Source organism: Chamaea fasciata, unplaced genomic scaffold (assembly GCF_029207755.1).
Source record: "Chamaea fasciata isolate MVZ Bird 193981 ecotype frontalis unplaced genomic scaffold, bChaFas1.0.hap1 SCAF_25, whole genome shotgun sequence".
Lineage (NCBI taxonomy): Eukaryota > Metazoa > Chordata > Aves > Passeriformes > Sylviidae > Chamaea > Chamaea fasciata.
In genome coordinates, this window is record NW_027094110.1 from 3264783 (window position 1) to 3324565 (window position 59783).

A 59783-nucleotide genomic window follows, 5' to 3' on the forward strand; every position below is an offset into this window, starting at 1 on the left:
CTCCCTCCTGCTCACGCTGTGCCTCTGACCATCTCCCGGGTCTGGGACCTTCCCTGGGGTTCATGGGGAGATTAAAATCCTTCCATCATTTCTCCTGTCCTCTCCTGTCCCTCTTATCCCATCAGACACAGAGGCTGGCACGCCTGGTGCTCCAGGGATGTCACGGGGCTCCTTCCCTGAGCTGATGTGCCAGCACAGGCCTCTGGCCCTTCCCTCTCTGCCTCTGCCTGCAGGAGCAGCAACTGGTTAAACTGGGAGCTGGACTCCTCTCCTGCTGCATCCCCCGGGAAGGATCTGCATTCCCAGAGGCAGAGATGCCATCAGCACCAGGGGCACCCGCAGCCAGGCTGGGACCTCGACTCCAACCCTCCTCCCCAGCCCTGTCTGGAGCTGCTGGTGCCCCCTGCTCTCCCCCCGAGTGTTTCTGACTCCCAGCCCTGGTCTGGGTCCAGCTGGCTCCTCCAGCTGAGCCTGGAGCCGGCCCTGGGCTGGCAGGCGTGTGCCAGGAGCAGCCTCTGGTGCATTGGGCACAGCAGCTGCTGGTGCTGATTAAAAACGGAGAAACCCAGCAATTATCAGGCTGTGACAGCCCCTGCTGCTGCTGCTGGGGACAGGGCAGGGGAGGGGCTGGCCAGCCCAGGGGGAGGCTGGATCCCCAATTCCTCCCTGGATCCCACAGGGATGCAGCAGAAAACGCACGTGTTCCAAAGGGAGCGGGCTCCATGACAGGATGTCCAAATCCACGGGGATCCAGCACCACGGGGGCTGTGCCTGAGGATCTGGATGTGCCACAGGGCGGGAGCAGGGACACGCTGAGGACACGAGGGTCACCCTGTGTGTGCCTGGCTGTCAGCTCCTCCACCCCTGCACTCGTGTCTCTGTCAGCTGGGACACACCTGGACACGTGTGTCACTTCCAACAGATCCCAGGGAATCACATGGACACAGCTGAAGTCCCCAGAAGTCCTGAGAGAAGCACAAGGACACACCTGAAGTCCCCAGGGATGCACACGGACACCTCATGTTCCCACAGAGCTCCGAGCATCCTCCCCACCCAGCTCAGCCTCCCCTCATTAATATCCACAGCTGAATTATTTATTACAAGCAGATGCTGGAGTTTAAAGAGTGCTAAGAGGATATCCTTGGCTAATCAATTTGGTTCTAACTAGTTTCTGTGTTTATTACCGCCAGAATTTGGACTTCAGCTGCCGTTTGGAATTATCCCTCGTTCATCACCGTGTGCTACTTGGATACCTGTGCTGGGTCCTTGGGGGCCACAAGAGAGCCACAAATCTGCTGTGTCCTGGCCAGGGACTGGGCTTGGTTATTCCCTCGTTTCCATACACTGCATAAAATCCAGGCACTTGGCTGGAACGCGCTGTGAACTCCCAAAAAATGAGCTTTGCCTCTATGGGCAGCAGCCAGGCTGGGCTGGGAGGGTGGGGAATCTCCTGGGAAAGGTGGGGAGGGAGGAGGGGGGTGGTGAGGACAGGTAGAAGGACTCCAGGCCTCTTGGGAAGGAGTGGAGATGGGCTCTGATTGTCTTTCTCCATCTCCGCGATCCCCTTGGCCCTCCAGGCAAGTCCGTTGCTCCTCTGGGAGCACCCTGGACGCTCCCAATGCTCCCAGATTCAGGGAAATGTGGGCCCATGAAATGCCCTGAAGGCAACTCTGGGATGAGACCAAAAGCCAGGACACATTAAGAGGGTGCAATTTGTGTCCCATCGGTGCCCAGTGCCAACAAACCTCAGGTGTTCTCCAACCCCTATGAAATGGATGAGCAGTTTGGGAAGCAGGAGCAGGGAAAAGGAGCATCCTGCAGGCTCCAGCCATGACCAGGAGCTCCCAGTGCCACCCTGGGCTGTCCCAGCTGTCCCCCTCAGCCTGCCCTGGGACACGTTTGGGAGGTGCTGGGCACAAAGCACGAGGGCGGGGAGGTGAACACAGAGCCCTCGTCCCATGGGATATCCCTCTGGAATGCAGCCAGCTCTGTGCTCCCTGCCACAGCCATCCCAAATCCCCGGGGAACCCAAGTGATCCCCCAGCCCGTTCACCACCCTCTGAGAAGTACCAAAGTCTTAAAGAACCTGTCAGCCTTGAGGGACTCGAGCATTTCAGCTTGTCACCATTTCCAGGAGATATTGGGGGGGAAAAAAAAAAAAAAAAACCAAGGAGGAGGAGGAGGAGGAGGAGGAAGATAAATGGTCCCAGGAAGGAGGGAGATGAGAGACACAAAAACGAGGAGAGGGTGAGGCTGTGGCGGTAGCACAGCAATTAAAGCCACCCTGGGCTCACCCAATTAAACCGACCAGAGAGAGGAGGAATCCCAGAGGATAATTTCCTGGCAAATTGCTCGTTTGTCTCTCTCAGTGTGTGATGCTGCAATGCTTTCGTGTCAGTCAAGCCACGGAGCTGAGCCCTGGGGAGAGCAGAGAGATGTTGGGAGTTTAGCAGGCAAAAGGCAGCGCTTCCTGCGAGAGAAGTGCCATAAATCTGAGTGAACGGGATCCAGAGCTCCTGCAGAGCGGGGAGAAGGGACAGGAGCAGGAAGGATGGGGATGGATGGAGCACCCTGAGCCTTCCCGGTGTCTGGATGGAATTCCTGCCTCTGGATAGAATTCCTGCCTCGTCACTGCGGTGTCTGCAGCTCTGCCAGAGCCACCCCCTTCCAGGGAGCAGCAGGACAGTATCCCTGGAGTGTCACACACGGCTGGTGCTGCTCCTGTCCCTCTGCACGAGCTCCTCAGACATTCCCAGCTCTGGCTGCTCCTCCGGGCTGTCCATAAAGCCGGGGGCAAATACGGACCAGGAGATTTTCCCTGCTCAATGCCAGTGTTTAAACCTGGAGCTGTGGGGATCAGGGAATGCAGGAACACCGAGCTGGACACGGCTGAGCAGAGTTCTGGCTGAGGAGATCCAGAACCCCGGAGTGCCAGAGCCAAGCCCAAAGCACAGAGCAAAGGGAGCAGACAGAGCTCGGAGAAGCAGCCCAAGAAAAACAAGCCCACCCCTGAAACAGCCTTCCCCTGTCTCCAGAAGCTCCTTCCCCATCCCTAATCCTTCTTCCCCTTCCCCAGGCCTCATTCCCCACTCCCTAGACCTTCTTCCTATTTCCCAGCCCTTGTTCCTTGCTCCCCAGCATCTCCTTCTTCCTCTCCACCTCTCTTTCCCCTCTCCCCTCATCCAGAACTGTCGCCCCGCAGGCTGCAGTCCCGGGCAGTCAGACCCTGGCAGTGTTAAAGGGCCGTGTGTGCACTCCTGCCACCGCTGCACTGTCCCTTGTCACCGTCCCAGCGCTGCCCCTTGTCACCACCCCCCAGCGCTGGCCCTTGTCACCACATTTCACACATGATTTCCCCAGCCGCAGCCGGAGGCGTCGGGAGCCACTGCTCCCACGCTGCTCCGGGGGTTTTGCTCTCTTGTTTGCGGTAAAGTCTCTTTTTTACGCTGATTTTTTCTTTATTTATTCTCCTTCTGCTTCTCCAAGTGGCTCCTCTGGTGCCCTCGTGGACCCTCTGCCAAAAAGCATCAATGAGGCAGGTGTGGAACGAGGGCAGGGAGGTGTTCGTCACTTCTGGGATGATCCAGCCTTCTGGCATTCCTTGTAACCCTGGCTCAGCCTGGGATTCATCCTCCCGCCTCCTCTGCTCTCCCTCTGACCCCACAAAATGCCCAGGGGTAAACCCCAGAGCTGCTTCTGTCCTGCTCACTGGTCGGAGGGGAGGAAAATGCCCTTTTCAATCTGCACAGAGCTCAGGAGATAATCATAAATGTGGGGACGATTCACGGAAGCTTGATTAAGGTAGGAAAACCTCCCCACGAGCTCCACAGACCCCGGATTGCTGTGCCTGACCCTAATGCAGGCACCCAGGGGTGCAGCACGGTGAGCTTGGCACTCCTGGGGCACCCACCGACCCAGGGATGCCCATCCAGGGATGTGCTCCCACAGCCCGAGGGAACAGCAAAAAAACCCCACGCCTTTATTCACCTGTCCCTCCAAAGTGCCCGCACTCCGGCCCTGGGGGGCACACCCAGGTGGCTGCAGGAGATTAATGACCTTGGCAAAACGTAATTACACCCCAGGCCTGGGCCGTTAATGGCTGCGTATTCTCCCTGTCAATGCGCCTTAATTGAAAATGAGTAGGCGACTCCTTGGCAGTGGAGTTGGCTGCAAAGCCTCGGTGCTGTATTAATTGTAGTAATTAGCACTCACTTTAGGCTGGAGTCAGCTATAAATAGGGGGTCCGTTAGTTTAGCGGTGAGCAGTGATTTAAAATGCAAATAAAATCGGTGTAAATCACTTCTCTCCCCCAGCCCCCCAAATTTGCAGGGCTGTGATGCTGCTCGGGTGAGTTTGTCTTCCAAAGGGAAGCGATCCCGTTGTTTGCCAGCTCAGGATGGTCTCAGCAGCCCGAGGATACCCTGACACGGGGGTTTGTCCCCAGCAGTGACTTTGCTGGTGCCCCCAAACCAGCCCCCCACACTCCCCATCCCACAATCAGGGGTTGGAATGTGCTGGATAAACCCCCAAATTCACACGGTGCAGAGCAGACCACAAAGCCAAGTGCTCCGTCTCTGTCCTGGAGCAGTGGGAATGCTGTTGGGACATTTTTAGGGGGAAAAACCCCACCCTAGGACTGTGAAGATACAGGAAAAGAGAATGAAGGTCTGGCCAGAGCAGCCATCATGCCAGGGTGGGGTCCCATGGCCCCAGGCACACTCTGGAGCTCTCAGCCCCTTCCTGACACGCTCCATTTCTTTGATTATTACCAAAGGAAGGACAAGTGAGAGAGGAAGGAGGAATGATCTCTTATTAATGCAGAATCACTAAATTACAGCCTGTACAAGCAGGGACAAAGTAATGCACTAAAATAAAATCCTGGCTCCGAAAGATCCCCAAAGCAGAGCCATTAAAAATTAAAACACAAACACAAGGAATGCCTTTTAACTGCTTGGGCAGCCCTTAATTTAACAGGGACCATCCAACCCCCTGCCTGCTGCTGGGTCGTGGAGTTGTGGGGAACTCCTGCGCGAGAAACAATGATTTTAGGCAATTAAAAAATTAATAAAAAAGAGTGGGGGAGGAATGAACAGGTCCTTAATCCCAGAGTTTGTGAGGAGTTCCTGCTAATTATAGCTGCAGCTTGGAGCACATTCCCCCTGCAGCACGGGGGACACGCCGGGCTCTGTGCCGTGACTCACCAGCGAGGCCAGACCAGGACACGTCCCCTGCCCACAGGATGTCACAGCAGCCCATTGTTAGAGGGTAGAAATGAGCCGAGACACAGACTTCTTGTTTATCACGGCATGAAAAGGGTCCTGGTTTATTCCTCTTTACGGCTCAGCCATCCTGACTCCAACCATTCACTGACTCTGGCTGCAGCGAGTTCCTGCTGTAGGTTTCCCTTGCAGCCTCTGACTGCTGGTTATTTCCTGCCAAACTCTGGCTGCAGGGATTTGTTTGCAGACTCTGACTGCAGGCTTTTCCCTGGCTAGACTGTGTCTGCAGGTTCCAACAACAGGCTCTAACTGCAGACCCAGACTGAGCTTACAGCAGTGATTCTCTCTCCCCAGGAGCCTTCTTCATGATCCTCCCTCACTGTCAGGATATAAAAGAGATGGGACCACTGGGAGACGTCCTAAAGCATGATTTATTGCTCTTCTAGAGTCTCATGAAGGAGTGAGAACGTTTTCACCACATACACCAGAAGTTTGTGGTCAGTGGTCACAAGACCACAGGTTACAAGGTCTCTTAAAGATTAACTGTCCAATAAACTGCAACACCAAATGTTTCTACTTTCACACCAATCCCTAATTAATGTGTCTTATATGTCTTGCCGCAACACGGACTTTCTTAACCAATCTTACTTGCTGCACCTTAACCTTTTTACTATTTCTGCAACTACTTCTATATCTATATAGAAGTAGTATATATCTATATGTACTTCTATATCTGTATTCTATCTTCTATATACACTCTAAAGCCTTAAAACTTTCTACTACCTAGCTTAATATGTTTCTATCTAAACTACAAACCCACGTTCTTACTTATGGTCTCTAGATCTGGAAGCCTTTTCCAAGGTCTCAGGTGGAACCCTGTATTCATTTCTGTGTTTGGGCCTGCGTGCACAGGATTTTGAGAACTTCCTGTGCCTGGAATTCCCACACCTCACCAGCTAACCCACTCCCTTTTATCACACGTATCTGTATTGGATATAGCTGTGACCCATCAGCGGCGAGGCTGTATTGGGTGACTAACACGGGACAAGGTCACCTGTATTCCCTTCTCCTACACTCAGGAGATGCCACCATGTCACGTTGTCACAGGGAGCAGTAGGAGAGGGGGGCTGAGGCCAGCAGGAGGCTGCTCAGGGAGGGGACAGTGTCCTTCTCCATGTGCCCAAACCCTGCAGACCCCATGGGCAAAGGGAGGAGCACCTTCACCTCACCCCAGGGTTCCAGGCTCTCCTTGCACCACTTCAAACCACAGGTGACCCCTGTGGTGCCACCCACCTCTGGATTCAAGGAGCCAAGCCCTGGAGCTACCAGAGCTGATGGCCTTGGGGGCCAGAGTTTATCAGGATTCTCGCTAAGTCCGGAGAAAAAAGCCAGCCCTGGAATTTCCTGTGCTTTGCCCACAGACCCAGAGCAGGGATTTGCCTCCCAGTGCTTCCCTCTACTTCCAGGAGCATCCACAGGCAAGGCCAGACCAAAGCTGCATATTTATATATCCATCCCAGCTGGAATTACCCTGTGGCGAAGAGGTGGGAGGATCCCAAATCAATGAGGGTTTTCTGCACAAAACTCCTCCCCGGACTCAGAAGAGGAACTTCAAGGCCCATCAGAGACAGGAATGTTCAAAGCAGACGATGGCTCTGCTGCTGCACGGGGCCTTCTCTGCAGGAATTAAAGGACAACCTGGGATCCACACGACTCAAAAGCCCCTCAGGTGCAAGATCTTCAAGGGACGTGGCTTCCCCCAGGCCTCCCGGAGTTGTTCCCTCTCCGAGGGAGCTGTGGCTCCGTGAGCTTCACGAGCTGTGCTTTGAGAGCTGCCTCTCAACACCTTGCTTATCATGAGAGGGACAGGGGAATTAAAAAAAAAAAAAATTAAAAAATGAAATAACATGAAAATAAATACAGAAGCAACTTTGGCATGGAAGGCAGAGCAGGCCTGATCTTTTGCTTGACTTGCTCTGGAAATTGCTTCTCCACTGCCCGTTTATGCACATTAATTGAACGTCTGGCCCGGCTGCGCGTCTGTTTAAGCCCTCAATCAATCCCCTCCCGGACGACTGTGAGATCAATAGGGTGGTAATTTAATAAAGGACATTTTCAGTTGGCTTCTGAAAGCCACGGATGGGATTCAGTTCTTTCCTAATTTTTAAGAAGGGGCGGTGGGAGAAGGGAACAGTGGGAGAAGGGACCCAGGCTCTCCCCTCCAGCAGCAGAATTCCAGATGTGGCTGTGCTGAACTCCTCAGCTCTCCTGGCTGTTCCTCATCCTTCCTGGGACGTGGCACGTCAGACAAACACAATAGCCCTGCTGTGACCCTGCCACTGCCAGAGCTCCCACAGTCTGGCAGCAATTTCCAGGGAGGAAGTTTTAGGATCAGCAACTTCCCAGGAGCGGCTGCAGAGCTCCCAGGAGCCCGGCTGCTCTCCCTCACCAAACCAGCAGGACTGCTCTCACCAGCACTGCTGGGATTTGGGGGAGAACCTCCATCCGTCCTCAAATTCCAACCCTGCCCTGTGTTGGCAGTGCAAGGATCCAGCATCTCCAGAGATCCCAGGGCAAGGTGAGTGCTCCCAAGTGCTGGGAATGACACATCCATCTCCCGTGGCTTTTTCCTGCTGCAGGAGCTGCCCAGTTCATGGTTGATGCCTCAGGTGCTCTGTTCCTTGCAGAGGTTTGTCCAGCAGGTCCACGCTGGATGTTTCATCACTGCCTGGAAAACCAACGGCAGAAAAGCTCCTTTGGACTCCTGGAGTGTGTGCAGCGGTGCTTTGCCAGGCAGGAATTAGCATCCTCCTCCAGCTCCTCGCACTTGTGCTGCTGTTCCAGCCCAGAGCCCGTCCCTGCTGCCCTCGGACGCGTGTCACCTCCTGCTCCAGAGCCGCTGTCCCTCCCAGCCCTGCACGGCTCAGCGGTGACAGCGCTGGCACGGCCACACTCCCCTCCCCAGCCTCCACCTCCAGCCTGGCCGTGTTTAATTTGCTGTAATCGCTCTCTTCACAGCCATGCTCTCTAAAGCCTTTATCTTCCCGCAGGCTGCAGCTCCCTCCCTTTGCTGCCTCTCCATTTCCTCCCTGTGATGCTTTGCCCAGAGCCCTCTGAATTCCAGAGGTTTTAGCAGGGAGGGGATCGTGTCCCCATGCTGTGCTCGGGACTCAGGATTAGGGTTTTGTCCCAGGGCTGCCTCTCCCTTCTAATTCACCCCACTCTGCCCACGCTGGTTCTGCCCAGCACCACCCAATCGTCTTCTCACGAACTTTTAAATCGCGTCCTCATTAATCTGATTAACGTTCTCCCAACTTCACATACCTCATGCTCCTGCCAGAGCCAGGCCTGTGCGCAGGGCAGAGAATTCCTGCCACCACAGTGTCCCCAGAGCTGTCCCTGAAGAGAGGCCCTGGCTGGACCCTTTCCCTGAGCAGCAACCACACGGGAGAGAAACTGGAGGAGCCCAAACCTATAAATAAGTCCATGAATTAAACAAGATTCCTGCTGTTTAAAAGGGTCACACCAATCCTCGGTCACTTAGAAATACCAGCTACTCCCACAGACACAACGGGGGAATAACAATAAGTGTTTGTCATCACTTCTTGTTTATTGAGTGGCATTTTGAAGGCCCAAACCTCACCCAGTGCTGTGAGTGTGGAATCTCCAACCCACGCTGAAAAACACCATCCTCCCCTGAAAAAAAAAAAAAAATAAGGCAGGTGACAACTGTCCCAGTTTTAAAGCTGGGCAGGAATTTTCCCGGAGGGAGGGTAATTTGGCATCCTTTGGCAGAGGCAGGATCCCAGCCCGGCCTCCTGCCTTCCCAGCCAGGCTGGGATAAGGAGCCCCACTCAGCCCCAAGGACAACAGCGACCCTCCTTCATTTGGTACCTAACGAACCTGGCCGTGGTGCCCAGATTCCAGGCACTGCTCTGAAACATTCTCAACTCCCTCATTTTCCTTCAGCTGCTCACCCCGACCTCAGGGCTCAATGTAATGCAGGTGGATCTGGGAAGGCCACAGCCACCCCCTCTCAGCTCCCCAAAATCCAGTGGTTTATTCCCGTCAGGAGTGTGGCACAAACACAGAGAGGGACTGGAGATGCTTTCCTGCCCCACTGCGACTGCTGCCAATCACGGGCAGATTTTTCATTTCCAGGCTGGTAATAAATAGGTGGGAAAGGACCCAAGTAAAACTCCTGACACCCAAGACTCTCCCCCATCCTGGTGGGACAAAAATACTTCACAGAACCCCACAAGCACAGAATGGTTTGGGTTGGAAGGGACCCTAAAGATCAACTCATTCCAATGCCCTGCTGTGGGCACGGAAAATTCCACCGCTCCAGGGGACCTCCCACACCTCCATCCGAGTTCCTCGGTGGAGAATGAAGCCGTCAGAGCTGGAGCTGCACTCCCAGCCTGGCATTCCTGGCACAAGAAACTCCTGCAGGTGATGCTGAGACTTCCAGGATGGAGCTCGCCCGGAGCTGGGGACTCCTGGCAGTGCCTCCCGCCGGGCACCATCGCCACTTCATTGTTTTATCACAGCAGGTCTGCATAACAAAGGGAAGCACCTGATTATCTCCTCACGGGGCTGTTCTGTCCCTGCCACTCTCTGAGTGGCACAAATTTCCTTACAGGTGTCAGGTTTTCTTAATTCCTGCTCTCCTTAATTGGCCCCACTGTTAATACCAGCTCGAAGCCTCTGCTTCTCTGAAGCTCCTGTTCTCCTCCTGCAGCAGCCACCGCCTCCTTCCCCTTCTCCTCCTCCTCCCTCCTGTCCCAAACATCCCAGAGCTGAAGATCTGTGGAAGTTGAGACCCTCAGGATTGAAGCTGCCATTAAGAACAGCAGAGGCACCACAGGATGTTCACCCCAAATCATCCTGGAGCCCTGGGATGCACAGAGGGATGTGCTTTTCTGGAGCTTTTCCGTAATTTTTAAAAGGATAAATACCCTGGACAAGTGGGTGTTCTCAAAAGCAAGAGGCACATCAGGATAAATCAGGAATTAAGCCTGGAAAATCCTTGCCTGGGCTTTGTAAATGCCCCCCAACCCCTGAGCTTGCCCAGATGAGAGCCCCCAGGATGTTGTGGCTCCAGAGGCTCCCAGGATCCAGCACTGGGATCCAGCACCTCCTCCCCTGCCAGGACACCAGCCCGGCCTGGCAGATGTCTGAGCACAAACCCGCAGGCACATGGAGCCTCTCCAGTCCCAGCCTCCCAACAAGACCTTCAGAGTCAGCAGCACTGTCAACAAATGTATTTAAATTATATATGGAAAAAAAAAAAAGCTCCAACCCAAACCCAAACCTGATGTGCTCTCAAATTGGAAAATAAACTAGTCACACAGGAGACAGAGGTGAGAATTATTAAAACCTACGTAGCCTTCCACGTTTTTGTCCCAAAATGAGGAGGTTGGATGCTCAGCTGGGGTAAATCTCCTCGAAGTGACACCTGTGGTAATGATCCTGCCCTGATTTACACCACAGGAGGAATTGGCCCCTTCTCTGCCCAGGCCTCTCTGCACATCCATCCGGCAAGAACCAATAAATCAAAATATTCATCCACCATTTATTCTGCTTAATTATTTAAACTTCAGATTCTAGAAATAATAAAGGAGTAATAAAGAAGAGATTTACCATCCAGCACAATTGCTGGGAGCACTCCGGGTAATTTCCTCCTTCACGTTTTAATCTCTCGCTTCTCTTTCGTTTCCTTTTTTGCCTCGCCAGATTGAATCGATTCATTGCAGTTGTTGCCAAACTGCTTTGCTCTGGTGTGCTGGTGGTCCTGAAGAGGAATGGGCTGCTCTGTCCCCCTCAGGTGTCCCCCCTGAAGGAGGGGACACGTCACCACCTTGGGAGCACTTGGCCATGCATTGGTGCAGTAACGAGTGATTAGAGACAGACGTGGCCTTGGAGGGTGATGGATTGGGAGGAGGATCCAGCCAGGAGGTCCCAGCTCCCAAAGATGGGCTGCAGAATTAACAAATTCCTGCAGAAATTCCTGTCTGAGCTTCCACAGCCTCCAAAAGTTGGGATGGGCAAAGCCAACCTCCTTTAAAAGAGATTTTGCTCGATCTCTGCTGGAGCAGTCGCAGGAGAAGAATCACCTTCCCCACTGCCCAAAAACCAGCTGGGGATGGTTTCTGGATTTTTGGAGCTCTGAGTCCTGGTGGTCTTGGACAACTCCATCTCTCCAGGCTCCCTCAGGACCTCACCATCCAGACCAAAATCCACTGGGAAAAACCACACCGAGGATCAACGGATCCACTGGCAGTGCAGGAAAGGAAAATATTACCCAGCAGCTGATGAAGGTGTGTCCTGAAGACACAGGGGCCTGGATCAGGAAGGGCCCTGCTCTCCCACAGGCAGTGGGGCTGTGGGACCACGAGCAGGGACAAGAACCGGAGCAGGAGCAGCTCATAGAGCCCAGCTGCCATCACCTGGGTGGGTTCCAACCCCAGGAAGGTGGCAGAACTCCCCCAGCCCCACAGCAAAGCCATGCAGGGCCCTGCGCAGGCAGACCCCTGACAATCTCCCTCGCTCTCCCCTGGCTCCGTTCCCGCATCCTTCCAGCAGGATGCTCCTGCAGCTCCTCCCTCCGCCCTCGCTCCCCGACCCATTTCCCGAGCCCCGTGTGCCGCTGCCCCGGCAGTGACTCGCTCCATCTGCCGCCGATCCCGGCGCCCACCGGCTCCCCCCGGCCCCCGGGAGCAGGCAGGGAAGTGTCACCATTCACATGTCACAGCGGGCCCAGCCGGGGCAGAGCTGCCACCACCCCCCTGCAGCCCCCGGGGTGCTCCAGCCCAGGGGATGCCAGCACAGACAGCAGCTCTCTCTGCCGGCATTCCCTGCCTTTGAAAGGGAAAAGGAGCCCAGGAATTCCTGCTCGGCCCCTTCCAGCTGCTCTGGCTCCGGGGCTGCATGTCCTGGGCCAGGTTGGAGCCCTGCTCTCTGTGCTTGGAGGCGTCAGCTGGAGGAAGAAGGAGAAACAGAGGCAAAGAGCTCCTTGCGAGGCGTAAATCCCACCCAAAGGCAATAAACCCCACCCAGGATCTCTTTTTGCAGTGCTGAAGGAATCAGCACAAGCTCCACATCCCGATTTCGGAACCAGTTCCAAGGAACACAGAACAAACACACGGCTCAAAAGAGCAGCAAGGCAGTCGCTGGGGACAGGCACCAGCTGTAAAAGTGAGCAAAAACTGTTTGAGGAGATTAGGAACTACAGATAAGAGCACAGACCCCAGCTCCCACAGAGCTGTAAAAGTGAACCAGCTGTAAAAGTGAACAAAAACTGTTTGAGAAGATTAGGAACTAGAGATAAGAGCACAGAGCCCAGCTCCCACAGAGCTCCATCCCTAAATCTCCAGCACTGAAGGCTGAACAAACAAAGCCACAGCCCGGCCAAGGGGCCAGGGACCCCCATTCCCACCCCTTCCCCCCAGGCTCCCTGCAAAGTGGCCTCTCCTCTTCCCAGAGTCACAGAAATAAATTAAAATTTAAAAATATGGGGGAAATTATTCACCATGGAGATTCGGAGAGACAGCAATTAATTAATAAAAATAAGTATCGCTAATACTGGGCTTTCATACAGCCCTTTAAATTGCAAATTCCTCTCGAAGCCTGCACTATTAATTGAATCATTTGCATCCACTGTGACCCTCAGATACAATTATTTATCCTGATAACTAATTTTTTATTTATCCTGACAAACTCTTTTTTTTTTTTTTAATGCTGATAAATAATTGGTGGGGAAATGTAGGGCTGGCAACAAGGCCTGGCCTGAGCCTGCCTCCTGCACAGCCCTGTCCGCCTCAATCAGCCTCAGCCCCTGGGCCCCCCCAGCTGATTTCCAGCCTCTCTGAACACAAAAGAACAATTCTCCATCCCACATCCTTGCAGGAAAACGCCGTGTTTTTGGAGGAGCCAAGGCCCGGGGCGGTTTGAGGGCTGCGTGGCAGTGTCAGACTCACGGACAGATGGATGTTTGGGCTCTGTCCTTCCCCATGCCACCAGAGACCCCAGATCTGCAGCTGTCATCCCCAGATCCTGCAGGAATTTCAGGGGATAGAGGAAAGCTCTGTCCTGGCTCGCTGCTGGACAGGACAGGGTGGGGACAGGGGAGCTCTGACACCCCTGGGACTCCAGACACACCCAGGGCAAAGACGAGGCTCTGAACTGCCTGAAAAACCCAGGGCAGAGCCTGGGCTGGAGGAAAAGGAAGCGGGAATTCCCTACAGAAACCGGTGCCAGCATCCCAGGAAAATTAATCCATAAACAGCAGAGGTTTATGTCCCAAAAGGAGACAGAGGAGTTCTGTAACTTTATTCTGATAAAGGGAGAGGCCGTGGGGCATTTCCCCTGGGGTCTCTCCAATTTTTAGGGGACACACTCTCCTTTTTATCCCGATTTCCCGGTTGCATTTCCCTCTCTCTTCCCCCACGGGCTGAGGTACTTGAGAGGCACAGACTTCCCAAAACCCTAAGATCTAAGACCCCCTTCTAATGTGTACCCTCCCTGTTTCTTTTTTTCCTTTCTCCTTTTGTCAACCAGTGGAATTCCAATGGAATTCACGGTTCTTCCCATTGTTTCTTTCATCTCTCCGTACCCAGTTTTATTTATCAGCAGACCCACAGTTTGTAAAGACAAATCCCTCATTCCTTTCACCTGGGGGGGCTCCAGCCGGGCCCTGTGACCCCCCCCCCCCCAACGGATGCCTCCTCACCTTTCCCAATGGAAATCCGACCCTTCCTGCAGCCCATCCCTGCACAGAGGGGAATTCATCCCCTCGGAGGGAGCAGCCCCACTGTCGTGATCAACTTTTCCCTCTGGGAGCAGAGGAACTGCATAAAGAATTTGCATATTGCACATGCAATAATTGCATAGATAATAAAGCAGCCGTTCCTTCTCCTGGCCCGGCTGCCCCGTTGTGGTTTTTTAGCTTTTCCTCTGTTAGAATTTTGTCTTTGCCGCTGCCGGGCAGGTTTTAAAAGGATTTAAAGCGTGAGGCATCCCCCGGTGCCAGCCCAGTGAGGCACAAGAGATGCGTTGAACCTGTGCTCGTTTTCCCTGCGTTTTTCCCCAAAAAATCCGCCTCCCCAAACCCATCCCTGGGTGGCCGCAGTGAAAGCGTCGCTGCCAGAGCTGCTGCAGCTCTCCCGGCTCTTTGGTGTGTAAATTAGAATTATTTCCCTGCGCAGGGAAGGGAGGGGGAGGCAGCGCTGGATCCCAGCCTGGCTGAAAAAATGACACCGGAGCTGCTCCAGCTGTTCCTCTGGCATTCTACTTGTCTGCTGTAAAGTGGTCCTTTAAACCGGGCAGCGACGGCTCCCGGCGGGATTCCCGCACCTCCAGCCCCAGCCTGAGGCCGGGAGCCGCGGTTCCTGTCCGGGAGGGGATGCGGAGCAGGGCTGGGAGGAAGGATCCGCTTCTCCAAGGCTTGGGAAAGGTGCAGGAAACAGGCAGAAGGACAGAGGGGACAGAGGGGACAGCGCTCAGCACCTGCTCTCGCTCCCGTGACGCTGCTGCAGCCACCTGGAAGCAGCGACCGCGGGTTTGGAGACGACGTGGGTTCGCAAAAAGTCCTTCTCCAGGGATTGCGGAGCCAGCAGCAGCCATCACCTGCTCTGGAAATTAAAATCCAGCTCCTCACCTGTGACAAAGCTCGCTACATCAATTGGGTTTTTGACATTCTGCACCTGGGGTGAAGGAATAAACAAAACTCCAAAAAGCCAAAAAAAAAAAAAAAAAAAAAAAAAAAAAAAAGAGAAAAGAGAAAAACACAATAAACTAACCCCCAGCCCTGCACCAAAGCGATTGATCCTGTCAGAAGCAGGAAAAAGGCACCCAACAGAATCGCAGAGCGAGAAGTTGCAAACCAGCAAGAGGTGACAAGTAATTATAGAACAGGGAAATGCAGAGGGAACTCATTTGGATGAGCAGCAACTGATTAACGGGCCCAACATTTGTTTTCTTTATTTATGGCCTGGCATCACAGGAAATTGATACAGAGCAGCCCATATACAACATGGCTGGTGACACGTTCAGCAAATGTAGAGGCTGGGAAGAAATCAAACTGAATTATCCCCGCGGTTATTCAGCCCCCCCTCGCCTCTCCCATCCTTCAGAGGGAGGAGCAGGGGTGACACAGCACCGTGTGGCACCTCGGTGTCCCCAGGGCACGGCGGCAGGAGGGGACAGCCGGGTCACATCCTCGCGGCCATCACCCTCCTGGCTGGTGGCCACGCAGCTCCGTTGTCACCACATCAGCCCAGGTGATGCTGCCAGAGCTCCCTGTGCCCAACCCTCCTCCAAATTTGGAGGTTAATCGGGGTGGGATCGAGCCCCGAGACCCTCCCACCTGAACCCCCGGGCATCTCCCAGAGGCTCTGAGATGGGAAGCGATCCCAATCCCTCTCCTCCCTCTGCTTCCACCTCACTGAGGAACATTAAACATCCAAATTAACGCTGGAGCTCTGTGCCCTCTGAGGACCGAGCTGCTCATCCCGGCAGGATTTGCTCCCGAGGGAGCTGCAGCCCGTGCTCAGCGTGCGGAGGGCTGGAGCATCCACACGCCAGCCCCGGGATGCGAGCAGAGCCGCCCCATTCCCGGGATAAAAGCAGGACCATGAAAGGCTCAGTCAGCTGGGGAAAGGCTGTGCCCACAGGCGGATCTGCCCGGGGATGAAAGGCGGCGGCGGCTTTGATGGAAAACTCAATGACTGCCAACAAAAAGGACTGAGAGGAGGCGGCTCCTTGCAGGGGACCCTCCTCGGGCACACGGGCACCCCCAGGAAACGGGGAGGGCAGAGCAGAGCCCGGAGATTCCGTGGAACGGGCCCTGGTGCCGTGGTTTCTGCGCTGGAAAAGGCAAATTTTTTTTTTTTTTTTTTGCACTGGCTTTTTCTAGAAACTGGTGAACAGCAGTAAAAGTTCATTTTGAGTGGAACGGGAGAAGCTTTCCAGGTGCTCAGAGCAGAGCATCTCGTCGTGGTTTGCCTTCACAAGTGCCAGCTCTCGTCAGGATCTTGTGCTCCGTGCTGGAGCCTGAACGAGGTTAGGACAAAAAGGAGCTGAAAGGAGAAAAGCTTTAAAATGGCTAAGAGCAGAACACTCGAGTCCATCCAAAACGGGTTTAAAAATTTATAATTCCCTTCCATGCACTGCGCAATAAACGCTCCTTCCTGCTGCAGTTTCCTGCTGTCACCCTGCTTGGGCACCTCTGTGCCTGCCCCAGATTCTGCTCAGGGGTGACAGGAACCCCTCCTTGTGCCCTCCAAATCCCCTCCGTGCCACCTCCACCCTGCTGCTCATCCCAGGGCTGCCCAACACTATGGAAAGGTCTGAGATGCTCCAGCCCCCATGGCTGAGGGTCAGCAGGTGAGCCTAAAAGTGCCATTATCAGCCCCCAGTGTGAGCAGGGGCAGTAAAACCCCCCCTCTGCTCCCCCCGAGCTCAGCAGAGCCCGGAGAGCCCCTTTAAGAGGGACACTGGGTTATGAAACACGGGTGATTTAAATGCAAATGAGTGAAAAAAACACAACTTCCTTTATTAAAATGGAAATTGCACTTCAAGCCTCCGCCACAGCCCAGGGGTGTCCTGGTGCTGGCAGCAGCCACATCCTGAGCCACCACCCCGGCGGTTTGGGGGGACAGGGCACAGCAAGGGCCGTGGGACAGGGTGCCGTGGCCAGGCTGTGCCCGGGAAGTCATTTCCAGCCCTCTGTCTCCTCCTGCACGTTTCATGTTGTGAGAGGTGTCACTCAGCTGCAGCTCCCTGAGATCAGCTGTCCCCGAAGTGCTGTGCTGAAGGGAGTAATTATTTTTCCATTTCCCGAGATCTCCTCACAAAATTTGTTCCTATAGGAATAAAAAAAAAAAAAAAAAAAGGAAAAATAAAAATAAAATAAAGGCAGCCATGACTTTCTGTTCCTCCCTGGGACAGAGGAATTTGGATTTTTGGGATGCTTGGGGCCCAAGGCAGAGAACCAGGATGATTCCTCCCTCGCAGCTTTCCCCATAACCCCCATCCCGAGTGACACTGCACGGCCTGCCCACAGCCCCGGGATCCTCCACATTCCCAGCTCCTCCAGGAAGTCCTGGCTGTTGCCTTCAGCCACCAGCTGGCTCAAGTTGCTGGGAGATTATTAAGGGTAGCAGGGACTGGAGAAGTCCCAAGTGGTTATCCTCTCCAGTAAGCCCATTCCCCCAGGAGAGCATTTAATTGCCTTTTGAAGGATCCCACAGCCTCTGCCGGAGCCTTCCTGACCACCCAACCGTCCTGGCATTTATTCGTCCACGGGGCCTGACTTGAACTTTGTTTTCCTTTCACTTCCTATTACTGTTCCCCTAATCCTCTCCTCCAGCCCTTTCCCGTCCTTCATCCCGCATCTCCCTCCCCGTCCTTCCCCGCTGTGGCTTTCGAGCGTCTCCGTCCTGATCCTCACCACGGGAAATGTCACTGTGAGACACGGCGGGGCTGAGACGGACCTGAAACCAAACCCTGCCTGTAAACAGCCCCGGGCAGCGGCCAGGGCAGCCAGGGAGGGTCTGGAATGGCCAGGGAGAGCCTGGAACGGCCAGGGAGGATCCGGCATGGACAGGGAGAGCCCAGCAGGACACGCACAAATCCCTCATTAACCTCAATCAGGGCAGGGCCAGACCCCTCAGCCCGGGCTGGGGGCAGTCACCTTCTGGCTCTCACCTCTTCCACCTCCCAGGATTTGTAAGAAGGGGAATGGGGAGAGGAGGCAGGTGCTGGTCTCGCACCAGAGGCAGGAGGCAGTGCTGGGGTGCTGAACAAACCATGGGAGAGACCACAACTTTCTCATTTCCGTCAATTTAGAGAAACACCCATTTGCTTAAGGCACCTAAAAATTTATGTGTGACGAACCCAAACAACCCCATGAATCCCCCACACCTCTGTGCAGCTCTGGAGGAAGTTTTGCCGAGCAAACCCTCCAGGAGCTGCCCAAGAGGTCACAGCCTCCATCCTCCAGCCCGCTCCTTCCGCTCCAGCACCATTTAATCACCATTTGGAGTTTAGCATCCAGCATAACTGCCTCACGGGCGGGCATTGTGCCAGCGCCGTGAAGCATCACTTCATCCATCATTGTCTCCCAGGCTGTCTCTCCTGCCTCCCAGGCATCGTTCCTGCGCCTCCCAAAAAGCCACCAAGCCACTGAGCAGGCTCTGAGCCAGCGCCAAAGTCACAGCTCCTGAGGAACGGGCCGGACTTGCTGCTCCCTAATCGGGTCCCGTCTGCTCCTCGCAGAGCTGATGTATTTATTTTCATTACATTTAATCCAGGGATATTCTCCTCCTCCTCTCACCTTCCCTCCAGACCGGCTGCTGAAGCGGCAGGGCTCGGGAAAGGAGCCACCTTCCAGTTGATTTCTCATCCAGCAGAGCCAGGTCCGTGTTCCTGTCCCATTTAATTAGCACAGAGAGAGAAGTGGGCTGCGCAGGGAGCAGCCACAGAGCTGCTGCCTCCGTGCAGGAACCGGGACGGGCAGAGGCTCCCCCAGCTCAGTCCCCCCTCTCCTCACACTCAACCCTCCCGTGTCACCCGGGCCGGCGTCCCCAGGTGGAGCAGAGATGCTCCAAAGCGGATTTGCCGTGAGTCCCCGGCTCCTCCCAGCGCGGGAGATGGATTGTGCAGCTCTCCCCACCTGTCACAGCCGCTCCCAGGTGGCAGGAGCTGAGTCACGAGTGAAATATGTCTCCATCCCCCCCCCACTCCTCTGCCCCTGGTGGGAAACAATCGCTAAATCACCGCCCTGCTTCGTCCATCACCCGGCCAGGCTGCAGGGACACGGAGGGGAGAGGTTGGAAGCAGTTTTTTCTAGAATAAAAACAATAAAAAAATAGGGATAACAACAACTGAGAGCCGGAGAAACTCTGTGATCAACTCAACTCCCAGCGCCAGGGTTGGGCTAAATGCTCAAATCTGCATTTTGGGGTTTGGTGGAGATGGCAGAGATGCAGGGAGGGAGCAGTGGGAGCATCTCGAGGTCTGCTGCTCCAGCAGGGCAGGATTTAGGGGCCCAATATCATTTCCGGAGCTGCTGAAACATCCCTGGGCCAGTGCCTGGAGCAGGGCCTGCAGCATCTTCAGTGTTCCATGCTGAGATGTGGAAAGGAGGGAAAGTTTTAGGGCCAGACAGAGCAAAACTCTTGTGTAATCAGTGCTGAATTATGCAGCAGGAGTTGCAGGGGAAATATCGTTGAAGGCTGAATTTCCCGTCGTGAGGAACCGCTCCGCGTTTGGAGCACACTAATTATTCCTCGAACAAGGATGAGCAGTAATTGGAGGGGTTTATCACTCACATTTTGCAATGATGTAGTTGAGTGGCGATAAATAAATAAATCCCAGAGTAAAAGGAAGGCGGCAGATTTCCCCCAGGAGCAAGGAAGGGAGTGGGACAGCATTTCCCAGGAGTGGGGGGCTGGGAGGGCATCAGGCAGACCCAGAGGGTGCCCTGGGACAGCTTTTCCCCAGCCTGGGCGGCGAAGGGATGTCAGGGACCCCTCCTGACGCTCCCCAGACCCAGCAGAGCCATCAAAGCAAAGCCCCAGACCTGGGGCTCCCCCACACCAGGGGTTCCTTTCATCCTCGGAGTGTTTGGGAGGATGTCTGGGTCGATGCAAGGAAGCCTCTCCTGCCCAGCCCGGTTTCGGGTCAGGCCATGGACTGGGGAAGAACAAAAGCCTGAATTTCTCACCCTGAGCTCCACACACACCTCGGAGCTTTTCTGCATTGACTTCCAGAGCCTTTGAATCCACGTTTCCCACGCTGAGACCAGGCTGGAGCTGAGCAATAACAGGGATGACATAAACTCCATCTCTCCCAGTGGTGAAATCCTGTTCAATACGTTCTTAATATTCAATTACTATTTATGTAACACGCGGCAAAGGATTACCCCATTAAACCGAAATTAAGTGCTTCGTTCATTAATTAATACAACTTATTTCAAGTGCTGCCAACATTCATCCCTGGAAACATATTGTTTAAAACCAAAACTCGCAAACGAAGGGAAAGGAAGTTGTTTGCTTGTTGCTTTTATGTGCTCTCAGAGATGAGTTATGGAGCCTGCGGAGGTTCCATCCAGAACGCAGGAGGGGAATCTCCCAGGGAGCAGCAGAGGAGAAATCCTGGTTGGAAAGGGTTTGTGTCTCCCTGGGTAAGGAGCTCCATCCCTGTATTTCCACCATTTCAGCTGGAACAGAACAGGGAAAACTCTTCTTTTCCCAGCCTGGAGAACGTGCCTCACCAGGCAAACCCAAACTCAGCCCCCAGCTCCTTGGGGACTCCAGGATGTCACCACCCCACGGACGCTCTGGGTGTTCTGTGGGGTCAGACCTGTGCTCAGACCTTCAGCGACTGCTGCCGCAGGACCACTGGCTGGTTATTCCATCCCTAACCTCCTTGGAGAGCCACGTCCTGGTCCTCCTCAACCTCCAGGAATTCCCCAGTTGTGTCTCCCTGGGTAAGGGGGCACTGGCAGGTCCATCCCTGTATTTCCACCATTTCAGCTGGAGCAGAACAGGGAAAATCTCTTCTTTCCTTAGCCTGGAGAACGTGCTCCACCAGACAAACCCAAACTCAGCCCCTGGGTCCTTTGGGGACTCCAGGATGTCACCACCACATGGATGTGGGACCTCCCACGGGGTCAGACCTGGGCTCAGCCCTGTCTGTGGTGGAGCTGCCTGAGCTCAGAGCCTCTGCAGCTCTGTGACTGCTGCCACAGGACCACGGGCTGCTTATTCCACCCCCAAACTCCTTGGAGAGCCACATCCTGGTCCCACTCGACCTCCAGGAATTACCCAATTGGCCCATCAAACCTCCAGCGCAGGCAGCAAGCACCGGGAATGAGCATGAAATCTAAATTAAGTCAAGAGTCTCTTTCCAAAACAAATTCCTTCTTGAAGAAGCAAGCCCAGACTTCATTACAACAACTCAATTATCCACGAGGCTGAGCTCAGGAGACAAGAGCTCCCCACGAGTGCTTCTTCGTGCTCTGCTCCCGTCACAACTTCCTCTCCAGGCAAACAGGAGGATCCGGAACAGCTGGAGCTTCCCCAAAACTGCAAATGGGAGGATCAGGAATGGCTGGGGCATCCCCAAAACTGCAAATGGGAGGATTGGGAATGGCTGAAGCTTCCCCAAAACTGTGAATGGGAGGATTTGGAATGGCTGAAGCTTCCCCAAAACTGTGAATGGGAGGATTGGGAATGGCTGAAGCTTCCCCAAAACTGTGAATGGGAGAATTGGGAGTGGCTGAAGCTTCCCCAAAACTGCAAATGGGAGGATTGGGAATGGCTGAAGCTTCCCCAAAACTGTGAATGGGAGGATTTGGAATGGCTGAAGCTTCCCCAAAACTGTGAATGGGAGGATTGGGAGTGGCTGGGGCATCCCCAAAACTGCGAATGGGAGGATTGGGAATGGCTGGAGCACCCCAAAACTGTGAATGGGAGGATTGGGAATGGCTGAAGTTTCCCCAAAACTGTGAATGGGAGGATTTGGAATGGCTGAAGCTTCCCCAAAACTGTGAATGGGAGGATTGGGAGTGGCTGGAGCTTCCCCAAAACTGTGAATTGGAGGATTGGGAATGGCTGGAGCACCCCAAAACTGTGAATGGGAGGATTGGGAGTGGCTGAAGCTTCCCCAAAACTGTGAATGGGAGGATTGGGAATGGCTGAAGCTTCCCCAAAACTGTGAATGGGAGGATTGGGAGTGGCTGGAGCTTCCCCAAAACTGTGAATGGGAGGATTGGGAATGGCTGGAGCACCCCAAAACTGTGAATGGGAGGATTGGGAATGGCTGAAGTTTCCCCAAAACTGTGAATGGGAGGATTTGGAATGGCTGAAGCTTCCCCAAAACTGTGAATGGGAGGATTGGGAGTGGCTGGAGCTTCCCCAAAACTGTGAATTGGAGGATTGGGAATGGCTGGAGCACCCCAAAACTGTGAATGGGAGGATTGGGAATGGCTGAAGTTTCCCCAAAACTGTGAATGGGAGGATTTGGAATGGCTGAAGCTTCCCCAAAACTGTGAATGGGAGGATTGGGAGTGGCTGGAGCTTCCCCAAAACTGTGAATTGGAGGATTGGGAATGGCTGGAGCACCCCAAAACTGTGAATGGGAGGATTGGGAATGGCTGAAGTTTCCCCAAAACTGTGAATGGGAGGATTTGGAATGGCTGAAGCTTCCCCAAAACTGTGAATGGGAGGATTGGGAATGGCTGAAGCTTCCCCAAAACTGTGAATGGGAGGATTGGGAATGACTGGAACATCCCCAAAACTGTGAAAGGGAGGATTGGGAATGGCTGGACCATCCCCAAAACTGTGAATGGGAGGATTGGGAGTGGCTGGAGCTTCCCCAAAACTGTGAATGGGAGGATTTGGAATGGCTGAAGCTTCCCCAAAACTGTGAATGGGAGGATTGGGAATGGCTGGAGCTTCCCTAGCACCACCCAGAAAACAAATCACAGCAACAGAGGCAGAACTGGAGCTTCTCTGTGGCAGGGTCTGTCCCAGGCTGGGTTTCTGTGAGCTCCCTCCAGGGCCACTCTTTAGGGTGGAAAAACAGAATTTGATCCCCAAAGTGCCCTATCTCTCAAGAAGGGAAAGTAAACACGAGGTACAAGAGCTGTAAATTCATTTTTAAGCCCGTGGGTCTCTCTCTGCTGAAGGAATTCTGCGGGATTAATATTTGTGGAGTTATCTTTCACTCCAGATGATGTCTTTGGAAATCAAACGATCCTGATGGCTCGGTAGGAGCTGGGGCACTCTATATTCCCAGATTGCCCTGCAGAATCCTCCCTACCAACCCCAAAATCCCAGAATTTCCGCTTCCAAGAGATGAAAACTCTGATCAGTGACTCCAACCACGCCAGGTCCCACTCAGAGACCCTCCTGCTCCAACCCCAGCTCCAAGTTCCGGCCTCCATCTCTCTTTGGAAGCACCCAGGATCAATTTTGCCCTCCTTTCCTTCCCGACTTCCAGCTGCCATTAGCTCTGTTTCAGTCACAGCAGCAGCTTTCCATGGGCTCCTGCGGAGGTCACAAGATTCCAGGGGTTTTTTTCAGAAATCCCTCAAATTGCCTTAGTGAAAAAAAAAAAAAAAAAAAAAGAAAAAAAAAAAAAAAAAGAAAACAAAACCCTGCAGGAAATCTTCCTGTGTGTTATTTTCTAGATTGAAGAAAGAAGGGGAAAAAATAAAAGAAGAATTTACAGGTAATTTCCTTGTCAAAAGTTCCTGTCTGTAAATACAATCAAGATAAGAGTGACATGGCAAATAGCTCCTTTTCTCTCCTGAATGAATTATTCAATTCGCCACTGATCCCCTCTAACTGCTCCAGGATTGCCTTCTGCTTCCCTGATTTATTTTACTTTATTTAGTTCCGTAGAGAAGCGCCGCGAATAATCAAAAGGAATTCAGGCAATTTCAGGATTCAACAAATCCCTCCCGCAGCCCCGGCAGCTCAGCCCGACCCCGGCTCCTTCCCACTCTCCTCTGATCCAGGATTTCTTCTTCCACGGGAGCAATCCCTGGAGTAATCCAGATTACCCTTGGAACGGGTAATTTTGGGACAGGTGGCAGAGACCCTACAGGGATAGGGGTGTCCCGTAAATCTCCCTTCCCGTTCCCAAAGGATGGAGGAAATCCCATCCAGCACCCGGGAATGGTGACAACCCTGCCGAGCTGCCAACTCTGCGATGGGAGATCAGGAAGATTCTCCTCTTGTCCCTTAATTGCTCCTCCTTGGAGAGACCACAGCCCCCCTTAGGGAGTGGGAATTCACCTCTCCGAACACCTGCGAGGAATTTTTTCTAGGACAGCCCCAAAAATCCGTGCAGCACATCAATAAAGAGCAGCGCTGCAGCCGGCGTGGAAAGCAAGGAAATGATATTACAGCTGAAAAAAAACCCTGCTCTGCAGCCACACCAAAGCTAATAAAAATATGACTCGAGAACAGAACTGTTTCGGAGCCGCCAAATAACATCCAGAGGATGATTCAATTACAGGGGATTAGCGCCGGTCTGGCTGCAGAGCCCAAAGTTCCTCCGCAGGGTTGGGAAGCGAGGGGCAGGTGACGACTTCATAAACCCCCAACCTGCGGTGTAGGGGTTCCAAAGAACGTGAGAGGAGGAGCAGCAAAGCAGAAACCAGACAAATAAACCCCTCATTCGACTCACGGAACAAATCATGGGGATTTTTGTTCTTTTTTCCCCCGGAGCAGGTTTCAGCCAGGGCAGCGTTTCTTTAGGTTATCGATTAGCAATTAGAGAGGTGTTTTAGCTGCTTCTCTGCTGTGTCCGTTATTCCCTCCAGAATTTCAATTCCACCAGATCTATTTCCACCCAGCAGTGGGGGCCAGGAAAGCAGCACTGCCTGACCCCCTGCCCTCAGGCTTGCCAAAAAGCCTCGGGGAGGAGTGGGGAAGGCAGCAGTCGGAAAAGGAAAAACGGGCTGGAAAGGAGATGAAATAATCTCAGTCCAGTCCAGCAGGAAGCTTCACCCTGCAGCTTTTGGGAAGGGAAGGATGCTCTCCAGCAGCTCTCTCCCTGAGGAGAGGGGTTGGGATCACAGGGTGGTGTTGGAAATGGGGCCAGGATGTGGGGCCCTGCTGGTGCCTCTGTTACTGTCACCCACAGGGGGTGGCCCCACAAATGCCACCACAATATCCAACAACTGTCACCGTGAGGGGAGGCTCTGTGGGAAGAAGGCAAAGCTGGATGGGGCTTGGAACACCCTGGAGGATCTCCCTGCCCATGGCAGGATGGGCTTTGAGGTCCCTTCCAACCCAAACCAGTTGAGGATTCAGTGATTCCAGCACCGGCCACGAACCCCAGCACATTCCAGCCAAGAATCGATGGAGGAAAACCGCCGGAGTCTCCGAGGAAAGAGAGGCCAGACCCTTTCTTCAACAGCAATTTTCAAACCTTTTTATTTGGTTCCTTGTAAAAAGGGGGGAAATAAAAGGAGAAGAAATAACAAACTGATTTCAGATAATTTGCTGGGGCTCCGGGTGCATTGTAAATGTGTGCTCCAGCCAACCGGCAATTTGATGAATTTCACAGCCCGCTTTTGTGTCGCTGCTTGCCGAGCAACATCCTCCGCTGAAATTGTGGCTGCCTTCATGTTCTCTTTAGCACACGGCGTAATTGCCCCCTGCAATTTGTTGCCTGGAAAGGTTACCAGGAAAGAAAGGAAAGGGAGAGAAGGACAACTTTGTTGGCGGGGGAGCAAGGGAGAAGGAGCGAGAGACAAAAGGTGATGGCGTTTGAAATGCGATTTACTCCAGGGCAAGGAATGCCATTGCAGGAATGCACAGGGGCTGGTGGGGATGGAGCTCCCCCAGGGATGGGATATGAGCAGCCCAGTGCCCTGCAGCAGCGTGGGCTGGACATCCCTGCTCCCGAGGGGCTGAAACAACAGCAGCGAGGAGCAGGAGGAGAAACGGGCATGGCAAAGGAGGAAGCAGAGGGGAAGGGAAGGAGGAAATCCCGGCGGAAAGGCTGGAGCAGGGGTGGGGAGGGGGCGGCGGGCGGGGGCGGCGCGGCGGCGGCAGCCAGTGTTTATTAATTTTCTGCCTGGCTGCGCTCGGTGCCACAGCTCCGAGATCATGGAGCCGCTCCACACTCTATTAAATAATTCAATCTGCGAAGAATCCAAGTGTGTAAGCGAACACTCTTACGCGTCTTAAAATTTAATTGCGGAGCTAAACAAGATGAAGTGCAAGGAAGACATAAAAGATATGAAAATAGATGCTGCAGCTTTTGTTTCTCCGGCTGCTCCAGCCCTGCCCAGGAACCTCTCCCCATTTTTCACACGCCGCCGCTAAAGAGTCTGAGCCTCCTTCATCTGCCCCCCCCTCCCCTTTGCTATTTACAGCTGTGTTTGCAAGCAGCAGGCCCGCAAATCACTTAATATCCATTAGAGCAGCTCCATTCACCCTGCTGGCTCCTGCTCTGGCAGCCGTTCCCTTATAAATCCTCGTGTTCCAGGGTTTAGGGAATCAGCTGGGAGCACTTGCTCTGGCTGCCCCTTCGCCCACTGGAGCTCCCCCTTCCCAGGCTGGAGAGCCCTTCCTGCTCCAGCAAATCCTCTCCTCCCTCTTTGCAGGGAGCAAAAATCCTCTCCTCCCTCTTTGCAGCCCCTCCACGCTGAGACCCCATAAACCAGCCCTGCTGGAGGGGGAGGCTCAGCTACCTGCAGGCCAGGTGTGAGCCAGGACATCCCTGCAGAGCTTGAGTGGAGGGATGAGAGCACCCTGTGCCACTGCCCAGGAAAACTGGGAAACCTCAGACAAGCGAAGAGGGTCTGAGATTTATTTGGAAAGAGGGGTGAATTTGTCTCTTGGGACTGGGGGGTGAAGGAGAACCCATCACTCGCAGAGGATCAAAACCTGAGGCCCCAAACCCCAGCAGAAACCCTCCCGAGCTCATCCCAAGCCAGCCTCACATCCAAGGTGCCAACAAGCTGAGAGCAGCCCTGGAGGTTCGAAGCCCATCTGTGAGCGTTAGAGATTTGCTCAGAACATCTGCAAATGCACAAAACACCTGTTCCTGCCCCAAAAGCCACACAGCGGGCTCGGGGCTGATCCCACAGCCCCAACAGCTGGTCCAGCACTGCTCCCACCTGCTGCCAGAGCAGATCCCACAGGGCTGGATCCCAGGGAATGGCTCGATCCTGAGCCACTGAGCTGCAAACACCCCAGGAGGGAGGTTTGGGGTGGGAACACAGGGCTGGGTGTCTCCTCTGTGGCACAGAGCAGCCTGCTCAGAGCCGCAGCAGGAGTGGAGCCGTGCAAACCATCCCTGCAAAAATCACTCACACAGAGCTGCTGCATTTCCCTCTCCGTGCTGGAAGATCAATCACAGCCCTGGCTCGTGGCAGGAGCAGCCAGCTCAGCCCCTCCTGCACCCAAATTTGTGGAATTTCAGCTTTGTTATTACACCCGGGCTCGCAGGTATATTCATGTAATTTCTTCTTGCAAAGGGCAGCAAGTGAGACCTCGAGCTGCTTTGTCTTCATTTTGCTCTGCTGCTGAGCTTTTTGAGTTGTTCCAGGGGCTGGTGGGATGGAAACTTCCACAAAACCCTGGAAGGCTCCACAGCTTGAACCTCATCAGTTCCCTCAAAAGACGGGGTGGGTTTGCTGGGGGGGGGTGGGGGGGATGAGGAGCTGAGACAGCAAATCAATATCACTAATCAATAAAACACACCAGCTTTGCTGAAGAGCCCAGCAGGCCAAGGCACGCTGGGACAGGGGACCAACAGCACCGGTTCCTCATGGATGTCCCCACCCCCAAAAAAATTGAGGGGGTCTCACCCAGCCCCCCACACTCCTCCCTGCCATCACCCCGTGTCAGATCTGCTCCCACACTGACAGTGATTGATGGGGGGCAGAGCAACAGGTGAATTAAACAGGCACAGCTGCCGCCAGGAGTGGTGCTAAATGTCAGAAAAGATCAACCCTGGCGTTGGCAGCACGGCTCTGCTCCCGCCGAGAGAGGTGATGGAGTGGAAAAGCAGCGTGCAGAGAGGGGAGGGGAGCTCTGGAGGGTGCTGAGCACGGCTCAGAGCCTCACCAGGGGCCGTAGGGTGGGAGCCATCAGTTTGGATCCATCAGCTTCAAGGCCTGAGCCAACCCACCGGAGCAGGGATCATCTCCTCCCCCCCGGACAGGAGGGACCTGCACAGGCACCTCTCAGCTCTGCTTTTGCAGGTGCTGTGTGTCCTCCCTTCCCTGCCGTGTGAGCAGCAGGCTGGAAGCAGTTCAGGACAGCAGGGCAGGTGTGAGATCTAACCCTAATGCTAACCCTAATCCTAACCCACTGGCTGTTCCAGATGCAATCCAAGACCTTCCAGTCCAACCAGCCTCCCAGGACCTGCCTGCCTTGCACAGTGCCAGGAGCCAGGTAAAAACTTCCTGCACTCCACAAGGGATGTGCCTCTTCCCATCTCCCTCTCCTTCCCCACACAGCACATTCCTCCAGGACAACCCGAGAGAAAAGAATATCTGTATTCCAAGGACACAGGCCCTAAAATAATGTTATTTCGCAGTAGTGCCACTTTAAATCTCGAGCAGTTGAAAAACCAATTTGCACTTAGAAACATTCAATTTGTTTGCAGGTGTTTTCCTCTTAAGTGGCACCAGCTAATCGGGGCTGGTAGAGGAGCCCCAGACAGGTGCCACGTCGTGGGGCACCAGCTGAGCTGGGGCCAGGGTGGGACATTCCAGGAGAGTCCTGGGGCCGGAGCACTGGGAAATTAATTTGTCACATTGAACGAGTGGGGACAGAGAGGGGCTGGGCTGAGCATCCTCCAGCACGTGGTGGTGTGGAGGGGAGACCTGGTCCTGTGGACACGGTGAGGGTGGAGGACAGGGGGGACAGAGAGGGACGTGGGGACAGAGAAGGACACAGGGAACGGAGTGGGATGAGTGGCAAGTCCGGCTCTTTGCCCACCTGAGAGTCAGGAGGTAAGAAGGAGGGGAAAGGGGCCGAGGGTCCTGTCCTGCCGCAGGAAAGCTGCTGCCAACTGCTGCCGTGGGATGGAGCTGCCAAGGCTTGGTCTGCCCACAAGATTTCCTCTTCCCAGCACGAAAGGGAGAGTGACTAACCCCAAACCCAAGCCATACATCAACTTAATCGATGTCCCCGACACCCGGCGCCCCCGTCCCTCACCTTGCAGCCGGTGCCTGGAGGTGTGAGGCTATTGATCCCCCGGATGCCCGTGTGATTGGAGTCTACAATCCAATGCCCGCCAAGTCCAGCCGAGCCCAAACCTCTCAAATCATGTTGACACGTTTAGGAGGTGCCGGGCGCTTCATCCTCCCCGGTCCGATATGTAATTATGTCCTTGTCACCGTGATGTAGGGGCTTGGCAGGGCAATAAAACCCCGAGGGCCCCGCGGCCGAGCGCGGCCGCTCCGCGCCGCCGGCCAGAGCGGCTGCTGCCAATTCCTCGCTGTAGTTAGGCTGCAGGAAATAGAGCTCAATAAAGCAGGGTGTGGATCACGGCTGAAAGTTTGTCTGGGAAAAGCAGGTGGGGGAGATGTCAGGGGCTGCTGTCACCGCAGGTCCTCAGGGGTTTGAGCGTTATTCACTTTCTCGCCTTCCTGCTGCCAGCCAGAGGAGGAGGGGAGCAGGATCTAACCCGGATGCTGGAAATGCAGGATCTAACCCTGCTCCTCTCATTTCTCTGCTTCAGACACCACCAGCCTGATGCCACCGGACCCTCCAGAGACTGCCAAACCCTCCTCTCTGCTTGTGGCATCCTGGAACCTGCTGGGAAACCGGCACTTCCCAGCCTCTGTCTCTCCCCTGAGGGCTCCAGGGCAGCCCAGGCAGGGCTGGGCACAGCACGGTGCCCTCCCCTGCAGTCACAGCCTGTCAGGCTGGCAGGACATCAGTGGCTTTTAGCATGGCACAGCCAGATCCTCACCAGCCTCACGCCGGGCTGCAGCAGCAGCCGTGGCAAATTCCCTCTGTGATTCCCTAATCCCTTCAAAGCCCTCGAAGGCTGCTCGGGGAGTTCCCACCAGTCCTGCTGGGAGCGGGCTGCTGGGAGGCAGCGGAGCTGCTCCCCTGGCTGATGTTCCCCCAAAGAGCACAAACAGTTCCCAGCAGCTCGATTCCTCCCCTCAGGGCTCGGCAAGCATAATTTTTCTTCATTAATATATCTTTTGCTTGATGAGCTGTCGATGGCAGGAGGATTTAATCTCCCATACCCTCACTCTCTCCCAAATCCACTAAGGTGAAGGCACTTCATTACAGAACCACTCAGCTGTCCGCTCCTATCGATCACACCTTGGCATGGGTGACCTTGGATCGATGAGCTGCCGATTATTTAGTGCCTGTTTGCCCACACCAAATGCCAGCAGGGCCAGCACCTGCACCCAGCTCTGGAAAGGAGCCTGGCACAGCTCCGGAGCTCACAGGCAGGAGCAGGGATACGCAAACGACTGAGACACCAGGATTTGCCATCTGGGGACAATTTCGTCTCTTCTTCAAGTGGATTCAGGCCTTGGGTTTGATGTTTCCCATGTCCTGCTCCCAGAGACCACCCCAGGCAGCATCACTCCACTGCAGGGCAGTCCCACTCCCACCTCCCCACCACAGCTTTGCCTTCAGGAAGCCAAGATTCCCATCAGGAAAAGGGCAAGGAGAGCCAGGACAGTCAGTGATGAGAGAGGTCAGCCCGGAGGGGTGACAGAGTCCCTCACTTTGCTCCCAGACCCAAACCTCCCCCCATAACTCTCCGGTGATTCATCCGCCTCTGCCACGTCCCTTCCACCCAGTCACTGCCTTACTTTTTAATCAAATCCTTTGCTTCCCTTCCCTTCAGGAGCCAGAGCCATTTTTCTATTACGTCCTGATTGATCAGGCCCTCGCCAGCCGCTGTCAGGCCCGTCTTGGAGCTTCATTTCCCATCCCCACACAGCGGGTTGTGGGCTGAGCCCGCTCCCTCCGACACCAGCAACAGATACATAAATGCACACAATTAAGGAGAGAAGGCAGGGGGAAATTTGATCCCACTTTTGATTTGCTGCCCCCAGCTCCACACCCCGCATCAAAGGGAGGGAGAAGCCGGCGTTAACCCTGGAATGCGGGGGCAGAGGAGGAGGAGGAGGACACGGAGGTGAGCCCGCAATGCTGCTCAGCGCCAGGAGAAAGAGATTCCATCCTTGTGCTGTGCAAAAAAGCAGGGGGAGAGTCTCCAGGGCCGCTCCTTCCTCGTGCTAATGAGTTGTTTTCCATTGTTAGGAACCAAGAGAACAAGCCCAGACTCTGCTAAACAAGGAGTGTGGCTACTCCAGGTCAGAGATCAGCCACCCCCAGAAGAGAGCGCTGACAAGATGGTAAAAACACGGAATTAAACCTCTTTTCCCTCCTCCCTGCTCATTGCTTGGCAAATTGGACGACTCCGACGTGTGCACACGTGGCTACAAGAGGCTCGGTGGTGCCTGCTGTGGCCCGGATATCCCTGGTATCACTCTAGGCTGGGAAGTGGCTTTGGGAGGGCGAGCTGTGCCTGCGTTCCATGGGACAGAGCCAGGACAGGAGCCTGTCTGTCTGAGCACCGCAAAACCCCCACAGCAGGTGAAGAGAGAGGCTGGACAAGTCCGTCCTCACCGCTCTGTCACCGAGTCTCATCCCCTCTCCCAGCACAAGCCAGGGACAGCCGGATCAGCCCCATCCCGCCCTTTCCCGGCTGCTGGCGGATCCCTGCTGGCACGGAGCTGCCTTATCTGCGCTGGCACAGCAGCGCGGGGCTGCCCTGCCATCAGCCACCGGCGGATTACAGGCCTTTATCAGTTTATTAGGGGACAAAAGGCGCTCAGCAGAAGGGTTCTGAGACAGTGTGAGCGGCTGATAAGAGCCCGCCCGGCCCCCCAGACACCTCAGCCATGTCTGGCACATCACAGGCGGCGGGACCCTGGTGCAGAACGGGCGCTCTGGGCACTGCGGGAACTCGGGGAGGTCCAGCTGGGCACCCCGGGATGAGCGGGGTGTGGGAGAGGATCCCTGGATGAGCCGGGATGTGGGAGCAGCTCCCTGGATGAACTGGATGTGGGAGAGGCTCCTTGGATGAGCCGGGATGTGGGAAGGGCTCTCTGGATGAGCCGGGATGCTGGAGAGGCTCCTTGGATGAGCCGGGATGTGAGAACCGCTCCCTGGATGAGCCGGGATGTGGGAGAGGCTCCTTGGATGAACCGGGATGTGAGAGCCGCTCCCTGGATGAGCCGGGATGTGGAAAGGGCTCCCTGGATGAGCCGGGATGTGAGAGCCGCTCCCTGGATGAGCCGGGATGTGGGAGCGGCTCCCTGGATGAGCCGGGATGTGGGAGAGGCTCCTTGGATGAACCGGGATGTGAGAGCCGCTCGCTGGATGAGCCGGGATGTGGAAAGGGCTCCCTGGATGAGCCGGGATGTGGAAAGGGCTCCCTGGATGAGCCGGGATGTGGGAGCGGCTCCCTGGAATCGCCTCCCGCTCCCCCTCCAGCGCTGGCAGCGCCACCGGGCTCTGCAAACCCGGGCTGGGGTCTGCACTCCCGGGTGCCCTGCCTGTGCCACTCTGAGCTAAGAACCCCTCAGGGTCCCCAGGGGGGTGGCAGTGGCAAAAAAAGGAGCAAAAACCGCAGGGTGGGTGAAGCACCAAGGCAACATCTGTGGGAGTACCAGTGGAAAATCCCCACGTGGTTTTAATTTTCCCTCCAAAGTGTCACCCAGCTCCATCACAAAGCCTCCTTTCCTTTTTTTTTTTTTTTTTTTTTTTTTTTTTTTCCCTCCTATTCCTGTTAATTAACAATGTAATGGAACTCAATTCATTCGCAATCTATTCTGGCAAGAAACAACCCTCCCCGGACTCCAAATGACCTGACTAATAGGGTTAGAGGCTGTAAAAAAGTGCAAGGCAAATTTTTTCAGCTTCCTCATCCTAATTATCTCCTCTGAGCACCACGACAGCGCCGTGACACAGCGGCACCGAGCCCCCCCGAGCCCCGAGGCTGCGAGGGGGACACGCTCCACCTGGGCACGCTCCCTGCATTTCAAAGCTTCGAAAAAAAAATCCGATTTTTCCCCTCAGGCTCCCATAACACGCAGCCCAAGGCGACCAGTGGGAAGTGAGGAGGGATGAGGAGCAAGGGGCCGGCGAGCTGGGCGAGCTGGCGTTTGCCACGGTGAGGGTGAGAGGGGAACGTGGATGAATTAGGCTGGCAGTTAATGCCATTTAGAGACAGACAGACACAGCAGGTGAATAATGATAATGATCTTCTAACGAGCTCGCATCTGCACAGCACCTTGCCTCCAACTGAATCCCGAAATGCTTTACAAAAAAATAAAATGATCCCAGCACGGTCCCGCAGCCCTTCCCCGGTTTGTTGCCGGCACGGAAGGGGGTTTGGGGAACGCTGACTCCTCCCGGTGCTCAGTTGTGCCCAGCTCGGGGCCAGAACACCCCGGGGACAACCCCACAACGCACACCGGGACCTGGTTTGGAAAAGCCCCTCCTGCATGGCACCCTCGGATTTTTTTCCAGCCGGTTACCTCCCAGCCCTGGGAACCATCAGTTAAGAGCTCTTAAATGGATTATTTTGGGATGTGACCTAAAAATGAAAGTTTTGATCCAACCCTTGGTTTCCTCACGAGCTCAGAGCAGAAGCTTTCAGCAGTCCTGGTTGGGGGCAGCCTCCAAATCCTGCTCCACCTCCAGGTTAATCACTACAGTAACCCGGAGTTATTATGAACTCTCTGCGGGCTGGAATGGGTGTGATTCCCCAAGCTGTGGGAGAATCTCGCCTCCAAAACCTTTGGAGTAAAAGGTGAGTACTCGGGGCTCAGTTCCAGTCCAGCCCTGCTCTAATTTCCAGCTCTATTTGTTCTATTGAGTGCTTATCAAGTTAAAAATGCAAGGACTATGGATTTCTTTCCAGCTTAAACATCTGAAAACAAATGTGCTAATGAGCAATCTGACCACTATAAAAATGATTACTGACAGCACTTCAAGGGCCCAACTTTACTGCCTTCAAAAGCACCAAGAGCAGCAGAATGAAACCGGCTGTCCCAGGGCCATCCATCCAGCCTTGGCCAGCGGGAATTTCCAGATGAATGCTGATGGGAGAATAAAAAAGTCGGGGAGGAAGAAAGGAAAGCCAGGAATCAAATAATCTCTTGCAAAAGCTGCTCCAAGCCTCCGACAACTGATTCGTGCTCAAGAGGCCGGAGGATGAGATTTCCAGATGCTCTGAATGTCCTCCACCAGTGCAGCTCAGCACGGCAGAGAGCAGCGCTCTAGGTGGGACGGGACCCTCCTGAGGCAGGTGCAGCTTCACCTGGGGCTTTTCCTGCCGGAGATTTCCAGGTACAGCCTCACCCAGGGCTTTTTCCTGAGGGGAACTTCCTCCTACACCCACCGAAGGGAGAGAGGGATGGAGGGAGAGAGAGAAAATACCGGGATACTGGGATCCAGGCTTCAGCTTCGAGGCATCGGACAAACCCGTGCCCTTCCTCAGTGCCTGGTGACTGATGGTGCAGTTGGAGCTGCCCATCTGTTAGGACATAATCCTCACTGAAGGAACAAAGAGGGGCATTAAAAACCGAACCCTGCTCCAATTAAACACAGATTGGAGATTTATGGGCGTTTCACCGGCCCCCTGTTCCTCTGGTGATTGCCCATTCCGGGCGCTCTTTGTTTTCACAAACAACCACCCATTCTCTCCGAGCCATCGCTTTACAGCCAGGAGAAGGGACAGGTGCCAGAGTTATTTAAGGTGTCGTTCTGACATCCCCTGGAACGGACAGGAGGGACAGAGCCAGCCTGAGGCCACGATGCTGGCACAGATGGGATCCTCTCGCGTGCCCTGGCACGGCCACTTCTGTGCTGGCATGAGCGGGGCTGGCTCTGGGCACGGGGAACCGCTGCCATGGGGGATCCCATCCCATCCCATCCCATCCCATGGATCCCATTCAATCTCATCCCATCTCATCACATAGATCTCACCCCATCCCATGGATCCCATGGATCCCATCCTATGGATCCCATCCCATCCCATCCCATGGATCCCATGGAGCCTATTCAATCCCATCCCATGGATCCCACCCTATGGATCCCAATCAATCCCATCCCATCCCATCCCATCCCATCCCATCCCATCCCATCCCATCCCATCCCATGGATCCCATTCAATCCCATCCCATCCCATCCCATGGATCCCATGGAGCCTATTCAGTCCCATCCCATCCCCCCTGAACAGGAGACCCACGGGCTGGTGGGGAATGCAGAGATTCCTCAGGGACACACTGGCCTCGTCCCACAGCCCCTGCCAGGAGCAGGTCAGGGAAGGAAGAGGCTGTGAGTGACACAGGACGGTGGCACTAGTGACTCAGCCACCCCCAGTGCTGACAGCCTGGACGTGCCACTGCAGCACTGCCACCCTCAAAAACTTCTCCTGGGTGAGACTGAATGAGGCCAGGATTGCAGCAGGAGGAGGGGGAGGAGCAGGTGAGCTTAAGCTCAGCTCCAAGACGTGAGCAGGAGCCTCCCACGGGCCAGAACAGGCAGCTGGAGGCACAGACACAGCTCAGGGTCACATCCCGGCTTTGTCACCGATCTGCTGTCCCTTAGCTTCGCACTCATCCTGCCTTTACTCTCCCTGTCCCTGCAGACTGCAGCATCTTTCACACCTGCTTGGAGCTCAGAGCCTCCCCAGCACGGACAGCTCCCGTCTGAGGGAGCCTCATCCCTGCAGTGGAACTGGCAATACAAATAAAAAGGAAAATAAAGGGCAAGAACGTTCCCTGGGGTGGTTTCCTCCCCATCCCCGAGAGCCACCAGCCTCAGGCAGAGGAGCAGGGTCTTGCTGCAGGTCTGCCCTGTGCAGGCAGCCAGGAGCAGCCAGAATTCCCAGTCCCAGGGAAGCAGCAGCGCATGGCAGCCCAGCCTGATTCTGAGGGCACGCCAGGATACAGAGAACACACTCCTGCCTTCAGATGAATTGGAAGCTGAACACAGATTTGCTAAAAGCATGTCAGGGGATGAAAGAGGCTCCTCTGCTGACTAACTGGTGCTCAGGAGCAGCCCGGCTTTGGGTGGTTTTGCCAGAGCCACCGTGGCCATCCTTGCCCTGGCAGCTCCCAGTCAGGTTTGCTTTAAGCCCTGGTGCATTTGCAAGCCTGGCTGCTCCAGCCCTGCCCTCCCGCTGGGAGCTGAGAGCCAGGAATGGTCCTGCAAGCTCCGAGCAGCCACCTGGCAGGTTCCTGCCTTGCAGAGGCCTCCAGCTGCTCTGCCAAAGGCTCCCGAGGAGCCAGCACCTCTCCTGGCACCGACAGCCGGCTCAGCAGGGCCGGTGGGACCAGCAAAGTGCAGCCACCAGCCCTGGCTGGCACAGGCACAGAGCCCACACTGACAGAACCGGGGGAGCTGCGTTTGGAGTCACCTGGGTTTGGAGTCACCTTCTTGTCCCCAAAGGCTGAGAGCTCAATCCCAGAGCTCTTCAAACACTGGATAAAGCCTGCTGTCATGGCCAGCACGCAGGGAAAGGGAAATTTAAGAGCTAGAGAGGTTAAAATCCTATCCCAGGGTCCCTGCATTGGCTGGGATATTGTCCTGCTGCTCTGCCCAAGGCTGGTCCGATCTCTTCTCTCCTTGGAGACCTCTGCCCAGGTCTGGAGCTCCCCACAAAAGGCTGGGAGTGGGTGTGTGAGGGCACTGCCCAGCACCTCGCAGCCCCGCACGGGTCCAAACTCCAGCCCTCTGCAGATGAGTGCTGCAGAGGAAGCAGCGGCTGTGGCACGGAGCATCCCCCGCACGTCAGCAGAGCACAGCCAGCACAGCCCTCCAAGGCTCCGCTCCAGCCTCGGGGAGGAGGGGAAACAACTGCTTCCCTCTCATAAAACACGGGGGTTGTTAGCTAGGAGAGTCAAACGGCTTTGCAGGAGGATGAACACCAGGGGAAGCTGCCCACATTGGGCAGATGTGAACTAGGAAACAATAGAAGCACCTCCCGGGCAGATGCAGCTCATGCTCTGAGGTGAGGCTCTGCAGAACATCCTTCTGCTCATCCCAGCAGCTCCTTTCCGTTTAAATCACGCAGTCTCCGCCCCAGAGGGATGCCCAGGCTGTGTCCTTACACCCGAGAAACGAAATCCAGGCGACCCCGAGCAGTCAGACAACTCCTCGCTTCCTCCCGACGCTCCTGAGCACCGGCAACTTCCCCAGCCCATCCCGGAGCGATCGTGTCCCCTTCCCCCGCTCCGGGCTCGGCAGGCGGTCATCGATCGGGGATGAATCAGGCGGGCTCGGATCGCCACTTCTCACAAGCACCTCACGCAAACACATCCTCCCAGCAGAACACTTCAGAGAGCCTTCGCAAGCAATTAACGTCGCCGGGCTCCCACCGGGGAGCGGGGGACATTAAAGGGAACAAGCTCTGCCGCCACACAGACTCCGATTAGTTTGTTGACACTGGCAGATCGGTGTTTTCTCCTTGTTCCTCGGACTGCTCCCACTTCCCGGGGAAGTCTCCTGCAGCTGGAGCTGAGTTTGCTCCATCCACAGAGTCCTTCCCAGGGGGTTCTTTCCCCGCTCCAGTTTTGCCAGACCGGGGTTGATTTTTGGTCCCCAGCCCTGCCCATCACCTCCAGGCCATCCTCAGGGCCTCTATCCACCCCAGGAGAGCAGCAGGACAGTGTCCACCCCTGGCCTCCCGGAAATCCAGCTGTGCTCCTGGACCTCAGCATGACACCGGCTCCCATTGATCCCACAGGCATCAAACACCCTCAATGTCCCTCGTGGCTTTAGGATTTCATAAAGAACCGGGCAATTTGTCCAAGCAATTGATGGGAAGAGCTGAATCTTCATTCCCGGTGCCTCAAAGGCCCAGGCCATCCTTTCTTCCCCTAAATGCGCTGCTTTGTGTTCTTCCTCCATTCCTGGGGAGGTGACCAGCAGGGAGCTGCTGCCCAGCAGGCACGGGGTGATCCTGCCAGTACAAACACCAATAATTGCCGCATATTTACACCCCACAGCTTGCACTGCGCTGAATGAACTCATTTAAGTCAGCAACAACGGGTCAAGCCAACAGTAACTTGTCTCCATCAGACCCACGGCAGGGCCAGGGGAGCTGCGGGAGGAAGAAGCCCTTTTATCCTAATTAAAGCACAACCTGGCAGAGCTCAGCTCCCACCTTTCCAACACCTTCCACCAAACTGCTTAATCACAGGCAAATGAGTTTCTGTAATTACAGCAGGAAGGGATTTATCTCCAGACGCAGGGGGGGGAGCAGCACGACCTGCAGAGAAGGGCGGTGTCAGCAAAGAGGCTGCCGGACGTGCCGGGGGATCTCCGAGTCCCTAAATCCCTCCCTGATCCATTCCAGAGCCAGCAAACATCATTTTCTGTGTGCTCAGGCTCCAGGGATCGGCTCTGTGTGCTCTCTGGCACTAAACAACTCCTCCAGGAGGGAGCAGGAGCATCCCGGGGAAGGGAAGGATCCGTGGCAGGTGGGCAGTCACCTGTTCCATGCTCAGGGAGTTTTGCTCCTGGCTGAGAAATCCAAACCCAAATCTGTTTTTTTTTCCTCTCAAGGCAAATGAAGATGTTTTTCCAAGCTGGAATGGGATTTGACCACTGGACTGATTTTCTTTCCTGCAGCACTGCTCTGTCACAGCATGAGAGAGCCGGAGGGGCGATGGGGGCACTGAAAAGGGGCTCCTGCAGCAGCTCCCCCTCCTCCACATCCATCCCCTGCTCTTGCAAACAGCTGGAAAAAGGAATTCCTCCGGCTTCACCAGGGTTTTGTCTCAGCAACTGTGTTTAAGTCAATATTTATTTGCTGTGTACGGCAACTTCAGTCAGGGACTGAGGAAAACAAACACTGCGCACACAGTGCCTGGGAAAGGCAGGGTTTGGCTGAGCACCATCCCCAGCGACTTCCTGGGGAAAGCTCTGGAGCTGGAGCTGCTCCTGGAAAGCTCTGGAGCACGTGCCACTGTCACCAGCAGCCTGGGGACCTGTCTGAAGTCACCAAGATCAACACAGTGTGAGTTTCTCTGCTCAGGACTGGCAATTTAACCCAGCAGAACGGGTTAAATGCTGATCGATGCTTCACACATGCAAATAGGCACCACGGCCTCCGTCTGAAAGCTCGGCAGGATTTTTTCCATCTCCGCGGCCTCTCCAAGGAAAACGGGGCAGGGAATTCATCCACCGAGCCCGTTTCCCAGTGCCTGAGGAAAAACCTTTCCCTCAAGCTCTGGGTTTGGAATTAAGTGCATGCAGAGCACTCGGGGCCCAGAGCAAACAGCAAGGAAGGGGCTGAACGCTCCAAGTGCTGCCTGTCCAAGGCTGCCTCGGGCAGTCCGGCTGCTCCTTCCCTGTGCTCCCAAAGTCCTGCCTGGCGATTGTTTGGGAGCTGCAGATCACGTCTCACTTTCAGTGCGCACTTCCACAGCAGCACCCCGGCCTTTCCCAACTCCTTCCCCTTCTTTGCCCAGAGATTCTTCCCTTCCCAGAGAATTTCCCACCTCTGCTGGCAGGTTTGCCTGAAGGGCTGAGCAGGGTTTTGGCTGCACCCCCGGGGAATTCCCTGTGCGTGGTAATCCACGGGCTCCGTGGGAGGCAGCTCCAGCCTTTGGATTAAACAGGCAGGAACATTAATTAAAAAAAAAAACCAACGTAACAAACAAAACAAAACAAACAAACAAACAAACAAAAAACAACTAAAGAAGACCAAAACTACAACAACGACAAAAATCAGAAGCTTCTGTTACAGCCAGAAGCAGCAGGTTCATGCACTTTTGGAAGCACTTCTGAAAGGCAGATTAAATCAATACAGAGATGGAAAGCACGGGCATCACACAGGCAGCAGTCCCTTTTTTTATTGCACACAGACTCGCATTAAAAAAAATAATAATTTAAAAAAACAAAACCGAAACAAAAAAAAATTACATTCAGAAAAGCAGAGCAGGAACAATGATTTCTTGATTTCCCATATTTTATTTTCCCCACCAGCGACTTCCAGATCAAACCCACTCACTTTCCAAGCCCCAGCGAGGGCTTTTTGCCCCTGCAGCTCAAGCTGAGCTTTTTGACTTCACACCCTGACCCCAACACGAGCCCCCCACCCCAGAGCTGCGACGGCTCCGTGCCCAAACTGGGCAAGGGGGCTCCGGTTCCCTCCTCGGCGGCTGCAGCAAAAACAGAAACCAAAACCCACCCAAGTTCATTTTTCTGCCCTGGGACAATGCCCCAGGCTGCCCGTTCCGGAGCCTGTCCTGGGGACTCCGGCAGCGACCCCGCACTCGATGCTTTCCCCACCGCAGTCACCCTCTCCGCGCTCAGAGCTGGCACCAGCGCGGGACTCGGCGCGTTAATTAAAGGTTAATGAACGTGCTCAGAGCACAGACATCAGTGCCCTCTACTGGGACCAGTCAGAAGGGTCTGGGGGGGAGCACTGGGCACCCTGCGTGGGGGGATGTGCCCTGGCGGGGGAAGCCCCGCTGGGTTCGGGAGGGGTGCGGTACCTGCTCGGGTGAGTCCTCCCTGCACAGGCTCCTCCATCCCCATTCCCATTCCAATTCCCGTTCCCGTTCCCATTACCATTACCGTACCTGACCCCATCCTCATCCCCATCTTCATCCCCATCCCAGCCCCATCCCCATCCCCATGCCCATCCCCATCCCCATTCCATCCCCATTCCATCCCATCCCCATTCCCATCCTCATCCCCATTCCATCCCCATTCCATCCCATCCCCATTCCCATCCTCATCCCCATCCCCATTCCCATCCTCATCCCCATTCCCATTCCCATTCCCAGTCCCATTCCCATTCCCATTCCCATTCCCATCCCATCCCCATCCCCATTCCCATCCCCATTCCCACTTCCATCCCCACCTCCATCCCCATCCCAGGCTCTGCCACCCCTCAGGGCTCCCTCAGTCCCAGCACTCCATGTTCCAGATTCTGGGATGAAAATGTCCCTCAGGGAGCACTGGAAACACAGGGACCAGCCTGTCCCTTGTCCCCAAGCCTATCCCTTGTCCCCAAGCCCATCCCTTGCCCCCAAGCCTGTCCCTTGTCCCCAAGCCCATCCCTTGTCCCCAAGCCTGTCCCTTGTCCCCAAGCCAGGCTCCAGAGCTCTGCCTGGCCGAGCACCTCCAGCGCTCCGAGCTCAATCGGCTCTGACAGTGCTTGGGAAAAGCAAATCCCCAGGGAAAGGGAAGGAAGGGGGAAGGTGGGCTTTACAATTTATAAAACCACTCTCAGTTTGACTGCATTAGCTTTGCCTTAGGCTCCAAAACACGACGAAAGCCAAGCAGCAAAGGGGGGGAAAGAGGGATTGGGGGGGAGAGGGGGGATGGCAATGAAGGAGAAAGCTGTAATTGCAATTGCTGGAATTCACTTTTAATGCTGGCTGCTGAATACAGTAAACACACTCTCAAGTCCAGGGAATAAGCATTGATTTTTTTTTTTTTTTGCAAGTGTTCCAGTGAAAAGCTTCAAATCAATCCTGTTCTGTCAGACACTTTTTTGCCTCTTGGCCTCCAATTACTCACTCTCCACATCCACCCTTCCCAGGTCTCACCTTCACCAGACACACCTGGTGCTGAAGGAGCACTGCTTGATCCAGAATCCCACCCTGCACAGCCAATGGGGCCGGGGAGGGGTTCACAGCCCCAGCAAAGGAAGAACTTCACCTGCAAAGCTCTCTTGGGCACAAGGGATGAGAGGAGAGGAGAGGAGAGGAGAGGAGAGGAGAGGAGAGGTACATGGAGGTGTGGGGATATTTCTTCCCTGTCACAGGTTCGTAACATCATGGGTGATGTTTTGAGGGCTTAGGCTGAAGCTCTGGGCTGGACACGGAAGCCACAGGAACTTTTTGGTGGTTGTGCTGAACCTTCAGCCCCTGCTGCAGAAACACCAAGGACTCAATCCCGGTGGGAGCCTCCTCTCCCACCTGCCTCGCACACACCCCTCCAGTTCTCCAGGAGCCACAGGATCAGGTTCCCTCCCAAAGTTTCACTTGGCAGCTATGGCTGAGCCAAGGCAAAAGGCTGGATTTTCATCCTAAGCATTTGCAGGTCGCTGGCGATGTTTGGTCCCTGCCAGGTTTCCCAGAGGCAGGAGCTAAGGGGGATGGACTCTGTGTGACATCCCAGCTGCTCAGTCCCTGCTGGAAAGCTTCAAAGCAAGGGAAACACTGTCACTGAGCCAGGGAACAACTCCAGGCTCTTTTGTACCCTCCGTGGGGGGACAGTGTCCGACTGCAACCTGAGCGTGGCACTGGCTTTGATTGTCTCCCTGTGACTGATGAGGGAAGGGAAGTTGTTGTCAGGGTTTTGATGCTTCCCAGGACTCTACCCCCTGGATGGCAGCATTTCATTCATCTGCTCCATGAGCAGAGCGAGGAATATTGGCCAGAAAGTCTGGACTGTGGGATAGATACAGCAGGCCCATTGTCACACAGAGAGGGAACTCAATCTCCTACAAACTCAAGGGTTACTCAATGATCTTGGAGGTCCTTTTCAACCCAATTGATTTTGTGACGATGAGGCAGAGCTGATTCTTTGTCAAGTTTTAATTCCAGGAGAGGCTTAAACAACTTCTCCTCTGCTCCTGTGGCAGAGGGAAGCTCCTGGAGGAGGGAGCCCATGCTCATGACAGAATGCCATACTGTGGAAGCACAGGGGGACAGGGCTGTGCCAGGGAAATGTCACCCACGAGGGGACAGAGCTGTCCTCATGGCCTGGTCAAACACATCCTGCCAGAAAGCCACAGGTGACATTTCCTAGGACAAAACTTTCTCCGAAGCAGACACAGATGGAAGCAGACGCATCCCACGGCTCCTGCCACACGTGCTCTCCCTTTTCCTCCCTGTTTACCCCCACATGGATCAAGACCTCCTGGCACAGAGGATTTGCTCTCATTCCCAACACCCAACACAAGGAAGAGTCACCACTGCAGTGACATGACCTTCAGCTGCTCACAGCCCAGACATTTCCTTCTGACAGCTCCCACATTCACCCTCAAATTATATGTACTGTATATGACTGTTAAGAATAATCACAGTATTTGCAGTGGTGTGTTAGGCACCAAATTATGTATAGGCAAAGCGATTAGAGAGCAGAACAAAGTGGTTGTTCATGCAGCTAATGGCCAAAGTACCACTATTTTCCATCAAGACAATTTGCAGCCAGCGTAGCATCTTCTCACTCCCCAGCCAGGAGCAGCTTTGCATGAAATCTTCAAAAACAACTCTGTTATCACAAGTCTCAACAGCAGAGCTCGGAGGGGGTTGTAACAGCCTTGATAGTCTTTAATTCTTCTCACCCCACCGCCTTTCCCTCCTGTCCCCAGTGCCTTCCTCTGGGAGATGTGGCTGAGCGTTGCTGCAGCTGAGCTGTGTATCCAGCACTTAATGGCATTAAAACTTCTGCTGACTCCCAGCTTTAGATAAAAACCTGGTCTTCAGGTTTGTTTACTAAAAATCAAAATCAATAACCATCTCAGCTCGCTGTCCTACAAGCCTTCAGTCTCAGCCAAGCATCCTGAGCCCTGTTTTCCAGGAGGATGCCAGAATATGCTCAAACCATACACAAAATCCGTGCCTTCCACCATCACCAAAGTCTTTCCATGGGTAAAATTTCCTGGTCCACATCCCCCTTAAGGTCCTCCCTCCTTTTTTCCATGAGTCTTGTCCAAAAAGCCAAGCACCTGCTTTATAAAGCCTGTCCAAGTCTAGAAGGAACTCTCCTGTGCCCGGCCCTTGGAAATAAGAGATCCAACAGAGTAATTACTCCAGTCAAACCTAGAGGGAGATCATTTTAATGGCAGGTTGTCCCCTGGGGTGGGAAGGAAACACCAGAACTTCTAGGGGAGATGAGGAATCTCAGGTTGGGGCTGATGAGAACCTCGGACCAAGGATGGAGAAGGTGCAGGAACTGCAGGGAAGGAAGTGATGAGGCTTTGGGAGCAGGAGAACAGGAATGCTGGTGCCCTTGACAGCTCTGGCTCCAAGGTTGATGGAGCTGCCAGGAGGTACGGCATGTTCTCTCCTATTGATCTATCAATGTCTGCTCTCCAGAGGAGGGATTACTCACTTCTGATAACACAGCAAGGTTGCCTCTGATGAAAATCAATGGCTCTGACTACCCAGCCTTCATTTAATTACATCACGCTGTAAATCCGGCGGGAGCAGAGCGGGGACATTCTCCACCACCACCACCACCACCTCTGCTCCGTGCTCCTCTCCCCAGCTCTGCACGAGTATCTTCCCGGGATTATCAAGATAAATGGCCTTGATGAGCAGAGTTTTGCTGTGTGTTCTGCAGCCAAGGAAAGGACACGGGGACTTCTCCATCACCTTGGCCCACAGCTGGCAAAGCTGGCCAGGAAGAGAAGGACAGCAGAGATGTGCAGGCACATTCCTGGCAATTAGCTTTGCGGGAAGGAGGATTGGATTAAGACCGAGTGTGAGATCAGGCAGCTTTTTACAAGCTAAATAAGCAACAAGCAGTTTGGGAGAGATTTCTCCCCCTGTTTACAAGGCCAACCAAGGCCAGGTTAATTAATCTCTCTTTCCAGCTGCCCTTCTCACTAGGGCTTGTTCTTCACTTTGAGCAAAACACCCGAGACAGCTGCTCAGATCTCTCACATTGCAGGGTGATGAAAACAAAGGCGCAGATGAAAATTGCTTTAGAGCTTAGCCTCTCACAGAAAACAAACGTGCCCGTGCTGTAATTAGGACTAGGCATGCAAAAAAAAAAAAAAGAGCCAGATCTTTGACCGGTGCTTAAGCAGGGATAGTAAATAAAAATAACAACAATCCTTTCCCACACACACGGAGCACACACAGAGGCACGAAACCAGGCAGGCCTGTTTTCCTGGAGCTCACAAAAGAGGGTGGTTCACGTCTCTTGATCCTCGCACAAAGGCAGATCCCAGGCACAGGCTGTGGCTCTGTGCATGCTAAAACCCGGCAGCGACGCCCTATGAAAACAAGGCATTCAAACACACTCTGCTGCCCCTGGGGAGAGTTTATACCCGGCACAGACACGCAGCCAACAGTGGTTCATGAATCGCTCGGAGCTGTTCAGCTCCAACGGCCGAGGCTGCAGTACAGAACATCATCTGGAGCTGTGGCACAGCCCCTGCCACGCTCCCAGCCAGCAGCTGGACATGCCAGCACTGCCATTCGGAACTGCCCTGCCACCTCCTCCTCCTCCTCTTCCTCCTCCCCCAAACACGGTTTAAGGCATTTAGTGGCAGAGATAAATTCTCCCGTGTTTATTTTAATGAAAAGGTCCCCGACGATGTTTTCTTTCCCTGGCCATTAACAGCACAATTAGAGCCGTGAGGCCTCAGCCAGCTCTCCCTACACAGACACCCTCCATCCTCAGCTCATCCCAGCACTTATGCAGAGAACAGAAGGCAAAGGCACAGCAGGCACCAGCAGCAGACACTTCCACAGCCCTGCAGCCGGCCACGAGCTAAACCCAGGAGCTGTGGTGCTTTAACACAGCTGGCAAACATCTGTGTGTGGGTCTCCTGTCTGGGGAGGGCTGCAGGAAACTCCCCAAGTTTATTAGGGTTTGGGTAATGGGCTTGATGGGCAGCAGGGTTTATGTGGCTGTCCAGAAATCTCAGTCAGCACCAGGCTTTGCCCTGTCCCAGGAAAGCATTTCTAATCTCACCAACCCCACGGACAGCAGCCACAAAGGGCCAAAAGAACAGGTCAGAAAGTACAAAGCTCTCCTGGCTCAGCTGCCTGGCTGTAGCAGAGCCTGCAGGTCCAGCAGGGCTGTCTGAGCATCCCTCACAAGAGATGTCTCCTTTCCTCCTCTGACAAGGTCTCCTCTCCAAGCATGTCCTCTCTGCCAGCCGGGCTTGGAGCAGGAGGCAGGTGCCAAAGCCTTGAGTCACCAGGCTCAGAGCCCTGCAGAGCCTGGCACGTCCCCGAGAGCCGGGGACACAGGGAAGGAGCAGTCTCCATGTGTGCTCGCTGCTCCTCAGCATCCAGACGTCATCTCCAACCCACTTGCTGACGGCTGATGCGTTCCAGGGAGGAATAAGACACCCTTAGGAACAGCTCTTCCTCCTCAGCAAGGGTGTCCTGAAGGAGTTGCCAAAAATATGCTTTTCTCCGGGTTTTTGTGAGGGCTCTGCTGGCAAAAGGACAGGCTGAAACTCCAGGGGAAAGGGGCTCTGGAGCCAGGCATTCATCCTACAAACACGGGGGCAAAAGACTGCCTGGGCAGGAGTCATCAGCAGATTTTGGTCAGAAGGATTGTGGCAGGGATTCTCAGGAGAGAGCTCCCTAAGGAAAAAGACGGAGGAGGTGAAAATACCCTTAATTTCTAGATTATCTTATTCCCTAGCCCTTTGCTATCAATTGCTTTGAGATATGGCCATGGATACCAGCAGACAACTTGCACTCCTTATCCCTGGCTGTGGAACAATTCTAAAACAGGGAAACTGCTCCTGACCCAGTGACCTCGGAGATCAACTCTCCTTTCTCTGCTGTCAACAGCAAGACTGAGCTAAGTTACCAATAGCACATTCCCAAGATTCTTTCCTCAAACGTGGCTCAAATTGGCTAATGCATTAGGAGATTACTGGGGTGGAAAGGGCAGGGGAGATGGACGGAATGCAATCACAAGGCCTTCATTTCTCCTGGAAGCTCTATTAATGGACAAGGAGCCCTTTGGCGAATAGATGAGCCCCAGGCAGAGGGTAGCAGTGAGGAAGACAGAAGGAAAATGCCTGCTGGGATTGATGCTTTCCTGTTCCGCTGGCATCTTGTCCCAGGCCTTCTCTGCATCAGCATTCACACAGTCCCCTGCAAGGGGACAGTTCCCTGTCACAAACTGCAACAGCTGACCGCTAATTAATCCCAATGCCAACACTGCCCAACCTTTCCCACTCCTCCCATGTTAATTTATTTAATTTATTGCTGTATTATTGCCAGACCCCTGAGTTAACTTCTCTCCAAGCAACTGCAAAGGGGAAAGATCTGGAAGTTATCCCAGGGCCGTGTAAGACAGGAAATCATTTCCCACGTCAGGTCCTGAGGCTCGCTTTGATCATGTAAACACACACAAATCAATTGGCTGCAGGATGGATGCCAGAGGTGGGAGACAGGTATTCCAGGGAGCCCCAGCCACAGCTGCTGGAGCCTCTGCTCTGGGAAGAACATCCCTTATCCTGGCTGACTTTGATGGAGGAATGCCAGCTGGCATCAGGGAAGATTTATCCCTTGTCACACAGCTCCTCCGCAGAGCTCGACAGCAGCACTGGGAACACTCAGGCCCAGGAGCAAAGTCTCTTTAAGTGGATTCAGCAGACCTGGGCCAGTTCTCAGCTTCAGGAGCCTCTGGCCTGGCATGGCGTGGCCCAGAACGTGGCACAGCTCAGTCTGACTGGATTTAGTTCAGAGCTCCACACTCGCACCCTCTGCGATGCCGTTTCCTTCCTCTGAGCTCTTCCAGCTGAGCTTGTTAAGCCTCATCACAAACTGTAAACCTCAACCCTGAGTTCCACCACCGCCCCGAGCTCGCTACCCAAGCGTTGGGAGATCTCTGCACAGCTCCAGCAAATCATTTAATCCCCGTGCCTCATTTCCTCTGAGGGATCATTCCTCCTCTGTTTCCCAGTCCCTGGGATAAAGACTAACCCCAGATTTAGTGGCTGGCACTGGGGGTCCCCAGCCATGCAGAGGGGGTCCAGCCATTGATGCCTCAGGATTTTAGCTTTTCTATTTTTCATATGTTTGTAATCCTGTAATTCTTTAGAGTATAACTTTAAACTCCATATACAGTGCCAGCAGCTGCTTTCCCATTTTGACAAAACAATTCCTCTCCAGGCCTGGGAATCAAGGGCACCTCACTGTCTCAGACCCCGAGAAATGTAAACAAGAGTGAGTTGGCGGGGACTAAACTTGGGGTAAATCATTTAATTACCTGAAGCTGTAATTGGAAGATTAACCCCCAATACGCAAATGGACCAAACTCATAAAAGTGTGGAAAGCGACATGAAAACTCACGACTGTTTTTTTGGGCGTAGTCCCTGGGGGGTGGTTTGTCTGCCTGAAATGTACCTGAAGGCCCTTCAATAAACATACCTGCTTTTTATTCTCTTAATTTTGTCTGATTTTAGGCAGCCCCCAAAAGGCACCACCGTGATGGAGCTTCAAACTCTCCCCACAGGAGCCGCACCAGCCGAGGATTAATTCCCCAGCGAGCCGTCCCTGAGCTCCGGCTCCCGAAGGCTGCTGACAGCACACGTGCTGCCGCGGCACGCGGAGCTGACCGAGCAGCTTATCGCCTTCCCCTCGGCTTATTACACCTCGGCAGCTTTGTGTCTGGGAAAAAGGAACACCGGGAACCCATCTCGGCGCCGGCGCTCGAGCAGGGCCCTGAGAGCACGGGGCTGAGATAAACACGGGCCCCGCTTTGTCAGGGGCTCTTTATCTCCCCGAGGGGTCTGTGCGAGCAGGGCAGGAGCCCACAGATATCTCACCAGGCCACTCAGGCTCTGTGCTGGCAGCTTTCCAGCAGGAGGAGGTTTGTATTCCCAGGAGAATTCCATCAATAGCCTGAGTGGGGTCTGCAGCCTGTCCCTCAGCGCCCCAGCAGCAGGCAGCACCCCCCTGGCACAGCGTGCCAACAGTCCAGGGGAGCAGGGGGATTTTGGGGGGTGAAGTTACTTCCTCAGCTTTCAGGGAACGAGGGGAGACTCTTCTTACCCTGGGGACTCCAAGGAAAGGATCCCTGAGGGGATGATGGAGGGACAGCCAGGCTTGGGGCAGAGGGTGACAGCCTCCACTCACTCTGCTGGGAAAGGCCACGGCTCCCAAACCAGCTCCAGTGCCGGCTCCTTGCTCCAGTACACAAAACACAGATGCCAGATCCTGGTGACGCCGAAATTGCAGTTTGGGGGAGCCCTGGACCTGTCAGGAGACAAGGCCCTGACCCTGAGGCTGCCCCCGGAGCTCTGCAGGCGGCTCAGGCAGTGCTGGAACAGGGTTTGGGGATGTGGGGAGGGAGAATCCTCCTCACCCAGCAGCAGCAGCCAAGGTGGAAACAGGCTGTGGGATTAATGGAAATGGCTCCGCTCCTCCTCAAGAAGCCTCTGGCCAAAAGGCTGGGAACTCACAGCCTCTCCTGCCTGCTCCGTGACCTGCAGCATGGCTGGAAAGGAGAGGAGGGGTTGGGATGGCCCAGCCTCAACCTCAGATAACCCACACCTCCTGACCCACAGCTCTGAGGTCCTCCCAGGACAGAGCTCACACCCCAAGGGAGAGGAAGGTGAGAAATGCAAGGCCATGGCCAAGAGCCCTCCCTGGCCCGGGGCAAACACCTGGGTCTCACACAGCGGCCATGGGGGCTGGGAAGGTGAGCTGGGGAGGGGAAGGATTTAACCCAAGGTAGCCAAAGGACTCAGGTTTAACCCAGGCAGGCAGCAAAGTCCAGTCACATCCAGTGCTCGGTGGGGGTGAGCTCCAGTCACCAGCTCAACCTGAGCCCAGGGTGCCTGGCTTCCCTCTTTTAGCTCAAACTCAGTGCAGACTTCTCCTTTCTTCCTCTAGCATGGATCAATCCATGGAAATGAGCTCCAAGATGGGGGCACGTTGATGGAATATGCTTAGAGATGCAGTTTAAGGAAACCAAAGGCATCCTGGAGCTCCCAGGCAAGCTCCCTGCAGAGAAAACACCGACATGGTGTAAAGCAGCTTTTTCCTTTTATTTTGGACCCCCTCGGGCTGAGCAGAGCCAGAAGGTGAGGCACTGCCAGGTGGGCACTGCCCCATGCTGCCATCACCACCACGGCCTCAACCTGCAGGTGAGCTCCCCTGCCTCATCAGCAGAGCATGCAGAGGGAGTGTTTCTAATTTAAAAATCCTCAGAAAGCTGCTTCAGAAAGAAATAATTTAAGGAAAAAAAAATAATTAGGGGGAAAAAAAAAAAAAACCAAACCCAACGATATCTCAATTGCAAAGTTCCTGCCTGAGCCGTTTCATTTCCATTTTGCACCACAATAGGAAGAGAGCAAACAATGGCTGAGAGGAAGCAGCCTGATTGTGGGGAGGCAAAGTGCCACCACGCTTGTTTTTCATCAAACATGGGTGAACCCGATTAAAAACACCTTAAAAAATATAAATATATCCGTTTCCTCACTTCGTTATCTCCCTCCCCCCAAAACAAACAAACAAACCAAACAACAAAACAAACAGCCCTTCAGGACAGCTCATTGCGGCTCCTTCCCAGCCCTGCTGCCCTCACCCACAGCCTCAGACCTGCTCAGGCTTCTTCTCTCCCACCTTCCTTCCCAGACTGGGAAATTTGGGAAGGAAAGGGACATTCCAGGGCCACCATTCCCAGTGTCACCAAAGGGCCACCTCTGTCAGGCTGGAGCTGGGGAGAAGTGCTCATCCCACCCAAAAGAGGAGGAGAAGGAAGAAAATTCCGCCGGCATCACTTCCAGGAGGGCCAGGAGGGTCTCCCTTGCCAGCGGGGCGCCTGTTCAGGGTGACAGCTCCAGGTGACAGCGATCGGAGGGGATTCACCACCGCCGCTTCCAGCGTTCCCATGGCGACGGGCGCTGGGTAGAGCGTGTGAAACACTCCATTCGCTTATTGATTGAGCCGCCGTCAAATTCAATCACAAGCGAAAATGGATTTTTTAATGCGACTATTAGCTGCTTTTGAAAGGCAAATTGAGTTCGGTTATACCGAGTCAGCCATCAAAAAACAATTTGCCATCAGGCAGACGGGCCGGAGAGGAGCCCGGCCGGGAGCGGCGGCTGCGGGCCTGCGGATCGGGAGATCCGAGACAGGAACTGCGGGGAAATACGGCTTCCCCTCCTCAAAAACCCACTGGATGAGGAAGGTGAGGCGCAAGGCTGGGCTTTGAGCGGCTGGCATGGACTCGGCTGCTTTGTGGGATCCATGCTTGGAAAGGAGCAGGGGGTCCAAGGAGGAATTTTGGTGGCGTTCATCCCAAAAATCCAAGCGGGGCTTCAGGGCAAGCATGATGGACGCTGTCCCCAAATATTGGGGTGCACAAGGGGAGCCGAGAGAGAAGGACACACGACCCACAGTGCTGTGGTGAAGCCCAGGCAGTGTCACCCCCTTCCTGTGCCACCCCACAGCCACCACAACCCAACAAAGCTCATTTCCTTCCAGAAGCTGGAAAATAAGATTTTTCCCTCGCTGATTAGGGAAGCAGATTCTCATTACTATGTTAAGTGAGGATCAATATCTCAGCCAAGTCTGAAATCAGCCCTGTCTGGCGAGGTGCTGAGAGCACCAGTTTCCCCAGTTTGGGGCTGGGCAGCATCTCTGGGGGACATTCACAGCATTGCTCCACGATGGGGATGAAGGAAGGACGTGGGACAGGACAGAACAGTTCTTAACTGAATTTGAAGTTGGGAAAAAATTTTGCCAGATGTGGGAGGACTTGCCTGTACACACATATTTATAAATAAAACCCTCTATATGCTAAAAAAATCCACATAAAAATAAATACATTTTTCCCCTGTAGAGCTCAAGGATTCTAATAGAGCCCGCTAATTAAAAACTCATTGTTTTCAGCCCCCCGGAGAACCCTCCAATACATACATAAATAAAAATCCAGCTTCACTTTGGGGTGCCACCTTTCCCGATTCTCCTCTCAATCTCACGAGCAAATTCACAGGCCTTCTTAAACACTTGCAGGAGCAGTCCAGGAATTTCTATAGCAGCATAATCCAAAGATCTGCTTTCAAAGAGCCTCTGCTTCCTGCAAAGCTCCAGCCTCGGCTAATGAGAGCTTAACCACATGTTTGTGGTGGATGAAATAGTATCATTTTGCAATTATGATCATTCAAACATTATTTATTTAACCCGCAGCCACATTATATTGACTGCAGAATTGCTGTCATTTTTACTTTTGATGGCTCTCTTATTGAGCTGAGTGTGAGGAATTGTGTTCCAGGTTCCCGATGTGGGGGGGGGGCTTTCCCTGCTCCCTCAGCCTCTCCCCAGCCAGGTCCAAGTCTCTGCCCCAGAGCTGGTGGTACCAGAAACCCCAAAAATGGGCATTTTTCCCATCTTTTACTCTGGTCATATTTGGGGAATTAATCTGTTCTGAGCACCAACACAAAGCCCTGTGCACCAAAGAGTTCCAGGTAAGGACAGAAGGTGGATTTGGTGCCACCCGTGTACCCCTCCAGCAGCTCTGAAAGCTCTTTTGTAAGAGCTGGAGAGGGAAGGCAGCAGCTGAGGACCCCAGAAAGTCCAAATGTGGAGCAAACAGACCGCCTAGGGCTCAAACGCTTCTCCAAGGCAGCAGCAGGATGAGCCCCAGTCAAGATCCCTGGGGTCTGCAGCAAAATAAACACCAAGGGGTGCACAGCTCGAGATCTGAATGCCAGCAGGGTAAAAAAAAGTCTGGCCTCTCTCTCCCTGCTGGCCCCAGTTCTTCTCTCACACGTCACTCTCCCGAAGCCTTGCAAGATGTATTCACACAACAGGAAATCCAACATTCCCCTTCGCCTTCTTTTTTCTTCCTCTCCTTTAATTTTCCCCAAATGTAAATGAGGAAGTCATCTCTCCTCCGGTGATGAAACATCTGCCTGGAGAAGCTTGCAGTGCAATGCAACATATTTTGATCACTGCTCCATCTAATTACAGAGAAGAGAAGAGAAAAATCGTAAAGCAGGGTTTGGGACTTCCCCCCCCCCCCCCAAAAAAAAAATGCAAGGCATCTGAAAAATAATAGAAAACCAGCAGCAGTGACAATCAGAGCAGAGGCAGCTTCCCCATCAGCCTTGAAGAACAGCACTGGAATACAGAACCTGCTTGGAAGGAGAGGGATTTCAGGGTGAGATAGGGAAAGATTAATTGCTCGTGCCAAGGACACGTGGGAATGGAATTGGAACCTCGTTATCCTCAAAGCCAGAGGCTGCTCCAGCCAGGCCGCAGCGATCTGGCTGCACATCCACCCCTTGGGGCTCACCGGGGCCAAGTTCCTGCAGCTCCCTCGCACCTTCTCCAGAGCACAGGGGAAGGAGGGACACGGTGGGGGGAAGAGTCTCAAAGAGAAACTGACGGTCACCAGTTTCAAGACCCACCAAACACTTGATGTTCAGGAGCCAAGACGCAGAGGGAGCAAAGGCTGAAGCTCAAAACTGGGATGCACTGTCTCACCCAAGACAGGAATGGTTCTCCAGGAGCAAGCCCAGGTTCTTCCAGGAAATACTCAGACACAGCTTCGACCCGGCACCAGCAGGGGCAGAGCTCTGGTGTTGGCTTCGCTCCTGAAGTGACAACGGGAGAGGTCTCAAAGGCACGGCAGGCAGCACCACCCACCCCCCTCGGCATTCCAGAGGGGCTGATTGCTTCCCTTGTTTATCTCTGAAAAAATTCACCGTGAAGCACTGGCGGGGCGTCGCCTCCAGCCGCTCGAGGATGTTGTTCACCGCGGGGAAACGGAGCGTTTAGGAGTTCCAAATAAAACCCTAATCATAATCGTTGCTGTTTCCCTGTCTTGCTCTTCAAGCTCAAAGGGAGTCCATGGCTAAGCAGCAGCAAACAGCACCTCTAACGAGACCTTGCATGGCAAGGAACCAAGCCCAGCACCGGGGGAGCCTGTTCAGCAGCCTCACTGGAGGAACGCTGACAGGTTGTTTATAGCAGCTTACAGAAAGGCAGTGCAAAATAAACAGGAGGCTACCTGCCTTCCACCCCTCTCCCACCCAGATTTCCAAGGGAAAACTTGATTTCCCTTCTAAAACGTTTCAAGTTTCCAGAGGAGGAGAACAAAACGCTGCCTGTGATGAATGGTGGTTGGCAGCTGGTGGGGACAGGTACGGCACTTCAAGCTGCGGGAAACTGGCCCAAAAACGTTCAGGCACCGCAAGGAAACAAAAAAGCTGATGGGAAGGATGCCCACAGACAGGCAGGGGGGTCCCAAGCCCCCGGTTTTTCTTCACAGAGATTTGTCAGCAGCGTTCTGCTGGCAAACAGGCCCCCGTCCATCCCGCCTGCCAGCTCTGCTCCAAAACAATTGATCCGAGGATGGTCCTCGCCGTTTGTTATCCCGCCTGGGCGGGAAGACACTCAAGTGAGCAGCAGGTGCCTGTCTGGAGCCAACGGCGCACAATGGTTTAATCCAAGTCCATCTGCACGCGGAGAACAGAGCTGGAGCCTACAGAGCTCCTCAGCACCACCAGGAAAACAAACGGATCCACTTCAAAATCATGCCTGCCCACGGACACCCCGGGCTGCTCCTGAAAGGTCACTCATTGTGGGCTTAATCCAAGTCTTGGCTGTCAGGGAGAGAGAAAAACACAGGCCTGGGTCTCTCCAAGATGGAATTAGTGCTCTGAATTCTCCCCTGTGAGCACAGGCACGTGTGGGTGGGGGGAGTGCGTTGTCACCTTGGCGGAGCGCCCTGTACTCCCTCCTCGAGTACAGCTGGTGCTGACAAGGTCAGCAGCAAGAAGAAAACTCACCCTGGGCTAACGGGTGGCAGAGACTTGGAAGATTAGTCACCATCCAGAGATCCGCGTTTCCTGGGAAATGAACCAGCTGACAAGGGGTGGAGGACACGAGAGGGGCAGGACGGTGTGAGATTCCACGCTGGAATTCAGTCCCTGGCTCTGCCCTAAGTCCACACAGCCTCTGCTTCCCTCTCTGCATGTCCTGATTCACCTCCCGCTCTCCTCTCGGGGCACTGGAATCTCTCCGGGGTTTGCCAAGGGCGAGTTCTTGCAAGTACAACTAAAAACCCCGAGTCCTCCCAGGGTAAACGGGAGAACTGGCCCTAACCCCAACCAGGACAGACAGAGAGGGGCTCCTCCCCGGCTATTGCTGCTGTCTCCCAGGACACAGGAGCGTTCCCAAGCGGATCTGTCAGTCTATTTGGAGCATCAATGTTTGCCTAAGCAAATAGCTCGGAAAGCTCCACAAATAGCAGGAGGGCTGGTTAATTGGGAAGAAGGCAGAGAGCCACCGAGCAAAACACATGCAGGCAGCACCAAAGGCAGGGAAGAGCACGGCTGAGGGGATCTGGCCACCCCAAGGGCACGTTTGCCCTCCATCCATTGTTTTCTCGGTCCCTGCACCACTGTCAACAACACTTTCCGCATATGCAAATAGGACCATACTCCCGCAATTACACGGCAATCAGAGGCAAATTACATTCTTGCTGTTTACTTTCAGTGTCCTTAATTAATCCGGTTATTAGACGATTAATGAAGCTTGTTTGGTGAAAAACTCATAGCATTTACAGCGCGAGCTCACGCGTGCAGCCGGCTGGCATCTGGCTCCGCATGGGCACGTGGGGCTGGAGGCAGCGCCTGTCCCCAAGGCCAGCAGAGCAGGGTGACACTGACACCGGCCCTGCAGGGCTCGGGGAGGGGCTCAGGGTTTGGTTTTTCCAGCTGAGCTCCTCTCCAGGAGCGCAGTCCTGCAGCTCGAGCCAAGCAGCGCATCCCGGCTCCCTGTCTGGCGACACAGCCCCCTCCTCCCTGCTCCTCTCCAGAGGCAGCAGGACCCACACCGGCAGCTCCCACCGGGCTGGAAGCTGCTGGAGAAGGTTCCCAGATCCGTGCAGCCGCTGGTCCCCATCATCCCTCTCCTCAGCCGGCTCCCGAGGCACCCTGCACTCCCCAAAGGTCACCCCAGCTCGTGTTTGGTTAAGCTGCCGATAATGAAGTGGCATGTTCATCTAATGATCAAATTGCTGCACCACGAGCATGAAAGGCTGAGGAGAACTAATTAAGAAGCTCATTTGCATACTCCAGCGTTTCCGGTGCACGTATGGGGTTCCCATAGCAACCGGTACAAAAGCTGGTGATGGTGTGTGGGTTTTAGTGGGTTTTAAGTGCTGTTCCTTCCCTTTGTCATCCACTGCAGATCACAAAGGCTCTGCGAGGAAGGTGCGGTGACACCGGGCTGGGGAGGGAGGGACATTTCTGCACAGCAAGGGTAGGGGGTCAAAGGAGCTGCGAGCGTAGCAGGGGGCTGAGCCCGCTCCCAGTGCCGCCAACTCCGGTACATGAGAGGGGAGAAGGGATGTGGGGGCCGAGGACGCACTTGAACAGAAATCCCTGGCCTGATACTGCTCTATCTAAAACTTCCCTGAGTCACTTTGTCCTCGGCTCCGTGAGGAGGCGACAGCTCCAGAGGGAAGTTTTGCAGGGGACTGCACCAAATCCCGCAGCACCCCAGAGCCCTGAGGAGGGACTGGCTGCAGGGAGCTCGGGGTGACGCCTGCAGCACCCGGGACGTGGGGACACTGTGGGGTGGGACCCTGAATGCTGCACCCCGGTGTGGGGAGGAGGAAAGCAGGACTGGGCAGGTGAGGGTGTCAGCTCAATCCCGGCAGGTTCCCGCAGTGCGGCGCAGTCCAGCCCCGGCTCCTTCCATCATGTCACTTTTCCTAAGCACCAAGATTTCTTTTCTGCTTTGTACTTCTGGCAAGAAACCTTTGCATTTAGATAAGGAATAAAGCCTGGAATCAGATCTGAACTCTGCAGCAGAGATCAACATTTTAATGAATTAAATATATTCCAAACTAAATGTAACCTCTTAGCGCTCACATTTTTGAGTGAGGCTAACTTAAAGAAAAAGCCAACAATCCAACTCATTTCAGCTCTCCCCGGCTGCGAACTGGCCACAGGCCAATCAATTATCTCGAATTTATTCGTTATTCAACTTCCCCCCAACAGCCAATTTCCAGGCTGTGAATTGCAGGTGAGCCGCTCCTGCGGCCGCCGCTGCGCTCTCCTTTCCAGACCAGTTTGCAGGCACTGGTTTCACTGGGAGCAGCGCCTGGCCCGGGGCCACCAGCGGGGCAGGACACTCGGGCTGGCACGTTCCGCGTCAGACAGCGCCGGGGGGACCGCAGGGACAGCGGCTCTTTGACACCCAGCAGCGGCGTTTACAGATGTAAATAGAGCCCGAGCATCCCCCCCCCAGGGCTGAGCAGCGCTGTCAGGCCCGGGAAGAGACGTTTAATTCCTCCCCGTTAATTCGTGGCTGAGCAGAGAGGGCAGAGCTGCTCCAGCGAGGCGCGTTTGGTGGCTGGGGGCAGATGCTGCGGCTGAATGAAGCCCTGCGTGCCCACGGATGTTTGCTGGGCTGGGAAGGGCAGTTTTGGGAGTGGGGAGGGCAGGGATGACACCTCGGCTGTGCTGTCCCAGGCTCAGAGCCTGGCGTCTGGGGGGCAGATGAGGGAGGAGAACGATGCTGAGGAGGCAGCAGAGGAAGCCCAGCTGGTCCTTCCTGCAGCCCCCACCACGCTCAAGGCTTGAAGAGCCCCAGAACTCTCACCTCTCCACTTCCCACACCTCACCATTTCCCACTCAAACCAGGAGTTTTTCCTCTGTCCCCAGCCTACCCATCATCCTGGAACAAGCTCCAAACCCATCAAGCTGGAAGAAGTCCCCTTGCCCATCCAAAGCTTTCTCCTCCCCTAACATTGTTTTCGTTTCCCCCTCCCCCCCGTTTTTTATTCTCAATAAAAACATAATTACAGGCTTTTAAAAAAAGCAAATTATAGTGACATACTTTAATTATCTCCAAGCAATGGAGGACTAAATTACACAGTCAGGGAATCGGAGGTTACCTAAAAATAAAAGCAAGAAGCTTCATTAAATGCTAATTGCAGCTTTCACCACCGAAGTGAGATTTCAACACAGACCACCACTGACTCACTGGGCCCTACAGGAGAACATCGGGGCTGGGGAGAGACCCTCAGGTACACAACTTGTGCCTCCATCTGTGGCTCCAGCTCCCCAGGCACAGGGCCGGGTGCTGCCATCTCCCTCCAGGCCACCTACTGTCCCCTGAGCCCCACTCAGAGGCACTGCCCACCTTCCCAGCAGCGTTGAGGGGCTCATCACAGCTCCTCCAGTGCTTTGGAGCAGAGAAACGACCTCCAGTTTTTCCCAGAGCTGCTCCTGTGCCATGAATAGAACCACAGCACCCACCTTAGCTTTGCTGCCCTCTGCTCTGAACCCGAGCCCCACTCGGCTCTCCCGGGGTAAAAATGGGTCTCTCCTTGTAGAAGAGGGGCTGAATTCAGCCCTGTCCTCCTGTCCTGTCCAAACTAAGCTCTGCTCCAGCCCTGTTCTTCCCATCCCCTTCCTCCAGATTTCCTCCCCAGGGAGCTGCAGCAGGAGATCTCCAGGCCCAGAGGGGCAGGGGTCTGATTTGCCCCCCAAGACACGGGGAGGGAGGCACGAGGTGGCAGGCAGGCTGGAAAATTCGCAGGGAAATTATCTTGTTTTTCCATTTCCCATCGAGTTGGCCTAATTATGCCACCGAAGTCTGTAATTTGCCTCTCACAGAAGAGAGTTAATGACTGGTTCCAGGCTGCTGCTGCTCCAGGCGGGGGCACAGCTCCCACTCCAGCCCCCAGCTGTGCCCTGGGACCCCCAAAATTCCTGCTTGTCCCTGGAGAAGGAAGTTCAGGAGATGAGCTGGTGATTGGGAACAGCAGCCAAGGACAACAGAAAGTTCCAGGAAGCAGGAAGATACGAGCAGGGGATGGAGGGAGCTGGCACCAGCCCAGGTTTTTTCCTCACCACTTCTCAAAGTCCCAAAAAAAGTGAAAAATCTGCAGGTCAAGCACTCAGGGATCTCAGGCAATTATCATTGTTTAAATTCAACAGCCCTTCACAGAAATAGGAGGAAAATCAGACAAGAGCTTTTAAAGCTCTAACGGAGACAAGGAGGAGAAACGATGGCAACAATTTCCAGATACCTCATTAAAAAAAAAAAACAAACAGCATTAACCCAAATACCAAAAACTAGGAATCTGATATCCAGGAATCAGTATCCACTCTGCTCTTCTCCCCAGGCACAGGCAGAGCTACCCTCAAAAATATGAAGCAAAGCAGAAAAGCACAATCTGGATCCTCATAGGTCCCTGCTGCAACATCCACAGCAGAGCCTGGCTGGATCCCCATCCATCTCAATGGCTCACAGACTGCTCCCTTTTAATTAGCTCCCACAATCAAAGAGATGTTTAGAATTGAACAGCACTCTGTCATGAGATAAAATCAACCAGCTGTGTTGGGACGTCACTGCATCCACCGCTGGAATGGGCTGGGAGGGACGGGGGTCCTTCAGCAGCTCAGGTTTGGGGTGACAAAAACGGGGCTTAGAACGCCCCCCTCACAGGCACAGTGAGGTGGAGGCTGTAATTAAGTCAGAATGAGCCTTTCCAGTCGTTCTCAGGCAGATCTCAGGGTGAGAGCTGCTCGTGACACCATGAGAGCAGAATCCCCGAGCCAGAAGCGGCAGCAGAGACATCAGCTCGGGTTTTCTCAGAGCCCTCTGAACCAGGCAGTGCCTCACATCCGAGCCGACAGTGATGGATGCGCTGGGAATGGAGCAGTTTTTTCTCCTGAGAAGCTCTTTTGACAAGTATGATCTTATCAAAGTTTCGAGCTTTTCATTACGCTGCTTTTTTTTTTTTTTTTTTTTTTTTTTCTCCCTTTCTTAACTCCTGCCTTCAAGCCAGGCTCTGTCCTCTGTGCACAGGCAGGGAGAGGCTGCTTTTCTCTCTGGCACCAATTCCTGGCTGAAGCTCCCGTGGGGCTCACCCAGGTGCCCCCCACACCCCCCAGGCTGAGAGCAGAGCTGTGATTAACACACCAACAGCTCTAGAAATGTGCAAAATACAGGGAGGACATCACACAGGCTCAGAGAGGAGAAAACAGCGGCACTTTGGGGTTGGGGGGAACAGGCACAAAGGGACAGGGAGGCATCCCAGCTCCCCTGCCCAGGTCACCACCAGCTCCAGCATTTTATTGGGCAGCTGAAACAAAGCTTGTCCAGAAGCTGGAGGCACCCAGCACCTTCTCTGCCTCCTCTCCCCCTCTCCCAAAAGAGAATAAGGTTCGGACCCTCCTCTCCTGATCCAGCAGCCAACAAGCATAGCCAGGCCCAATCCAAGAGGAAAACACTTGGAAGGCCCAGGCCAGAGACAGAAAGAGCAGCAGGCAGTGCACCAAACTGCCCCAGAAAGGCACAGCCCAGACTCTGGGAACAAC

The 59783-nt window shown here is 54.3% G+C and overlaps 2 long non-coding RNA genes across 2 annotated transcripts; one reads left to right on the plus strand and one right to left on the minus strand.

Annotated features, from left to right (window-relative positions):
* Positions 1-16748: 16748 nt before the first annotated feature.
* Positions 16749-19688, minus strand: LOC136301088 (uncharacterized). Its single transcript, XR_010723791.1, has 2 exons — positions 18556-19688; positions 16749-17083 (listed from the first exon to the last, which is right to left on the minus strand). It is a non-coding gene; the product is annotated as an uncharacterized lncRNA (long non-coding RNA).
* Positions 19689-27841: 8153 nt separating this feature from the next.
* On the plus strand, positions 27842-29512 carry LOC136301050 (uncharacterized). Its single transcript, XR_010723786.1, has 3 exons — positions 27842-27957; positions 28080-28150; positions 29445-29512. It is a non-coding gene; the product is annotated as an uncharacterized lncRNA (long non-coding RNA).
* Positions 29513-59783: the final 30271 nt, after the last annotated feature.